The sequence below is a fragment of the Oncorhynchus clarkii genome, chromosome 10, assembly GCF_045791955.1.
Source record: "Oncorhynchus clarkii lewisi isolate Uvic-CL-2024 chromosome 10, UVic_Ocla_1.0, whole genome shotgun sequence".
Lineage (NCBI taxonomy): Eukaryota > Metazoa > Chordata > Actinopteri > Salmoniformes > Salmonidae > Oncorhynchus > Oncorhynchus clarkii.
The window spans coordinates 4,791,290-4,863,378 of record NC_092156.1 but is presented as its reverse complement, the minus strand read 5'-3'; the positions used below and the strand labels follow the sequence as shown (position 1 = coordinate 4,863,378).

Genomic DNA, 72,089 nt, shown 5'->3' with positions numbered 1-72,089 from the left:
TGACACACCTCCTGCCTTCTCCCTCCCTGCCAAACACACTAAACATACTGCTTTCAGAACCTGAGAGAGAGAGAGAGAGAGAGAGAGACCCCCCCCCTTCTCCCTCCCTCTGTTATTTCTCGGTTGTTGTGCAATAGGGGAACATATTCCAAAGCAGAGAGTCACAGCTCTGTTGTAAAACTTACTGGCAACAACGACTCTCTGTTTTTCTTTTTCTGTGTCCCTCTCTCTCCATTCCTCTCCTTGCTATCAAAACCATGTGTGTGTGTGTGTGTGTGTGTGTGTGTGTGTGTGTGTGTGTGTGTGTGTGTGTGTGTGTGTGTGTGTGTGTGTGTGTGTGTGTGTGTGTGTGTGTGTGTGTGTGTGTGTGTGTGTGTGTGTGTGTGTGTGTGTGTGTGTGTGTGTGCGTGTCTGTTTGTATGTGTGTGTGTGTGTGTGTGTGTGTGTGTGTGTGTGTGTGTGTGTGTGTGTGTGTGTGTGTGTGTGTGTGTGTGTGTGTGTGTGTGTGTGTGTGTGTGTGTGTGTGAGTGAGTGAGTGAGTGAGTGTGTGTGTGTGTGAGTGAGTGAGTGTGTGTGTGTATGTGTGTACATGCTAAGGTCTAGGAGGGACCGAAGGGACACAGGGGAGGACAGGAGGGGAAAGACAAAGACAATAACTACAGACAAACAGACAACTAGTCAGATAAGGGCAGACAGAGAGAGAGACAGACAGACAGGCAGACAGCTAGTCAGGCAGACAGAAAGAGATAGACAGACAGACAGCTAGTCAGATAAGGGCAGACAGAGAGAGAGACAGACAGCTAGTCAGGCAGACAGAAAGAGATAGACAGACAGACAGCTGGTCAGATAGAGACAGACAGACAGAGGCAGACAGAGACAGACAGGCAGACAGAAAGAGACAGACAGACGGTCCGACAGAGACCGACAGGGAGCGCGTACCAGAATAAGGCTGATATCTTGTGATTATCAGTTGATAATTGGATAGAATACGATGAGAGAGAGGGATGAGAGGAAAAGAGCTTGGTAGGGTTGAATGTGGGGATAAAAAAAGACATGGAAAATAGAATTGAATGGCTGAATGGAGTATGAGAAGTGGAGAGAGAGGAAGGACAAGACAGAAAGAGAGAGGGAAGATGAGAGAGACAGCGGTCAGGAAATAATTATAGTTAGTGAGAGAGAGAGAGAGAGAGAGACAGAGAGACAGAGAGAGAGACAGAGAGAGAGAGAGAGATAGAGAGAGAGAGACAGAGGGAGAGAGAGAAAGAAAGATAAAGAGATAGAATTAAAAAAATACAGAAATCTAATATTGAAGCTTCCGTATGTGTTAGGTGAAAAACCGCAGTGTGCAATCATCGCAGTAAAATGTGTGACCTGTAAAGATAAGAAAGGGGCAACCAGAGGAACACAAACACCAAAATAAATCAAACCTACACTGAACAAAAATATAAACCCAACATGCGACAATTTATCAGATTTGACTGTGTTACAGTTCATATAAGGAATTTAGTCAATTAAAATAGTAGGATAATAGTAGGATAATCTATGGGAATACAGATCTGTTGATCAGGGATAGCTTTTAAAAAAAAGGTAGGGGGCGTGGATCTGAGAACCAGTCAGTATCTGGTGTGACCACCATTTGCCTTCATGCACATCTCCTTCGCATAGAGTTGGTCCGGCTGTTGATTGTGACCTGTGGAATTTTGTCCCCACTCCTCTTCAACGGCTGTATTCGAAGATGCTGGATATTGGTGGGAATTGGAACATGCTGTCGTACACGTCGATCCAGAGCATCCCGAACATGCTCAATGGGTGACATGCAGGCCATGACTACTGCTACTACTGCTACATGACTACTGCCAGACTACTGCTACTGACTGAGTATGCAGGCCATGGAAGAACTGGGACATTTTCAGCTTACAACGAATTGTGTACAGATTCTTGCGACATAATGCATATCATGCTGAAACATTAAGTGATGGCGGTGGATGAATGGGCCTCGGGGATCTCGTCACGGTATCTCTGTGCTTTCAAATTGCCATTCATCAAATGCAATTGTGTTCGTTGTCCGTAGCTGATGCCTGCCCATACCATAAACACACCACCACCATGGGGCACTCTGTTCACAACATTGACATCAGCGAACCGCTCGCCCACACGACACTTGATCTGTGGTTGTGAGGCCAGTTGCACGTTCTTCCAAATTCTGTAAAACAACGTTGGAGGCGGCTTATGGTAGAGAAATTAACATTCAAATCTCTGGCAACAGCTTTGGTGGACATTCCTGCAGTCAGCTCCCTCAAAACTTGACATAATCTGTGGTATTGTGTTGTGTGACAAAAAACTGCACATTTTAGAGTGGCCTTTTAATGTCCCCAGCACAAGGTGCACCTCTGTAATGAACATGCTGTTTAATCAGCTTTTTGATATGCCACACCTGTCAGGTGGATGGATTATCAAGACAAATGAAAAATGTTCAATAACAGGGATGTAAACAGATTTGGGCACAACATTTGTAGAGTAATGAGCTTTTTTGGGGCGTATGGAACATTTCTGGGATTCTGGAATGCCTCTGTAAACACAGCCAAACACACACCAAAATAAATCCATAAACACCCGCGTGTTTGTATGCGACCAATAACATTTGATGTATTCACAACCACACAAACACCATAAAGACTCAGAACTAGTGATTTAATTATATATATATATATATTTTACACAGTTTTAACATATCGTTTTGACAATATGCCAATATTATGTTTTTTTCCTTCGTACTTTAGCTTGTTTTCCATCTTATTTTTTAAATAAGGGGCCATTTTGTTTTCAGCATTGAACTGCAGAACATATAGAATGGTGAGAATCACAATACAATACATATCCTGTCAGCACCCAAGTATCAATGATAATAATGTATTGTATTGTGAGGTCATATCGTATTGTGAGGTCATATCGTATTGTGAGGTCATATCGTATTGTGAGGTCATATTGTATTGTATTGTGAGGTCATATCGTATTGAATTGTGAGGTCGTATTGAATTGAATTGTGAGGTCATATTGTATTGTGAGGTCCCTGGCAATCCCCCAGCCCTACTCAGAACCCAGACAGTCAAACACTCAAATCAATTTCACACACACACACACACACACACACACACACACACACACACACACACAGACACAGACACAGACACAGACACACACACACACACACACACACACACACACACACACACACACACACAGACAATGAATCTGAACAAACAGAGTACCAAAGCAAAAACATTTACATTCCTGTATTACATCATCATACATGTAGCAGACATGACGCACAGGCCAGGGTCAAAGGAGGGAGGGGGAGAGGTGGAGGGAGGGAGGGAGGGAGGGAGGGAGGGAGGGAGGGAGGGAGGGAGGGAGGGAGGGAGGGAGGGAGGGAGGGGGAGAGGTGGAGGGAGGGAGGGAGAGAGTTGGAGGGAGGGAGGGAGGGAGGGGGAGACATGGGGAGGGAGGGAGCGAGAGACATGGGGAAGGAGGGAGGAAGAAAGAGACAGGGTCAGAGTAGGAAGAGAGGGGGAGAGATAGTTAGGGACAGAGAGAGAGACAGGGTCAGAGTAGGAAGAGGAGAAATATAGTTAGGGAGAGAGAGACAGAGTCAGAGTAGGAAGAGAGGGGGAGAGATAGTTAGGGAGAGAGAGAGAGAGACAGGGTCAGAGTAGGAAGAGAGGGGGAGAGATAGTCAGGGAGAGAGAGAGAGAGAGAGAGAGAGAGGGTCAGAGTAAGAAGAGAGGGGGAGAGATAGTTAGGGAGAGAGAGAGAGACAGGGTCAGAGTAGGAAGAGAGGGGGAGAGATAGTTAGGGAGAGAGAGAGAGAGGGTCAGAGTAGGAAGAGAGGAGGAGAGAGAGTTAGGGAGAGAGAGAGAGACAGGGTCAGAGTAGGAAGAGAGGGGGAGAGATAGTTAGGGAGAGAGAGAGACAGGGCCAGAGTAGGAAGAGAGGGGGAGAGATAGTTAGGGAGAGAGAGAGAGACAGGGTCAGAGTAGGAAGAGAGGGGGAGAGATAGTCAGGGAGAGAGAGAGAGAGGGTCAGAGTAGGAAGAGAGGGGGAGAGATAGTTAGGGAGAGAGAGAGAGACAGGGTCAGAGTAGGAAGAGGAGAGAGATAGTTAGGGAGAGAGAGACAGAGTCAGAGTAGGAAGAGGAGAGAGAGTGGGGAGAGAGGGAAGAGAGAGATAGAGAGACAGAGAGAGAGAGAGAGAGTTAGGGGAGAGAGAGATGGGGGAGGAAGAGAGGAAGAGAGAGAGGGTAACGGAGGTACAGGCTTACTGGAACACTGTCATTTGAAAGCAGGGAAAGAGAGAGAGAGAGAATAAAAAAAGAGAGGAGGGGTAAGGGAAAAAGAGGACGGATTGAGATTATCATCTGGAAGCAATACATTCTAACACGTGGAAGCTTCCACTACGAAAGAACACTGAGTCCTTGCCCTCTTCCCACAAACACACAAACACGCAGAGAAAGAAAAGTTCTATATCAGTGCCAGATACGAGACACTATACTCTGTTTTGTCGGTACTGAAGCAGGTCACAGAGCTGCATCAATGAGTCTTCATGCTTCCACCAAATGTACATTTTGGTGATTGATGGCAGGATACGTGGCAACAATTCACAACATTCTTGTCATGGAGTCAAACACAACATTTCAATGTATTATTTAACCCCCCCCCCCCCCCCTCCCTCCCTCCCCTCCCTGCCCTGAGAATGACAGTGATATTACAATGTTTTCCCTAACGTAGCCTAGTATCTAACTCAAACGCTGAAAAGCTCTTTGGGTTCTTAATAACATTGCATGAAAATTTAAGATGCTTTACAATCTTGTCTTTATAGCAAACCATTTCTGGATACATAAGATAAGTGTGTTTAACTTGAGCTCCATCAACATGAAGTTCAGCTCTTCATTTTCAGCCATTTTCCTACTCTGAAACCTCTAGGAAAGTTTCCATGCGTCTCCTTCCCTTAATGAAACCTCTTGAGAAACTCCTGGTAGGTCTGTCTGTGTGCTAAGGCCGCGGGCACAAAATGGCCAACAGGATGAGTCAACTCCTGAAGCTCCTGGAACAGGGGGAGGAGCTCCAATCTCATCCTATCAGGAATGACCTGATTTTCCTGTCCGAAAACATGCAGGGAGGAGATGATGAGGGGAGAGAACATGCAGCCAGACTAGAACAAGAAGAATGTGTAGCCAGACTAGAACAAGATCAAGAAGAATGGGTAGCCAGACTAGAACAAGATCAAGAAGAATGTGTAGCCAGACTAGAACAAGATCAAGAAGAATGTGTAGCCAGACAAGAACAAGATCAAGAAGAATGTATAGCCAGACTAGAACAAGATCAAGAAGAATATGTAGCCAGACAAGAACAAGATCAAGAAGAATGTATAGCCAGACTAGAACAAGATCAAGAAGAATGTATAGCCAGACTAGAACAAGATAAAGAAGAATGTGTAGCCAGACTAGAACAAGATCAAGAAGAATGTGTAGCCAGACTAGAACAAGATCAAGAAGAATGTGTAGCCAGACTAGAACAAGATCAAGAAGAATGTGTAGCCAGACTAGAACAAGATCAAGAAGAATGTGTAGCCAGACTAGAACAAGATCAAGAAGAATGTGCGCATTCCATTCGATTGAAAGAGACAGATCTGGAAGCACTTTGAATCCAGTCAGACTATCCTGAATCCAGTCAGACCATCCTGAATCCAGTCAGACCATCCTGAATCCAGTCAGACCATCCTGAATGCAGTCAGACCATCATGAATCCAGTCAGACCATCCTGAATCCAGTCAGACCATCCTGAATCCAGTCAGGCCATCCTGAATCCAGTCAGACCATCCTGAATCCAGTCAGACCATCCTGAATCCAGTCAGACCATCCTGAATCCAGTCAGACCATCCTGAATCCAGTCAGGCCATCCTGAATCCAGTCAGACCATCCTGAATCCAGTCAGGCCATCCTGAATCCAGTCAGACCATCCTGAATCCAGTCAGACCATCCTGAATCCAGTCAGACCATCCTGAATCCAGTCAGACCATCCTGAATCCTGTCAGGCCATCCTGAATCCAGTCAGACCATCCTGAATCCAGTCAGACCATCCTGAATCCTGTCAGGCCATCCTGAATCCAGTCAGACCATCCTGAATCCTGTCAGGCCATCCTGAATCCAGTCAGACCATCCTGAATCCTGTCAGGCCATCCTGAATCCAGTCAGACCATCCTGAATCCTGTCAGGCCATCCTGAATCCAGTCAGACCATCCTGAATCCTGTCAGGCCATCCTGAATCCAGTCAGACCATCCTGAATCCTGTCAGGCCATCCTGAATCCAGTCAGACCATCCTATATCCAGTCAGACCATCCTGAATCCAGTCAGACCATCCTGAATCCAGTCAGACCATCCTGAATCCTGTCAGGCCATCCTGAATCCAGTCAGACCATCCTGAATCCAGTCAGGCCATCCTGAATCCAGTCAGACCATCCTGAATCCAGTCAGACCATCCTGAATCCAGTCAGACCATCCTGAATCCAGTCAGACCATCCTGAATCCTGTCAGGCCATCCTGAATCCAGTCAGACCATCCTGAATCCAGTCAGACCATCCTGAATCCTGTCAGGCCATCCTGAATCCAGTCAGACCATCCTGAATCCTGTCAGGCCATCCTGAATCCAGTCAGACCATCCTGAATCCTGTCAGGCCATCCTGAATCCAGTCAGACCATCCTGAATCCTGTCAGGCCATCCTGAATCCAGTCAGACCATCCTGAATCCTGTCAGGCCATCCTGAATCCAGTCAGACCATCCTGAATCCTGTCAGGCCATCCTGAATCCAGTCAGACCATCCTATATCCAGTCAGACCATCCTGAATCCAGTCAGACCATCCTGAATCCAGTCAGACCATCCTGAATCCTGTCAGGCCATCCTGAATCCAGTCAGACCATCCTGAATCCTGTCAGGCCATCCTGAATCCAGTCAGACCATCCTGAAACATCAACAGAGTTTGATCGTGGTCGGAACAGCCGGCTTGTACCATCTTTCAACGAAAAGGGGATGGATATATATATCCACTACCGTTCAAAAGTTTGGGGTCACTTAGAAATGTCCTTGTTTTTGAAAGAAAAGCAAATTCTGTGTCCATTAATAAAATAAAAAAATAACATCAAATTGATCAGAAATACAGTGTAGACATTGGTAATGTTGTAAACGACTATTGTAGCTGTAGTTTTTTTTATGGAATATCTACATAGTCGTACAACATTAGAAAACCCTTTTGCAATTATGTTAGCACAGCTGAAAACTTTTGTCCTGATTAAAGAAGCAATAAAACTGGCCTTCTTTAGACTAGTTGAGTATCTGGATCATCAGCATTTGTGGGTTCGATTACAGGCTCAAAATGGCCAGAAACAAATAACTTTCTTCTGAAATCAGTTTATTCTTGTTCTGAGAAATGATGGCTATTCCATGCGAGAAATTGCCAAGAATCTGAAGATCTCGTACAACGCTGTGTACTACTCCCTTCACCGAACAGAGCAAACTGGCTCTAACCAGAATAGAAAGAGGAGTGGGAGGCCCTGGTGCACAACCGAGCAAGAGGACAAGTACATTAGAGTGTCTAGTTTGAGAAACAGATGCTTAACAAGTCCTCAACTGGCAGCTTCATTAAATAGTACCCGCAAAACACCAGTCTCAACGTCAGGCAGAGTTGCAAAGAAAAAGCCATATCTCAGACTGGCCAATAAAAATAAAAGATTAAGATGGACAAAAGAACACAGACAGAGGAACCCTTTCTTGCTGACATTGGGGGAGAGGTTGTTGCTCCAGCATTACTCTGACCTCCTCCCTGTAGGCTGACTCATCATCGCCAGTGATCAGGCCTACCACCGTCAAGTCATCAGCGAACTTGATAATGGTGTTGGAGTCGTGCAGTCATGGGTGAACAGGGAGTACAGGAGGGGAGTAAGCAGAAACCCCTGTGGGGCCCCTGTGTTAAGGGTACGTGGAGGAAGTGATGTTGCCTCCCTACCTGGGGTCGGTCCGTCAAGATGTCCAGGGTCCAGTTGCAGAGGGAGGTGTTCACAGACCCAGTCCTACGCTTGGTGACGAGCTTGGAGGGGACAATGCTGTTGAAGGCTGAGCTGTGGTCAATGAACAGCATTCTCACATAGGTATTCCTCTTATCTAGGTGGGTGAGGGCAGTGTGGAGAGCAATTGAGATTGCGTCATCTATGGATCTATGGATGGATCTATGGAGGGGCGGTGTGCAAATTGGAGTGGGGCTAGTGTGTCTGGGATGATAGAGTTAATGTGTGCCATAACCAGCCTCTCAAAGCCCTTCATGATTACAGAAGTGAGTGCTACAGGGCGGTAGTCATTGTGGCATGAAACCTTAAGAGTTATTGGGAACACAAATTATGATAGTCAACTTAAAACACGTGGGGATTACAGACTGGGAGATGGAGAGGTTGAAAATTACTGTGAATATACCTGCCACCTACTCTGAGAATGTGCCCTGGAATACCGTCAGGGCCCTCGGCCTTGCCGGTGTTGACCTTATTAAAGACCCTTCTCACGTCGGCCTCAGAGAGTGAGATCACCCAATCCTCTGGGTCGGTGACGGCCCTCACACTGGCTTGATGTTGTTGTTTTCAAAGCGTGCATAAAATGCATTGAATTCGTCTGGGAGAGGCATTGTTAGGCAGATCACGGTTCCTTTGTAATCCGTAATGGAATGTAATCCCTGCCACATTTGGCGAGCGTTGGAGCCTGTGTAGTATGATTCCACTATATTGTCCTTTTACTCATTTGTTAACTCTGCAGCAGTCATAGCGGGACTTCTTGTACTTATTCCTGTCTTCGGTCGTAACCTCAGGGTTGTTTACAATAGTTCTGTATGCGGTAGCCCTTTTCTTTAGTTCAGTGCCAACCTCTGTGTTAATCCAGGACTTCTGATTGGGGAAGCAGCGAACCCTCACCGTTGGGACAACGTCGCCCATGTATTTCCTAATGAAGCCGGTGATGGAGGTGGTTAGCTCGTCGATGTTATCGGGGAATTATCTCGAAACATATTCCAATCAGTGATAGCAAAGCAGTCCTGTAGCATAACCTCTGATTCTAGAGACCATTTCTAAATGGAGCTTCTGCTTGTAAACAGGAAGCAAGAGTACCGAGTCATGATCTGATTTGCTGAATGGCGGAAGAGGGAGGGCCTTGTATGCTTGCTTGTGGTCAGAATAGAAGTGGTCTAGGACTTTATCGCCTCTAGTGGCATTGGAGACATGTTGATGGAAGTTGAGCATCATGTGTCTTAGTGACGCCAAATTAAAATCGCTGGGAACCAGAAAGGCAGCCTCTGGATATACGTTTTCATGCTTGTTAATAGCCTTTTGCAGTTCGTTAAGCACCAGTTTGTTATTTCACTTGTCCTGAGGTGGAATGTGTAACAACAGTCACGATAACTGCTGAAAACTCCCTCGAGAGGTAGAAGGGTTGGCAACCCTCGAGAGGTAGAAGGGTTGGCAACCCTCGAGAGGTAGAAGGGTTGGCAACCCTCGAGAGGTAGAAGGGTTGGCAACCCTCGGGAGGTAGAAGGGTCGGCATTTGACCCTCAGGTATTCTAAGACGGGTCAGCAGCGGGTCGACACTTCCACCACGCTGGAGTTAGAACACCAGTTGGAGTTGATGAAGAGACAAACCCCTCCCCCCCGACTTCCCTGACTCCACTGTCCTGTCCGCCCGGTGAATGGAGAATCCATCGAGTTGGATAGCCATGTGGGGGTACAGTGTATCTTATCCAAGAGCCGTGTTTCTGAAAAGCAAAGAATATTGCAGTTTTGAGAGTCCCGTTGGTAGCAGATCACCGATCAGAAGTTATCCATCTTATTATTGAGTGACTGTACATTGGCCAGTAGAAAGGAGGGAAGAGGTGACTGGTTTTAATAACTACTGATAAACCGGGTTTAATAACTACCGATCTACCGGGTTTAATAACTACCGATCTACCGGGTTTAATAACTACCGATCTACTGATCAAAAGTTATTGTTGGTTGTAAGAAAATAATAGCATGAAAATAGAGTAACATTAAATGACAAAGTAGTCATAAAGTTGGATCAGAGCAAAAGGGCGGCCAACTTTTTCCCCAATTTCTTACGTTACAGCCTTATTCTAAAAATGGATTAAATTGTTTTTTCTTTCTCATCAATCTACACACAATACCACATAATGACATCACAATACCACATAATGACATCCCAATACCACATAATGACATCACAATACCACATAATGACATCACAATACCACATAATGACATCCCAATACCACATAATGACATCACAATACCACATAATGACATCCCAATACCACATAATGACATCACAATACCACATAATGACATCACAATACCACATAATGACATCCCAATACCACATAATGACATCACAATACCACATAATGACATCACAATACCACATAATGACATCACAATACCACATAATGACATCACAATACCACATAATGACATCACAATACCACATAATGACATCCCAATACCACATAATGACATCCCAATACCACATAATGACATCAGAATACCATATAATGACAAAGCAAAAACAGGTATTTAGACATTTTTTCAAATGTATGAAAAAAAAAACTGAAATATCAAATTTACATAAATATTCAGACCCTTTACTCAGTCCTTTGTTGAAGCACCTTTGGCAGCGATTACAAGTCTTATTGGGTATGACGCTACAAGCTTGGCACACCTGTATTTGTGGAGTTTCTCACATTCTTCTCTGCAGATCCTCTCAAGCTCTGTCAGGTTGGATGGGGAGCGTCGCTGCACAGCTATTTTCAAGTCTCTCCAGAGATGTTCGGTCGGGTTCAAGTCCGGCCTCAAACAAAGCATTTGTTTTTAGTGAGTCCTCCAGATCAGAGGCAGTAGGGATGACCAGGGATGTTCTCTGTTTAGTGAGTCCTCCAGATCAGAGGCAGTAGGGACGACCAGTGAGGTTCTCTGTTTAGTGAGTCCTCCAGATCAGAGGCAGTAGAGATGACCAGGGAGGTTCTCTGTTTAGTGAGTCCTCCAGATCAGAGGCAGTAGGGATGACCAGGGATGTTCTCTGTTTAGTGAGTCCTCCAGATCAGAGGCAGTAGAGATGACCAGGGATGTTCTCTGTTTAGTGAGTCCTCCAGATCAGAGACAGTAGGGATGACCAGTGAGGTTCTCTGTTTCGTGAGTCCTCAAGATCAGAGGCAGTAGGGATGACCAGTGAGGTTCTCTGTTTCGTGAGTCCTCAAGATCAGAGGCAGTAGGGATGACCAGAGATGTTCTCTTGATAAGTGCATGAATTGGACCATTTTCCTGTCCCTCTAAGCATTGAAAATGTAACTAGTACTTTGGGTTGTCAGGGAATATGTATGCAATAAAAAGTACATGATTTTCTTTCGGAATGTAGTGAAGTAAAAGTTGTCAAACATAAAGTACAGATACTCCATTAAAACTACTTCAGTAGTACTTTAAAGTATTTTTACTTAAGTACTTTACACCACTGAACATCGGTAACATCCAAAATGACACCCGATCCACCTTAGGATTTCCTGGCTAAAAGTAGGGCACTCTAAAGTGAATAGGGTGGCATTGCAGACACAAACATTTATTTTGTACTCTATGTATATTTCACTGTGACATTATTTTCTACTTTTATTTTTTATTGATTTGAATGTACTGAATGTAACATTTTTTTTTTTTTAAACTACTAAATCAATGATTATTTTATGTCCTGTTCATCTTTACCCGTTAAACAATCAATCGGGTGCAGGTGGAAAAAGGTTCAACAATAATGTCCTGCGAGACATGAGGAAACAAAAGGGTTAATATCAGAGCGGTGTAGATTACCCTGGATGGTTGGTTGGATGGTTACATTCCATGCCCATAATTAGGAATATAGATAATGAAATCTGATCTCAGATCTGTCGTTGAAGGCAACTTGTGCCTCAAAGGGAGAGATGGAGGATAACGTTCATAGCAGCTCGCTGCCTCCATCTAGTGGATGGACACTGTTATTTAATGATTGTTTATTTAAAGGCCAACACACATACAAAGAGAGAGAGAGAGAGAGAGAGAGAGAGAGAGAGAGAGAGAGAGAGAGGTTGGTATTTAATGCTTATGCATAATATCAAATCAATGTACAATTCGTGAACAAACACTCAGACGTGACTTTTCCCCGTATTAGCGCCGACTTTGCTGATAGCTACTTTGAGGAAAAATGTTTTTACTGCGACTGATATGTTTGTTCCACCTAGCTATCGTTACATGAATGCACTAACTATACAACGCTCTAGATAACAGCATCTACAAAATGACTAAAATGTAAAAATGGGTAGGAACATGGTTCGGGAAATCTGATCCTAGATCTGTGGATAGGTTAGTATCTAACGCTAGTGACATAGCGACAGATACAACATAGACAGTTCAATCGAGACCACTTGACTGAAGCTGGCATCGAGACTGCTGAACTGAAGCTGGCATCGAGACCGCTGAACTGAAGCTGGCATCGAGACCGCTGAACTGAAGCTGGCATCGAGTCCACTGGACTGAAGCTGGCATCGAGACCGCTGAACTGAAGCTGGCATCGAGGCAACTGGACTGAAGCTGGCATCGAGACCGCTGAACTGAAGCTGGCATCGAGACCGCTGAACTGAAGCTGGCATCGAGACCGCTGGACTGAAGCTGGCATCGAGGCAACTGGACTGAAGCTGGCATCGAGTCCACTGGACTGAAGCTGGCATCGAGACCGCTGAACTGAAGCTGGCATCGAGTCCACTGGACTGAAGCTGGCATCGAGACCGCTGAACTGAAGCTGGCATCGAGTCACTGAACTGAAGCTGGCATCGAGTCCACTGGACTGAAGCTGGCATCGAGACCGCTGGACTGAAGCTGGCATCGAGAACTCTTAACTGAAGCTGGCATCGAGACCGCTTAACTGAAGCTGGCATCGAGACAGCTGAACTGAAGCTGGCTGGCATCGAGACCACTGGACTGAAGCTGGCATCCAGACCTCTTAACTGAAGCTTGCATCGAGACCACTTAAGTGAAGCTGGCATCGAGACCTCTTAACTGAAGCTGGCATCGAGACCACTGGACTGAAGCTGGCATCGAGTCCACTGGACTGAAGCTGGCATCGAGACCTCTGAACTGAAGCTGGCATCGAGACCACTGAACTGAAGCTGGCATCGAGAACGCTTAACTGAAGCTTGCATCGAGAACTCTTAACTGAAGCTGGCATCGAGACCGCTTAACTGAAGCTGGCATCGAGACAGCTGAACTGAAGCTGGCTGGCATCGAGACCGCTGGACTGAAGCTGGCCTCAAGACCGCTCAACTGAAGCTTTCATCGAGACCACTGGACTGAAGCTGGCATCGAGACCGCTGAACTGAAGCTGGCATCGAGACCACTTAACTGAAGCTGGCATCGAGACCGCTGGACTGAAGCTGGCATCGAGACCGCTGGACTGAAGCTGGCATCGAGACCACTGGACTGAAGCTGGCATCGAGACCGCTGAACTGAAGCTGGCATCGAGACCGCTGAACTGAAGCTGGCATCGAGACCGCTGTACTGAAGCTGGCATCGAGACCACTGGACTGAAGCTGGCATCGAGACCGCTGAACTGAAGCTGGCATCGAGACCGCTGAACTGAAGCTGGCTGGCATCGAGACCGCTGGACTGAAGCTGGCATCGAGACTGCTGGACTGAAGCTGGCATCGAGACCGCTGAACTGAAGCTGGCATCCAGACTGCTTAAGTGAAGCTGGCATCCAGACTGCTTAAGTGAAGCTGGCATCGAAACTGCTTTGTCCTAAAAATGCTTTCCAGTTTCACTGAAGCGCAGCTAACTCGGTTGTGATGGCTGATGCGCCAAAAGCATCCCTCTCTCTTGTTTCACTTTGTAAAACAATGGATTGTAGCCCAATAACAAGGAACAGCGTTCCCGACCTAAGTCTGTTCCTTGTTATTGGGATACAATCCACAGCTACGCTATTTAAAAAAAAAAGAAGCCTTATCGTGGTGTAGTAGGCTATTCTGAATTATTTCTGAACAGACAGCAATAATTATATAACTTGGCAAATGTATTTACATGTATCAATGGTGATGCAGTTCCTTCAGAACCCTTCTCGCGATTCTATTAGGAAATAAATGACGAAGTGCAACGCTGGAGAGATGAGAGTTTGCAGGCTGATGTCTATCAGAGCAGAGAGAGGGAGAGAGATCATAGAAAGTGGATCTCATTTTTGTTATGCGAGATATACTGGCGCGCTTCTCACGCAGCCAAGCGTTGGCCTCACACATAAGTTACAATGTTGCTCAAACCAAATAGGCTCCGGAACAAAACAGTCCAAAACGGAGAAGATCCGGCTCAAATTAAGCACTGATGACGAGCCTTCAGATGGTGATGGTGGGGAGATTTTTAGTCTTCGGCAACTGTTGCTGTACCACAGCAAGTGAGCGAATGAGGGGTAAGTTGAAATATTTACATTTCAAGATGTATACCCATTGTTATAAAGATAAGAAATTGATTATTGCACAGAGTAATCGCTGCATTGTTTGAACTTGATCGGTAACCGAAAAGTTGCTGGATCGAATCCTCGATCTGACAAAGTAAACATCTGTCGTCCTGCCCCACTGTTCACAATTTCCGTTGTATGGCTTTTATGTCATGTATTCAAGTCTCTGATACCCTGATGAAGACAGCTTGGCTGTCGAAACGTTGGTAATTACATATTTTGCATCTGAGCTCCTAGAGTGCTGCTCTCTTTTATTTTCAAGTGTTCTACTCCGCTAGCCAGCACCTCGCCTAAATAGGTGTAGCGTTTCTTTTTTCTTCTAGATGTATTAAAGTCTCACCTTGGTAAAATGACCACATTTGGGCTTTTAAAAGGGAATTTATGAAAGGCTGGACGTAAACGGAAGGCCCTGCAAACGTCAATTATTCTATGAGGATATGATGAGAAATCACAACGTTGCGGACTACGCCTCAACCTTGATCCCAGAAAACTGCCACAACTTGAACATTCTGTTTTAAAACAATTGATCGTGTTGTTGGTGTCCCTCTAATAGCGATATTATCGATCCGCAGATCTATTTGAACAGTTTTCACGATTCTTTACAGAAAATATAGACAAATATTGAATCCCAGATTGACAGTAGCCAACCCACACCAGTATTTCTGGTCAGGGGGCACTTCAAGGCAACTATTCTGAGACCGTCTACTGCTTCCTTTTCCTCATTTGAGTCTCTCCTTGATACTGTAGCTCACCATGAAGACCTGCCCCTTAGACGTGGTCCCTACGAGACTACTCAGAGGTCTACTGTTGGCCCCAACATTGTGTCTATTGTTAAAGTCTCCCTGACCTCTGGTTCCTTTCCAGACTATTTTAAAACTGCTCTGCTCCAACATCTTCTTAAAAAGCATAGACCCTTACTCACTGAATAATTGACAAACCAAACTCTAAACTTCTTAGTATCAACAACTTATTTTTTTAAATCGTCAGGCTTCCGCTTACTTCACAGCACACAAACTGTTTCATTAAAAAACAGTAATGACTGCTAATGCCATTGAATGCTCTATCCTAGTTCTCTATCTCCTAGTTCTCTATCTCCTAGTTCTCTATCTCCTAGTTCTCTATCCTAGTTCTCTATCCTAGTTCTCTATCCTAGTTCTCTATCTCCTAGTTCTCTATCTCCTAGTTCTCTATCCTAGTTCTCTATCTCCTAGTTCTCTATCTCCTAGTTCTCTATCTCCTAGTTCTCTATCCTAGTTCTCTATCCTAGTTCTCTATCTCCTAGTTCTCTATCTCCTAGTTCTCTATCTCCTAGTTCTCTATCCTAGTTCTCTATCCTAGTTCTCTATCTCCTAGTTCTCTATCTCCTAGTTCTCTATCCTAGTTCTCTATCTCCTAGTTCTCTATCCTAGTTCTCTATCTCCTAGTTCTCTATCCTAGTTCTCTATCTCCTAGTTCTCTATCTCCTAGTTCTCTCTCCTAGTTCTCTATCTCCTAGTTCTCTATCCTAGTTCTCTATCTCCTAGTTCTCTATCTCCTAGTTCTCTATCCTAGTTCTCTATCCTAGTTCTCTATCCTAGTTCTCTATCCTAGTTCTCTATCCTAGTTCTCTAACCTAGTTCTCTATCCTAGTTCTCTATCTCCTAGTTCTCTATCTCCTAGTTCTCTATCTCCTAGTTCTCTATCTCCTAGTTCTCTATCTCCTAGTTCTCTAACCTAGTTCTCTATCCTAGTTCTCTATCTCCTAGTTCTCTATCTCCTAGTTCTCTATCTCCTAGTTCTCTATCCTAGTTCTCTATCCTAGTTCTCTATCCTAGTTCTCTATCCTAGTTCTCTATCCTAGTTCTCTATCCTAGTTCTCTATCTCCTAGTTCTCTATCCTAGTTCTCTATCCTAGTTCTCTATCTCCTAGTTCTCTATCTCCTAGTTCTCTATCTCCTAGTTCTCTATCCTAGTTCTCTATCCTAGTTCTCTATCCTAGTTCTCTATCTCCTAGTTCTCTATCCTAGTTCTCTATCCTAGTTCTCTATCCTAGTTCTCTATCCTAGTTCTCTATCCTAGTTATCTATCCTAGTTCTCTATGTATCCCTGTGTATGTTTCCCCTTTGTGACATCATCCTCTGTCATGATTCCGTTTCACTGCTATGTGGATGACAAGCAGCTTTCTTTACCAATCAGACCTAGGCAAATTAAATCACATTTTATTGGTCACAGTCACGTGGTTAGCAGATGTTATTGCGAGTGTAGTGAAATGCTTGTTCATCTAGTTCTGACAGTGCAGTAATATCTAACATGTAATCTAACAATTCCACAACAACTACCTAATACACACAAATCTGAAGGGATGGAATAAGAATATGTACATATAAATATGTGGATGAGCGATGACCGAGCTGCATAGGCAAGATGCAATAGATGGTATAAAATACAGTATATACATATGATATGACTAATGTAAGATATGTAAATATTATTAAAGTAACTAGTAATCCATTTATTAAAGTGGCCAATGATTTCGAGGCTGTATGTTGGCAGCAGCCTATCTGTGTTAGTGATGGCTGTTTAACAGTCTGATGGCATTGAGATATGAGCTGTTTTTCAGTCTTTTGGTCCCAGCTTTGATGCACCTGTACTGACTTCGCCTTCTGGATGGTAGCGGGGTGAATGATCTTGGCCTTCCTTTTTGGCCTTCCTGTGACATCGGTGCTGTAGGTGTCCTGAAGGGAAGATAGTGTGCCCCCGGTGATGCGTTGTGCAGATTGCACCACCCTCGGGAGAGCCTTGCAAGTGATGGCGGTACAGTTGCCGTACCAGGCGGTGATACAGCCTGACAGGATGTTCTCAATTGTGCACCTGTAAAAGTTTGTGAGGGTTTTAGGTAACAGCCAAATTTCTTCAGCCTTCTCTGTGATGTTTACGCCGAGGAGCTTAAAACTTCCCACCTTCTCAACTGCTGTCCCTTCGATGTGGATAGGGAGGGGGGTGCTCTTGTTTCCTGGAGTCCACGATCATCTCCTTTGTTTTGTTGACTTTGAGTGAGAGGTTGTTTTCCAAACATCACACTCCGAGTGCCCTCACCTCCTCCCTGTAGGCTGTCTCATTGTTGTTGTTCGTTATCAAGCCTACCATACTAGTGCCGTCTGCAAACTTGATTATTGAGTTGGAGGCCTGCATGGCCACACAGACGTGGGTGAACAGGGAGTACAGGAGAGGGCTGAGAATGCACCCTTGTGGGGCCCAAGCTGGCATAGCTACAAGTGTCTTGCTGACAGTAGCATACCACCCTGCATCCCAATGCTGGCTTGCCTCTGAAGCTAAGCAGGGTTGGTCCTGGATGGTATACCAGATGATGCTGGAAGTGGTGTTGGAGGTACTCTTTCCTCTGTTATAAAAAAATATCCCAATGCCTCAGGGCAGTGATTGGGGACATTTCCTTGTGTAGGGTGCCATCTTTCGAATGGGACGTTAAACGGGTGTCCTGACACTCTGTGGTCACTAAAGATGCCCATGGCACTTATTGTAAGAGTATGGGTGTTAACCCCGGTGTCCTGGCAACAACAAAAAAATCATGGCCACCGAATCATCCCCAGCTTCCAATTGGCTCATTCATCCCCCTTCCTCTCCCCTGTAACTATTCCCCAGGCGGTTGCTGTAAATGCAAATGTGTTCTGAGTTACCTTACCTGGCAAAATAAGGGTTAAATAAACATCAAATATTGGATGTGTGCCAACTTCCTGGTTGATAAGAAATCAGAGGTTCTAGATCCCAGATTGAAATAACTTTGGTCATTTGTCCACCAATGACAAAGCCTACATCCAGAAACGTCTGGATTTGTCCACCAATGACAAAGCCTACATCCAGAAACGTCTGGATTTGTCCACCAATGACAAAGCCTACAGCCAGAAACGTCTTCTTTGACCCTCAATATCGAGCTGCATGTAAAGAGGGTTGTCCAGGCTTTTATCATCAAAGAAATATCAAGTCAAGTATTTTATTTAATAAAGTATAAAAGTAAATTATTTTAATTTAATTGATGCATTCGGAAAGTTTTCAGACCCCTTGACTTTTTTCCCCCCACATTTTGTTTAAGTTACAGCCTTATTTTAAAATGGATTAAATACAGAATTTTTCAGCAAACTTAACACAGATAAAAAACTGAAATACCTTTTATTTACATACAGTTGAAGTCGGAAGTTTACATATTTACATACACTAAGTAGACACATACAGTTGAAGTCAGAAGTTTACAAATACTTAGGTTGGAGTCATTAAAATTCGTTTTTACAACCACTCCACACATTTCTTGTGAACAAACTATAGTTTTGGCAAGTCGGTTAGGACATCTACTTTGTGCATGACATCGCCATCTGTTTACAGACAGATTATTTCACTTACAAATTCACTGTATCACAATTCCAGTGGGTCAGAAGTTTACATACACTAAGTTGAATGTACCTTTAAACAGCTTGGAAAATTCCAGAAAAGACTTTAGACTTCATGACTTTAGAAGCTTCTGATAGGCTAATTGACATAATCTGAGTCAATTGGAGGTGTACCTGTCGATGTATTTCAAGGTCGACCTTCAAACTCAGTGCCTCTTTGCTTGACATCATGGGAAAATCAAAAGAAATCATCAAAGACCTCAGGAAAAAAATTGTAGACCTCCACAAGTCTGGTTCATCCTTGGGAGCAATTTCCAAATGCCTGAAGGTACCACGTTCATCTGTACAAACAATAGTATGCAAGTATAAACACCATGGGACCACGCAGCTGTCATACTGCTCAGGAAGGAGAGGCGTTCTGTCTCCTAGAAATGAACGTACCTTGGTGCGAAAAGTGCACATCAGTGCCAGAACAACAGCAAAGGACCTTGTGAAGATGCTGTAGGAAACAGGTACAAAAGTATCTATATCTACAGTAAAACGAGTCCTATATCGACATAACCTGAAAGGCCGCTCAGCAAGGAAGAAGCCACTGCTCCAAAACCGCCATAAAAATGCCAGACTATGGTTTGCAACTGCACATGGGGACATAGATGGGGACCTCAATCCTATGGATTTGTGGGCAGAACTGAAAAAGCGTGTGCGAGCAAGGAGGCCTACAATCCTGACTCAGTTACACCAGCTCTGTCAGGAGGAATGGGCCAACATTCACCCAACTTGTTGTGGGAAGCTTGTGGAAGGCCATCCGAAATGTTTGACCCGAGATAAAAAATGTAAAGGCAATGCTGCCAAATACTAATTGAGTGTATGTAAACTTCTGACCCACTGGGAATGTGATGAAAGAAATAAAAGCTGAAACAAATAATTATCTTTACTATTATTCTGACATTTCACATTCTTAAAATAAAGTGGTGATCCTAACTGACCTAAACCAGGGGATTTATACAAGGGTTAAATGTCAGGAATAGTGAAACTGAGTTTAAATGTATTTGGCTAAGGTGTATTTAAACTTCTGACTTCAACTGTATGTATTCAGACCCTTTACTGTGAGACTCAAAATTGATCTCAGGTGCATCCTGTTTCCATTGATCATCCTTGAAATGTTTCTACAACTGGATTGGAGTCACCTGTGGCAAATTCAATTGATTGGACATGATTTGGAAAGGCACACACCTGTCTATATAAAGTCCCACAGTTGACAGTGCATGTCAGATCAAAAACCAAGCCATCAGGTTGAAGGAATTGTCCGTAGAGGTGCGAGACAGGATTGTGTCAAGGCACAGATATAGAGAAGGGTACCAAAACATTTCTGCAGCATTGAAGGTCCCCAAGAACACAGTGGCCTCCATCTTTCTTAAATGGAAGAAGTTTAGAACCACCAAGACTCTTCCTAGAGCTGGCCACCCGGCCAAATTGAGCAATCAGGGGAGAAGGGCCTTGGTCAGGGAGGTGACCACGAACCTGATGGGCACTCTGACAGAACTCTAGAGTTCCTCTGTGGAGATGGGAGAACCTTCCAGAACGACAACCATCTCTACAGCACTCCACCAATCAGGCCTTCATGGTAGAGTGGCTAGCGGGAAGCTGAGGGAAAGATTTATCTCTGACATCTGTGGTCATCGTGTCTGACATAAAGAATGTATCACTGTGTCATTCTCAATGGGCCGGTTTCCCAGACACAGATAAACCTAGTCCTGAACTAAAGAGCCTGGATCCTCTCCAGGTTTCTTCCTAGATTCCCGGCCTTTCTAGGGAGTTTTTCCTAGCCACTGTGCTTCTACATCTGCATTGCTTGCTGTTTGGGGTTTTGGGTTGGGTTTCTGTACAGCACTTTGTGACATCGGCTGATGTAAGAAGGGCTTTATAAATACATTTGATTGAGTTCAGTAGAGAATCTCTACGGATAATGATTTTTAACCCTGGACTAGGTTTAATCTGTGTCTGGGAAACCGGCCCTCTAGTGGTATAACTGCATCAGTACACCCGTAGCACTTTTCTTTCTGTCTAGAACCAAAAAGGGTTCTTCAGCTGTCCCCATACGAGAACCCTTTTGAAGAAACCCTTTTGGCTACATGTAGAACCATTTCCGCAGAGTGTTCTACATGGAACCCAAAAGAGTTTTACCTGGAACCAAAAAAAGAAGGAAAAAAAAGGGTTCACCTGTGTAGACAGCCGCAGAATACTTTTGGAACCCTTTTTTGTTCTAAGTGTGGAGGACAGAGTTCGGGAGTGCAGTTCACACAGACAGACAGCAGGGGGAGACAATGCCCTGCTCTATTGGACGGAACACTGCAGGCTTTTGATCCATTCCAGCACTAACAAACTTGATGCTAACATAACTAACTAAATGATCAGACAGACATTGATTAGTTGAATCTGGGGGGGGGGGGGGGGGGGGGGGGGGGGGGCTGGAGGCTGGAACAACAACCTAGTTATTAGAAGAAATAGGCTACGTACTGATGTTCTACCCTTTTCAGAAGTGTACACTCATACACTCCCTCGGACTGGTGTGAGGAATATGGGGGAGGGTGTGTTAGAAGTTAGTATGGGACTCGGATGGGACCTCCCTCCAGCCATGCCTGTACCAATCCAATACGTTATGCCTGCTTGAGTAGAGTGAACGAGTGTATACTTCTGGAGAGAGGGAAGCTCAATGGAAACGTTTATTTGTACAGTGACGGGTTTAGACCGCTACTGTAGATTATACTGTACATTCAACTGGGACCAGGTGATTTTCAGGGACATCAGTCAAAATGCCTATAAGTGAGTACAATTAAAAAATCAAGTCAATTTAAAAAAAAAAATAAGTACTTAGATGTCATTGGGCCTACATGTAGATATGATAAGTGATATGATTTAGTAGATAAAATGGTTAAGGTTTGTTTAACGAGTTGGCGTTTTTGTGTTTAAAAAAAAAAATCTATTAATGTAATTTTATTTTGACGAAGCGAACTCATCCACTCCCGTTTCGAACGCGCATTATTTAATTCCCCTTATAAATGTCTTGGCGCGTTCATGTTCCCCCCTAATATGCAGTATTTAATTTCTACAAAATGTTTATCTTGTTGTTGTTTTAAATCGTTCGCAAATATCGTCAGTATTTACTGTGAGCAAGGCTAATCATGTATGGAGGAAATGTTTGGTCCAGTCGCTATATGGTGCAATTCTTCTTTGATTTACGGATACCCATGTTGGTATCAGCAATCTGATATTACGACAAGCTTTTGAAATCTTTTCATTTTTTTGCAATTACTGTTTGGTCAACAAGGAATCACAAAGAAATGCACAGTGTCACACAATAAGGCGAATGTCAACTATGATGTTGCGTTTGAATGGATTTATCAAGCTATCGGCTCGGTTGCAGGAACATTTGTCATGAAAGTCTTGTTGGGGCATATTGTCACACTGATTTCGGGGCATGTCATGTGAAACCTATTGAAGCCTCTGCATAACCATCACATGGGACAGAAGGCTCACATTTTAACTCATGTGAAAACACTCATTTACACACACATACACACGCATATTTATGCATTTTATTAAAAATTCAAATTATTATACCTTTGTTTCAACAAGGAACACAGAGTGAGACCAAGGTCTCTGTTACAGCTGGGCCCTGCGTATACATGTTTACACATACAGTTTAGGTACAATGATTTAAGAAAATACACAAAACCATCACAGATAACACAATAAAAACATACGGCAGCCTAGTGGTTAGAGCGTTGGACTAGTAACCGGAAGGTTGCAAGTTCAAATCCCTGAGCTGACAAGGTACAAATCTGTCGTTCTGCCCCTGAACAGGCAGTTAACCCACTAGGGTTAGTTAACCCACTAGTTATTCCCCTAGGCTGTCATTGAAAATAATAATTAACTGACTCGCCTAGGTAATAAAGTTAAAATAAAAAATATACAACAACAGATTATATTTACACACAGGTTATTCCACTAACAGGTTATTCTCCTAACAGGTTATTCCCCTAACATGTTATTCCTCTAACAGGTTATTCCACTAACAGGTTATTCTCCTAACAGGTTATTCCACTAACAGGTTATTCCCCTAACAGGTTATTCCACTAACAGGTTATTCTCCTAACATGTTATTCCACTAACAGGTTATTCCCCTAACAGGTTATTCCACTAACAGGTTATTCTCCTAACATGTTATTCCACTAACAGGTTATTCCCCTAACAGGTTATTCCACTAACAGGTTATTCTCCTAACATGTTATTCCACTAACAGGTTATTCCCCTAACAGGTTATTCCACTAACATGTTATTCCACTAACAGGTTATTCCCCTAACAGGTTATTCCCCTAACAGGTTATTCCCCTAACAGGCTATTCTCCTAACATGTTATTCCATGTTATTCCACTAACAGGTTATTCCCCTAACAGGTTATTCCACTAAAATGTTTTCCCCTAACAGGTTATTCCCCTAACAGGTTATTCCCCTAACAGGTTATTCCCCTAACAGGTTATTCCCCTAACAGGTTATTCTCCTAACAGGTTATTCTCCTAACAGTATTCCCCTAACAGTATTCCCCTAACAGGTTATTCCCCTAACAGGTTATTCCCCTAACAGGTTATTCCACTAACAGGTTATTCCCCTAACAGGTTATTCCCCTAACAGGTTATTCCCCTAACAGGTTATTCCACTACCAGTTTATTCCCCTACCAGGTTATTCCTCTAACAGGTTATTCCCCTACCAGGTTATTCCTCTAACAGGTTATTCCCCTACCAGTTTATTCCCCTACCAGTTTATTCCCCTAACAGGTTATTCCCCAAACAGCACAGGAACTTCACCCGAAACAGTTACAAGCAATGCAAAAATAAAAATCCTCCTATAAATGTTTAAAATGAGTGACTGGGGGACAAAAGTCTCAGGTTTAAGTTTAGTCTGCAGACTATTCCATAGGTGAGGAGCGTAACAGGAAAAGGCAGCCATACCCAACTCTGTGGAGATCGCATGGGCCTCAAGTGGAATCCATACACAACTCTGTGGAAACCACATGGGCCTCAAGTGTAATCCGTGCTTGAGACCTGGTTTTAGGAATTCTAATGTTGATGAGTGATGATAAATAAGAAGGTAGTTTATTCAGAAGTGCTTTATAGATAAACACGAGAGAGCATGTTGTTCTCGTCTCCCGGACAGCGAAGTCCAACCCACATGTTGTTATAAAACACAGTGGTGAGTTCTGTAGCTAGCAACCCGTAATAAACCTGAGTGTGCAACGATAAGTAGCATCCAGCGATGTAAGTGTTGATGCCGTAGCATGTAGATAATATCCCCATGATCTATAACAGACATAAAAGTAGCTTGCACAATTTGTCTTCTATTTGTAGAGGACAAACATTTAATGCCGAACATGTTCTTAAAGGCCAGCATATCCTTTTTTCCCCTCATCATTATGTTGTTTTTACTACATTTTATTTTTTATTTATTAAACCTTTATGTTAATTAAGAATTAATTATCGGGGGCCATGAACAATATGAGCAGTATATATTGTCCTGCTAATAACAGGGTTGATAATATATCTGTGAGAATGTCCAACAGGCTTTTATATCATTCTAAATTTATAAATATAATAATAATCTCCAAAATTACAATATTTTGGAGATTATTTTGTTTTCAAATAACGTAAAATGAGCGAGGGAGGGGGGGAGAAAAGCTGTAAGTGAAGTGAAGTTGTGCACAATTATCAGTTTCTATTTAGGTTTATGTCACCCATTCACTGTCAGTTAGAGACACAGTAGGACCCAAAAGCAAAATCAGTGCTCTAACTCCCCCTGGTGGTGGTCTGGAGCAATGAAGTGGTGACACAGGGTACCGTACTAAACCACAAATGACCTCTAAGTCCCGCAGCATAATCACAAAACTTTTAGTGGATGAACCACTGTACCACTGTTGTGTCATCGGCAAACTCAATGATGGTGTTGGAGTCGTGCTTGGCCATGCAGCACAGGAGGGGACTGAGCACGCACCCCTGAGGTGCCCCCGTGTTGAGGATCAGTGTGACAGATGTGTTTTTACCTATCCTTACCGCCTAGGGCGGCCCATCAGGAAGTCCAGGATCCAGTTGCAGAGGGAGGTGTTTAGTCCCAGGGTCCTTAGCTTAGTGACGATCTTTGAGGGCAATAGGGTGTTGAACGCTGAGCTGTAGTCAATGAATAGCATTCTCAAGTAGGTGTTCCTTTTGTCCAGGTGGGAAAGGGTAGTGTGATTGCAACGTCTGTGGATCTGTTGGGGTAGTTGGACTGGGTCTAGGGCAAGTGTGCCCAGACTTTAGTTACATTTTATACAAATACTTTTCCACCTTGTTCCTAACGAGGTCTACCCCCCCCCCCCCCGCCAATATTTAATGTATCCTCATTGATTGGATGATTTACACTGCATGCTGTCAGCTAGCTTAGCATGGTCTGGCTTGTAGCCACTGATCGCTAGCCTCAAGCAGGTGTCCAGGTGATCATCTGTTACAGTGGACTGGTATTTTGACTTGATGATCTTCATGTCTGACTCGCAAAGGTAGGTTGATTCCCCCCCCCCCCCCCCCAAAAAAAAGCTGTCAAGTAGATGGCAACTTTTTGGATATTTGTCCTCCACGACAAGGTTCCAAAAGTGTTCCCCTGATGCCCCCGATTCCATTTGGAGGTCACTTTTGCCAGAGTCAAAATGTAACTCTTGACGGCTGATGTCTCCATGTGAAACAATGATGCAATTTTTTTGTTGCAATTTTGTCCACATCAACTTCCACACCAAACAGAAAGCACAATAAATGTTCCCACAGGTCTTATAAGCGCCGGTCTGCGATAATGTTGTTCACCTGTTCAACCTATCGACCACAGTCACAAAGTGCAGGTGCTTTTCCCTGACCTTCGAGCTCTGACATTTTTTTTTGAAAAACCTAAGCAGCAATTTACATTTTTGTTTAAAAAACGATTACGAAACGATTACGATTACGATTACGATTACGAAACGATTACGAAACGATTACGATTACGAAACGGTTACGATCGTTACGAAACGATTACGAAACGATTACGATTACAAAACGATTACGATCGTTACGAAACGATTACGATTACGAAACGATTACGATCGTTACGAAACGATTACGAAACGATTACGATTACGAAACGATTCAACAATATATTTGTCTTTTCCTTGCAGCTCATTCAGGCGAACAGTTACGGCGGCCAACAAAAAAAAGCTCAATCTAACTTTGTCTTCCTACTGCTCGGATTCAGCAGATTAAATCTCTCCAGGAATGTACCTCTACTAAAGCCACCTTACACCCATCCGTGTGTTGCAAGAGGTCTGTGTGTTCAGCTTCACTTTCTTCCAGTTGAGACATGAAGAGGCGCCTCTGCAGACTTCTGGCCCGAGTCGAATTCACGATTTTGAAAGCAATATCCATGACATTTTTCACAGTCAACATTTTATGACACAATGCCTGTTGATGGATCATGCGGGGATAATTGAGGAAGTCTGGAATGTCATCGCTTTTTCAAAGGGCAATAAACCCATTGATGCGGCCAATAATGGCCGATGCTCCAACTGTAGTTATGGGACACAAGTTTATAAATGGGTAACCGAGCGCTATTAATGAAGTCATTGAATGCCACAAAAAAATGTCCTCCCCTCGAGTTTTTCCTTTCAACGATATGATTGTGAGCAGTTCCTCTTTGGCAGTCATATCATCAAACACCATTCTGATGAAAATTGCACAACTGAGGTCTGTCGCCTCATCATTGTCGCCTCATCATTGTCGCCTCATCATTGTCGTCTCATCATTGTCGCCTCATCATTGTCGCCTCATCAAATTGAAGTGAAAAGAACACGCGCTCATTTGTCCTCGTCCATCATGGTTTTGCCGTGTAACAGTATTTCTGGATATACTATAATTATTTCTTATTTCTTTTTTGAAATCATCAAACAATTATTCTGCTCCTCTTTTGACCATTTCTCCACTCTGGAACAGTTTCTTGTGCTTTGCTAGTATGCAACTCTTAATGGGGCGGCAGGGTAGCCTAGTGGTTAGAGCGTTGGACTAGTTTCAAGTTCAAACCCCTGAGCTGACAAGGTCTGTCGTTCTGCCCCTGAACAGGCAGTTAACCCACTGTTCCTAGGCCGTCATTGAAAATAAGAATTTGTTCTTAACCAACTTGCCTAGTTAAATAAAGGTATAAAAAATCACCTGGAATGATTTTGAGCTAAGGTACGATTGTTAGGCATCTAGTTGAGACTTCAACTCTTTTTACTTTTCTCTTCACTTTTAGCTGGAAAGTCACTTCCATAATTCTTGTGAACAGTTCTGAATGTCTCTCGACATTTTCCCATCTTTAGTAAGAGCTGTTTGAATGGCAGATGGGACACACATTTTTAATAATCTTCCTCAATGTGAAAGTGGTAGATTTTTTTTTGTTTTCTTGCTTCTTGGTCCAGCACTCATATTGAAAACGTAACCCCAACTTCATAGAAAAAAAAACTACCACCACTGGAACAACCAAAAATATTCTGTTACAGGAAATGGAAATGTAAACGTACTAACTGCAGATGGTTGCTAAGGTAGCGACAGTTTGGAAAACAAATGTAGCAACTATAGTGCCGCGGGTTGGTCCAATTTTATGTCAATTAGCAGTTTAAAAAAATATTTAGAAGGGGCTTCAGAACTGTCCATTATTCTTAATCTCCATGGTAACGCTGTGAAAATGTATACACTACCGTTCAAAAGTTTGGGGTCACTTAGAAATGTCCTTGTTTTTTGGAAAAAAAAAGCACGTTAAAACAACCCTGAAATTGAAGAGGCGACTCTGGGAGGCTGGCCTTCTAGGCAGAGTTGGATTGAAAAAGCCACATCTCTGTCCAGTGTCTGTGTTCTTTTGCCCGTCTTAATCTTTCCTTTTTTTGGCCAGTCTGAGATGTGGCTTTTTCTTTGCAACTCTGCCTAGAAGGCCAGCATCCCGGAGTCGCCTCTTCACTGTGGAGGTTGAGACTGGACAGAGGAACTCTGCCTAGAAGGACAGCATCCCGGAGTCGCCTCTTCACTGTGGAGGTTGAGACTGGACAGAGGAACTCTGCCTAGAAGGCCAGCATCCCGGAGTCGCCTCTTCACTGTGGAGGTTGAGACTGGACAGAGGAACTCTGCCTAGAAGGACAGCATCCCGGAGTCGCCTCTTCACTGTGGAGGTTGAGACTGGACAGAGGAACTCTGCCTAGAAGGCCAGCATCCCGGAGTCGCCTCTTCACTGTGGAGGTTGAGACTGGACAGAGGAACTCTGCCTAGAAGGACAGCATCCCGGAGTCGCCTCTTCACTGTGGAGGTTGAGACTGGACAGAGGAACTCTGCCTAGAAGGACAGCATCCCGGAGTCGCCTCTTCACTGTGGAGGTTGAGACTGGACAGAGGAACTCTGCCTAGAAGGCCAGCATCCCGGAGTCGCCTCTTCACTGTGGAGGTTGAGACTGGACAGAGGAACTCTGCCTAGAAGGACAGCATCCCGGAGTCGCCTCTTCACTGTGGAGGTTGAGACTGGACAGAGGAACTCTGCCTAGAAGGACAGCATCCCGGAGTCGCCTCTTCACTGTTGATGTTGAGACTGGACAGAGGAACTCTGCCTAGAAGGACAGCATCCCGGAGTCGCCTCTTCACTGTGGAGGTTGAGACTGGACAGAGGAACTCTGCCTAGAAGGACAGCATCCCGGAGTCGCCTCTTCACTGTGGATGTTGAGACTGGACAGAGGAACTCTGCCTAGAAGGACAGCATCCCGGAGTCACCTCTTCACTGTGGAGGTTGAGACTGGACAGAGGAACTCTGCCTAGAAGGCCAGCATCCCAGAGTCGCCCCTTCACTGTGGATGTTGAGACTGGACAGAGGAACTCTGCCTAGAAGGACAGCATCCCGGAGTCACCTCTTCACTGTGGATGTTGAGACTGGACAGAGGAACTCTGCCTAGAAGGACAGCATCCCGGAGTCGCCTCTTCACTGTTGACGTTGAGACTGGTGTTTTGTGGGTACTATTTAATAAAGCTGCCAGTTGAGGACTAGTGAGGCGTCTGTTTCTCAAACTAGACACTCTAATGTACTTGTCCTCTTGCTCAGTTGTGCACCAGGGTGCACCCACTCGTTCTATTCTGGTTAGAGCCAGTTTGCGCTGTTCTGTGAAGGGAGTACTACACAGCGCTGTACGAGATCTTCAATTTCTTGACAATTTCTCGCATGGAATAGCCTTCATTTCTCAGAACAAGAATAGACTGACGAGTTTCAGAAGAAGGTTCTTTGTTTCTGGCCATTTTGAGCCTGTAATCGAACCCACAAATGCTGATGCTCCAGATACTCAACTAGTCTAAAGAAGGCCAGTTTTATTGCTTCTTTAATGAGAACAACAGTTTTCAGCTGTGCTAACATAATTGCAAAAGGGTGTTCTAATGATCAATTAGCCTTTTAAATTGATGAACTTGGATTAGCTAAGACAACGTGCCATTGGAACACAAGAGTGATGGTTGCTGATAATGGGCCTCTGTACGCCTATGTAGATATTCCATAAACAATAGTCATTTACAACATGAACAATGTTTACACTGTATTTCTGATCAATTTGATGTTATTTTAATGGACAGAAAAATGAGTTTTTCTTTAAAAAACAAGGACATTTCTAAATGACGTAAAACTTTTGAACGGTAGTATATCTTTAGAAAACTTTTATGCGGTCTACTAGAAAGAAGTTTGACCTGTCGACCATGATCGACGTCCTGGCCACTAATAGGTTTCTGGGATAATGGTGTTAAGGTGAGTAATTGTTGTCCTGATATCTAGAAGCTATTTTCGGTCATAAGAGACGGTGACAGAAGCGTTATGTACAAAATAAGTTAGAAATAACGTGAAAAAAACCCACATTAACAAAATTGGTTAGGAGCCCGAAAAACGGCAGCTATCTCCTCCGGCACCAGATCTCTCCAACCTGATGGTCACGCTGACAGAGTTCCTCTGTGGAGGTGGGAGAACCATCCATAAGGATAATCTCTGCAGCACTCCACAAATCAGGCCTTTATTGTAGAGTGGCCTGACGGAAGTCATTCCTCAGTAAAAGGCATGTGACAGCTCGCTTGGAGTTTATAGGACTCTCAAACCATGAGAAACAAGATTCTCTGGTCTGATGAAACCAAGATTGAATTCTTTGGCCTGAATGCCAAGAGTCATATCTGGAGGAAACTGATAAATTCCCGAACCTTCCGTGTTTCCGGGGTGAAAAGACCAGAGTTTTTACATTCCAAAACTAATGTGTGTTTGACACTTGCCTTAGCTCTAGACAAAAAATAGAGCACGATTAGTTTTGTTATAGTTGTTGAAGAAATGTTTAATGAGTGTGTTTATTGGATTTTTAAATGTTTTAAATGTTTATATGATGTCAGTATTTCCATGATGTCCATGGATTTCAACATATCTTGTCTGCTATTTGGGTATCAACAAAACAACATATTTAATATTTATATTATTTACAGTTGAAGTCAGAAGTTTACAAACACCTTAGCCAAATATATGAACTGCAAAAAATCTCTGAAGCTGGAGACTCAAATCTCCCTCACTAGCTTTAAGCATCAACTGTCAGAGCAGCTCACAGATCACTGCACCTGTACATAGCCCATCTGTAAACAGCCCATCCAACTACCTCATCCTCATACAGTATTTATTTATCTTGCTCCTTTGCACCCCAGTATCTCTACTTGCACATTCATCTACTGCAGATCTACCATTCCAGTGTTTAATGGCTATATTGTAATTACTTCGCCACCATGGCCTATTGATTTCCTTAACTTACCTCATTTGCACACACTGTATATAGACTTTTTTGTTTTCTTTTGTTCTACTGTATTATTTATTGACTGTGTTTTGTTTATTCCATGTGTAACTCTGTGTTGTTGTATGTGTCGAATTGCTTTGCTTTATCTTGGCCAGGTCGCAGTTGTAAATGAGAACTTGTTCTCAACTCGCCTACCTGGTTAAATAAAGGTGAAATAAAATTTAAAAAATACAATTAAACTCAGTTTTTCACAATCCCTGATACTTAATCTTAGTAGAAATTCTCTGTCTTAGGTCAGTTAGGATCACCACTTTATTTTAAGAATGTGAAATGTCAGAATAATAGTAGAGTGATTTATTTCAGCTTGTATTTCTTTCACAACATTCCCAGTGGGTCAGAAGTTTACATTTTGCCACAACTTTGGATGTATGCTTGGGGTCATTGTCCATTTGGAAGACCCCATTTCGACCAAGCTTTAACTTCCTGACTGATGTCTTGAGATGTTGCTTCAATATATCCACATAATTTTCTTCCCTCATGAAGCCATCTATTTTGTGAAGTGCACCAGTCCCTCCTGCAGCAAAGCACCCCCACAACATGATGCTTCCACCCCCGTGCTTCATGGTTGGGATGGTGTTCGTCGGCTTGCAAGCCTCCCCCTTTTTCCTCCAAACATAATGATGGTCATTATGGCCAAACAGTTCTATTTTTGTTTCATCAGACCAGAGGACATTTCTCCAAAAAGTTTGATCTTTGTTCCCATATGCAGTTACAAACCGTAGTCTTGTCTTTTTTATGGCGGTTTTGGAGCAGTGGCTTCTTCCTTGCTGAGTGGCCTTTCAGGTTATGTCGATATAGGACTCGTTTTACTGTGGATATTGATACTTTTGTACCCGTTTCCTCCAGCATCCACAAGGTTTTTGTAACTTTAATGGGTTACAGAGTTAATGTTTAAGTTAATTCATTGAGCTGTATCTAAATACATTTTCTTTACAGTTATTTACAAATGTAATTGTATTAGAATTTGTGTGTTGGAGATTGAGAGAACTACATACACATTTTGTTGTATTGCTATATTGAATTACGCTTTTGACTGCCAGTTCCAGAATGCCTTGCGCCAGGAAGTAGAGAGATATATATATCAATGATGTTTCTCATGCTGCGGGCGATTCCCTGATCCACCTCTACGCAGACGACACCATTCTATATACTTCCGGCCCGTCCTTGGACACTGTGCTATCTAACCTCCAAACGAGCTTCAATGCCATACAGCACTCCTTCCGTGGCCTCCAACTGCTCTTAAACGCTAGTAAAACCAAATGCATGCTTTTCAACCGTTCGCTGCCTGCACCCGCACGCCTGACCAGCATCACCACCCTGGATGGTTCCGACCTTGAATATGTGGACATCTATAAGTACCTAGGTGTCTGGCTAGACTCTAAACTCTCCTTCCAGACCCATCGAACTCCAATCGAAAATACTCCAATCGAAAATAAAATCAAGAGTCGGCTTCCTATTCCGCAACAAAGCCTCCTTCACTCACGCCGCCAAACTTACCCTAGTAAAACTGACTATCCTACCGATCCTCGACTTCGGCGATGTCATCTACAAAATTGCTTCCAACACTCTACTCAGCAAACTGGATGCAGTTTATCACAGTGCCATTCGTTTTGTCACTAAAGCACCTTATACCACCCACCACTGCGACTTGTATGCTCTAGTCGGCTGGCCCTCGCTACATATTCGTCGCCAGACCCACTGGCTCCAGGTCATCTACAAGTCCATGCTAGGTAAAGCTCCGCCTTATCTCAGTTCACTGGTTACGATGGCAACACCCATCCGTAGCACGCGCTCCAGCAGGTGTATCTCACTGATCATCCCTAAAGCCAACACCTCATTTGGCCGCCTTTCGTTCCAGTTCTCTGCTGCCTGTGATTGGAACGAATTGCAAAAATCGCTGAAGTTGGAGACTTTTATCTCCCTCACCAACTTCAAACATCTGCTATCTGAGCAGCTAACCGATCGCTGCAGCTGTACATAGTCTATTGGTAAATAGCCCACCCATTTTCACCTACCTCATCCCCATACTGTTTTTATTTATTTATTTTTCTGCCCTTTTGCACACCAATATCTCTATCTCTACCTTTACATAACCATCTGATCATTTATCACTCCAGTGTTAATCTGCATAATTGTAATTATTTGCCTACCTTCTCATGCCTTTTGCACACAATGTATATATAGACTCCCCTTTTTTCTACTGTGTTATTGACTTGTTAATTGTTTACTCCATGTGTAACTCTGTGTTGTCTGTTCACACTGCTATGCCTTATCTTGGTCAGGTCGCAGTTGCAAATGAGAACTTGTTCTCAACTAGCCTACCTGGTTAAATAAAGGTGTTCTCAACTAGCCTACCTGGTTAAATAAAGGTGTTCTCAACTAGCCTACCTGGTTAAATAAAGGTGTTCTCAACTAGCCTACCTGGTTAAATAAAGGTGTTCTCAACTAGCCTACCTGGTTAAATAAAGGTGTTCTCAACTAGCCTACCTGGTTAAATAAAGGTGTTCTCAACTAGCCTACCTGGTTAAATAAAGGTGTTCTCAACTAGCCTACCTGGTTAAATAAAGGTGTTCTCAACTAGCCTACCTGGTTAAATAAAGGTGTTCTCAACTAGCCTACCTGGTTAAATAAAGGTGAAATAAAAAAATAAATAAAAAAAAAACGCGCCAGTTATGTGGATCATCCTGATTTGTCGCTTGCAACTTACTTTCATAGTTCTGTAGAATCTAAAGTTGTTAAATGTAACGTGAACAAGTATTATTACTAAAAATAAGCTTTCATATCAAACTCGACATCCCGCGTCATTACTTTGAAGATAGTCATTCTATACAAGGTCCTTTGCTGTTGTTCCGGGACTGACTTTTTGCACTTTTCTCTCAAAAGTACGTTCATCTCTAGGAGACCGAATGCGTCTCCTTCCTGAGCGGTATGACGGCTGCGTGGTCCCATGGTGTTTATACTTGCGTACTATTGTTTGTAACGTGGACCTTCAGGCGTTTGGAAATCGCTCCCAAGAATGAACCAGACTTGTGGAGGTCTACAATTTTTTTTCAGAGGTTGGACACAGCGAGGCTTCCACACAGTACACCAAACATTAGGAACCCCCCTCCCCCTTGCCCTCAGAACATCCTCAATTCGTTGGGGCAAGGTCTCTACAAGATGTCGAAAGCGTTCCATGGGCTACTAACAGCTTACTACTCAACATACACTTAGTATTAATTTCTTAGCTACATAATACATATCTCTCTATATATATACAGTATACACATCTCCCTGGCATATTACTTCATTTATGCAGCAGCATAGAATACATTTTTGGACTCACCTTGTTGTGCTGTGCTCACTTGAACAGGAAGGTGGTCTTTCGTGGGAAAATGTTGGGGGGGGGGGCAAGGTCGAATCATGATGACATCAGAGATCTTCAGGTCGCAGCTCTAGAAAGGCCCGAGTTCCTGACTTGGAATTCTGAGTTGGATGACCGTTCAAAATGTAGATTCCCAGTCTGAGCTAGTATTTTTTTTTTCTGAATTTCCAGTTTTGATCTCACAGAAGTATAGATTTTCCAGTTGTTTTGAACTCTGCAGAAGTCATGCTGGATTGACAGCATGGCCAATGTATTTATCCTTTTCTTGGCCCATGGTGTTGCATGTGAATGTTTATCCTTTTAAAATGGGAAAAGAGACCCTTAAACCCAGACATGGACCACACACCCTCTCCACTGAATAGAAGGCTAGTGATTGCTTTGAATTGATTCCTTTACAAACCTTGTTGAATTTGCAATTTCCAACTTGTTGTGTAATGTTTATGCCCAATGGCCGATGAGTACCGATACGTTTTTATCTATAGTTTCTCTTCATATGACAAGGATTTGAAAAGGATTTGTCAGTAGATTGTTTAATTTATTCATGACGATGACTGCTTGTCTAGCTATGATATTGACATAGTCCAATCAAATCAGTCCAATCAAAGACACTGTAGATATAACGTGATGCGACGTCATTTTATCTGTGGCCAATGACCTTGAGCCTTCTTGGATGGGCACTTCTAATGTAACTCTATGACATCACCCAAGGGGTTTGAATTATCTAGCTCTACCTGTGGATTTTGTGGTGACGTAGTGTCCCCATGAGTGACTGAACACTGAGCTGAAGAAAAAAAAAAAACAATGTCAAAATAAAACATAACAAAAAGTACGTTTGAGGGGGAATGTGTTTTTACAGCTAATTCCGGTTTGCCTGAGGCTGATGCCGTGCAGGTGTTTGTACACAGGCATATACACACACTCTCAAATGCACACATGTGCTCATACATGGGGACACACACAGGTAAATAATGCCATACAGGCACTCAAACGTATTCAGTTGGCCTTGCTGTTATGATTTTTGTTGTTGTTCTTGATGTCTGTTAGTTAATGAAGAGACAATTTATGCATATTTTTTTTGTCATAAAATTCATTTTATCTGGCTAACTTTATGGGCGTTGTGACATGAGTATGAAATCGTAATTCGTGTTTAATGTTTTACGGACTCCTGAGAAAAACACCAAACCAGGCTGTCGTCTTGTGAAACAGTGGATGTAAGGAATCTAGCTAGCTAAAGCATTTACAGCCAATTGAATGTACAATTGTGTAAGCTTGCCTTGCTGGTATTTGCCATGCAAGGCAGCTGGCTGAAAGTAGCGTAGCAAGCTAACTATTTTCTTGATTATTGTTCAGTGGAGAATACAAATACCCGTATGTCTATGGATGTGTAGCTAGCTATCTAGCTGCCCCAAACGTTTGGTATCAATATTAGTTCAGAACCGAGTTATGAACCTTTCATCGCCGGCTGTATCCACTTCAAAACAGTCTGAATGGCATTCATGAAGCCAATGGATGGAGTAGAATATAATTGAACTTTTATTGTGCTAAGGATGGAAGTCATATACATATAGTTATTACCATGAGATCCCCACATTGTAGCATTGTAGCATTGTAGCATTGTAGCATTGTAGCATTGTAGCCTGTACATTGAATATATTTACTGATCATGTGCTCTACCTTGGCAAATAAAGGTGTGCTTCAGGTCTTTTTCAGTCATATCCAATACCAAGAGTATCAAACTCCAGTCTTTGAACGATGCTGTGTCTGTATGTTTGTATTACAATTATACACTTCAACAGTGTTTACCAATCCTGGTCCATCTATGGTTACACATTGTAACTATGCAATAGACTAGAAACATGATTTAACTAGTTAAAGACTAATTTATAATTCACATATATATAGAAACAGAATTTTAAAAGAAAGGTGCCCTATACTTTCTATGTATCATGTAAATACTTGAATAAACAGTTCATCTCAATATCTCATTTCCTTCATCTGCACTGATCTGAGGACACAGGATAGGTGTAGTATTTCATCAAATGAGACTTTATTTCAACCAGTAGAGAATGTGAAACGCTTTATTGAAAGAAGTTCATTATCCAAGTGTTTATAAATACATAATACATGCATTATAAATATTATAATTGTAATATTATAAATACAAGTTAAATCTGTACTTCATTGCACATCTGGTGTATATTATAAAAACAGGAAGAAAGAGGTGGGGAGAGAGGTGTGAGAGTGTAAAAAGGAGAGAGGTGGGGAGAGGTGTGAGAGTGTAAAAGGAGAGAGGTGGGGAGAGAGGTGTGAGAGTGTAAAAGACAGAAAGAGGGGAGAGAGGGGTGAGAGTGTAAAAGACAGAAAGAGGGGAGAGAGGTGTGAGAGTGTAAAAGACAGAAAGAGGGGAGAGAGGGGTGAGAGTGTAAATGACAGAAAGAGGTGGGGAGAGAGGGGTGAGAGTGTAAATGACAGAAAGAGGTGGGGAGAGAGGGGTGAGAGTGTAAAAGACAGAAAGAGGTGGGGAGAGAGGTGTGAGAGTGTAAAAGGGAGAGAGGAGGGGAGAGAGGTGTGAGAGTGTAAAAGACAGAAAGTGGTAAGAACAGAGGAGCAGGGAAGACAGCATATGATTAATGAATTACAATGCTACTAAACTTAATATTCTCTCAGTCCATCACAACTACATAGTGTCTCTAGTGGTGTCTCCTAACCTGCCTTGGGCTCCCAGTCGACCTGAAGGTTATCTTAAGAGCGGGTGATGTGGCAATGACGGGACTGGGGTTGGCATCCTCTCTCACATCAAAACAAAGCTGCAGATGAGAGACAGATGGAGAAGAGAGAGAGCATGATTAAGCCTTGTATTTATTAATTATTTATTATTATTATTATTATTATTATTATTATTATTTAATTCTAACACTGTCAGTCATCATAATCATCAGGAGGTGAAATGCTACAATTACCAAGGATCATTAACTCTGGGACAGCTTTTTCTTTAACAATACTTCCTGTTGACCCGACCATGTGACCTCTCACCTCTGATCATGCTGTGCCCTCTATGGAGCCAGCTCAGATGCAGGAGGGGTTCACCAACACAGCTGATATAACCTAGAGGATTTAGGGAGAAGGGGGGAGAGGGATGAGGTGAAGGAGAGACTGTTATTGAGAAAATATGGTAGTTGAAGAGACAGTGTTCAACAGGAATCTGTGTGTGTGGCCTCACCTGCTGTCCACACTACTACATCGCTATCTGTATTTCAAAGCATCTCTTTAATAATACTTCCTGTTGACCCGATCAAGTGACCTCTCACCTTTGATCATGCTGTGACCTTTATGCATTGCAGTCCCCTCTGGTGGTTGAACTTCTCTGAAAGCGGAGCAGTCCACCACAAGGATGGCAGTTGATGTCCGGTTGGTGATCGCCGTTGCGGTCCCTTCTAGTGATGTACCTTGGTAGGTTCCCTGGAACCTGAAAAGTACCCCAGGAAAGGCCAGGGGATGTCCTGGTTGGTGATCGCCGTTGCGCCCCCCCCCCCCCCCCCCTCTGGTGGTTTACCTTGGTAGGCTCCCTGACAGCGGGGCATGCCGCCACAAGGATGGGCTGTGGGTGTCCGGATTTGGGGTCCCCGTTCCGGACCCATCGTCTGGTCGTCGTCCAGACTGGAAGATCTGGGCAGTAACTTAGGCAGATGTTAACAACACACACACACACATGAAATATATATAATTACATTCATTTCCCCAGTGAGCGGCGTTGTGGCACTAAGTGATGGTTGTATGGGGACTTTGTTTATGGCTCTAACTGTGTCGAACTGAACCGAAAAGGAATGAAAGCATAAACAAAAGATATACCAAATATAGTTCTCACACAAAAAATCATCTAATTGGACTGTATTCTATACACGTCCAATGTTCTGGCAAAATGACTATCATGGCATTGTCTCTAATGCCATATCTAGGGCTTTCCTACTTGGTGTGTTGCTTAGGCACTATCCTAAGTTGATAAGTTTACAGCTGGAAGGCACTCGTTTTGGGCAGTACAGGGATGACCTTTGGACTTCTGGGAAGAAAACTGGTGAGTGCTGTAGAGTCAAAGGCCTAGAAGTAAATGTTCAACTTTATTTACTAAGGCTGGTATTTTGCTTGGACCCTTAAGTGATCCTAGCATAAATCCTAATTGGATGTTCCGTTGTGCATGTGTGTTTATGCTTACACAAGCGCGCATGTCAAGGGAAGAAAACCAAGCATCCTGGCAGATTACAACTTGTTCAGAATGAGTCTGACGTAGTCAGGTAATTTTCAGGTCAATGCCTGGAGGTCAGTCAGAATTGGTGTCGAGGGAGTCTGTAGTTGTTTTACTACCAGTCACTGTGTCTTCCACTAATGTAGTGGTGATAGCTATGAAATAGACTTCATAGCTATGTTATCCACAGAGGAGCTAACCTCACGACAGAAGTACTCGTCGTACGTGGTGTGATCGTGGTTAATGATTCTAATAATTTTCCTCCTGAATGAATGATTCTATTTATTAGTGACGTGTTAACCATTGGAAGAGTGCACTGGAAATTCCCTTCTACGTTCTGCACTCTGAGTGACTCCTATGTCGCTGTCGTCAAGGGTAATTTGATTGGTTAGGTCTCTACCCTTCTTTCTGATTGTAGCTGGACTGACTGTCGCTGGTATTGGTACTGGTGCTCAAAGGGACCAGTTATCCTACTGATTGTAGCTGGACTGACTGACTGTCGCTGGTATTGGTACTGCTGCTCAAAGGGACCAGTTATCCTACTGATTGTAGCTGGACTGACTGACTGTCGCTGGTATTGGTACTGCTGCTCAAAGGGACCAGTTATCCTACTGATTGTAGCTGGACTGACTGACTGTCGCTGGTATTGGTACTGCTGCTCAAAGGGACCAGTTATCCTACTGATTGTAGCTGGACTGACTGTCGCTGGTATTGGTACTGCTGCTCAAAGGGACCAGTTATCCTACTGATTGTAGCTGGACTGACTGTCGCTGGTATTGGTACTGCTGCTCAAAGGGACCAGTTATCCTACTGATTGTAGCTAGACTGACTGACTGTCGCTGGTATTGGTACTGGTGCTCAAAGGGACCAGTTATCCTACCGATTTATTCTGAAATATTATACTACCGGAACACATGATTGGAGCATTTTACTAGTTTGTATTGTAGTTGAACCTACACATGGCAAGTAATGGTTATTGTTGCCATTTTGTTTTGGAGGTGGACAAGTCCACTGGACTTCCTTTACGACCAGTGTGGTACACCTCAATACTATATTAGATGTGTTCTAAGATAATCCCCGTCTAGGGGCCTGTCTGCTCCTCACTGATCTCATAGGGGAGTTTACAACTAGATTTGATTTATGCTCTGGCTGCCTAGTACGGTGTTGTCCATAGTCTCGTTTCTAGTTTGAAGTGTAGTTTCAGCATGACTCTCAATGTGAGAGTCTGAGTGACCCCTCGAAGTGTAGTGTCGCATCGTTCCACTTTTAACCAACGTTTAGTTGGCTTCAAAGCCCTTTTAAGATCATCAAACAATGTTTGAGAGATGAGTGATATTGTCGCACCCGAATCAATTACAAGTTAAACAGTCCTCCAGCACTGTTTCCAGGTATGGCCGTTTAGATTCGTGGTTAGTGGACATATTCCCACAAAGTGGAGTGGTCGTTCGCAACGACGTGATGTGCCGTTTCTGTACAAGGTGAAAGCAGATCGACTTTTCAGATTTTGTTTGGCCTTTTTCTTTGTATCAGAGTCTATAGACAAAGCCCGGGGGCTTGTTTCTTTATCAAGTGGGCCCTGGATAGGGTCTCGAGTGAGAGCGGGAGAAATTGAAATTTTAACGTCCTTGCTATGGGTGTTAATTCCTGCGGACCTGGTGTCCGGTAATTCCCCGTCTAGTCCTTGTGACGTATCTTTCATCCTTTTCTCAAATGTTTCTCGCTTTAGTTCTTCCCGTAGTGGAACTTCTGGAGAACATTGGTCTACGTTTTGATCGTCCTTCAACCCTTTGTTACCCTTGTGCTCTGACACTTTGTGTGGGTTGGGTGCAGGAACGTAGTGAACAGGTCGATTGTAGCGGTAGTCGTTTTGAGAGTGACGTACTTTACAGTTATTTAGACCGCGGAGGTTATTGGAATCATGGTTTCGTGGTAGAAATTGTTGTTGTGCGTCATCTCTCAACGCTCCAATACCTGATTATGCACCCTGTAACTGGAGTGAGTGCTCCTGGTCAAACTTCAAAACCGAGTGGTCAGGGCTCTTAGCGTTCCAATACCTGATAATGCACCCTGTAACTGGAGTGAGTGCTCCTGGTCAAACTTCAAAACCGAGTGGTCAGGGCTCTTAGCGTTCCAATACCTGATAATGCACCCTGTAACTGGAGTGAGTGCTCCTGGTCAAACTTCAAAACCGAGTGGTCAGGGCTCTTAGCGTTCCAATACCTGATAATGCACCCTGTAACTGGAGTGAGTGCTCCTGGTCAAACTTCAAAACCGAGTGGTCAGGGCTCTTAGCGTTCCATTACCTGATAATGCACCCTCTGACTGGAGTGAGTGGTCCTGGTCAAACTTCAAAAGCGAGTGGTCAGGGCTCTTAGCGTTCCAATACCTGATAATGCACCCTCTAACTGGAGTGAGTGCTCCTGGTCAAACTTCAAAACCGAGTGGTCAGGCTCTAAGGCGTTCCAATACCTGATAATGCACCCTCTGATTGGAGTGAGTGCTCCTGGTCAAACTTCAAAACCGAGTGGTCAGGGCTCTTGGCGTTTCAATACCTGATAATGCACCCTGTAACTGGAGTGAGTGCTCCTGGTCAAACTTCAAAACCAACTGGTCAGGGCTCTTAGCGTTCCAATACCTGATAATGCACACTGTAACTGGAGTGAGTGGTCCTGGTCAAACTTCAAAACCAACTGGTCAGGGCTCTTAGCGTTCCAATACCTGATAATGCACCCTCTAACTGGAGTGAGTGCTCCTGGTCAAACTTCAAAACCAACTGGTCAGGGCTCTTAGCGTTCCAATACCTGATAATGCACCCTCTAACTGGAGTGAGTGCTCCTGGTCAAACTTCAAAACCGAGTGGTCAGGGCTCTTGGCGTTCCAATACCTGATAATGCACCCTGTAACTGGAGTGAGTGCTCCTGGTCAAACTTCAAAACCGAGTGGTCAGGGCTCTTAGCGTTCCAATACCTGATAATGCACCCTGTAACTGGAGTGAGTGCTCCTGGTCAAACTTCAAAACCGAGTGGTCAGGGCTCTTAGCGTTCCAATACCTGATAATGCACCCTCTGACTGGAGTGAGTGCTCCTGGTCAAACTTCAAAACCGAGTGGTCAGGGCTCTTAGCGTTCCAATACCTGATAATGCACCCTCTAACTGGAGTGAGTGCTCCTGGTCAAACTTCAAAACCGAGTGGTCAGGGCTCTTAGCGTTCCAATACCTGATAATGCACCCTCTAACTGGAGTGAGTGCTCCTGGTCAAACTTCAAAACCGAGTGGTCAGGGCTCTTAGCGTTCCAATACCTGATAATGCACCCTGTAACTGGAGTGAGTGCTCCTGGTCAAACTTCAAAACCGAGTGGTCAGGGCTCTTAGCGTTCCAATACCTGATAATGCACCCTGTAACTGGAGTGAGTGCTCCTGGTCAAACTTCAAAACCGAGTGGTCAGGGCTCTTAGCGTTCCAATACCTGATAATGCACCCTCTAACTGGAGTGAGTGCTCCTGGTCAAACTTCAAAACCGAGTGGTCAGGGCTCTTAGCGTTCCAATACCTGATAATGCACCCTGTAACTGGAGTGAGTGCTCCTGGTCAAACTTCAAAACCGAGTGGTCAGGGCTCTTAGCGTTCCAATACCTGATAATGCACCCTGTAACTGGAGTGAGTGCTCCTGGTCAAACTTCAAAACCGAGTGGTCAGGGCTCTTAGCGTTGTGAACTTTTTAATTCCTCAAAAGTTGTGCTTGCAAGCTCTCTGAGTTGTAAGATAGGCAAGCCAACGTGGGCGGCAGGGCCCAAATAGGTAGGATACATGTTCGACAAGAACATTTGTTTAAAAGGTAACAGGTCTTCCATTCCTGTTTCAGTGAGTAGGCCAAAGTACGCTTAACGAAGCCTATGATAGTAAAATTGTGGGTGTTTGTTCCGAGCTTGTTTGACGGTGTTAGCCAGTGAGTCGCAGAACCACTGAATTCTAATTTCAAAGCTGTGGCAAGTTTAGCGTAGTCATTTAGCACGTGTTGCTGTTGTAGACGAATGAACCTGGTCATGTGTCTATTCGACGTTCGCTTCAACAGGTAAACCCTGTCAGAACCCGTAGCGTTCGGGTAGCCATCCAACGCATACATACTCTATGTCAGCTAGGAACGTCTCAGTATCGTTTGGCTGACCTGGAACGGGGTCAAAGGTGGGAAAGGTCTTGATGAGTTTGTCAAGGTATTCCGCGCCAAGCGGGCGAAGAGGGTTGGCTTCATCCTGTGGAGAGATTGGGGCCGAAAGGCCAAGAGGAGAAGCCAAGCCTTGTTGTTGTTGGCCAAGAGGCGCAATATTACTCAGTGCCGAATGGTCAAGAGGAGAAGACTGAGGGACACATGAGGGAGGCAAGGTCTGAAACCTATCGTCTTTGCTCATGTGAGAACAGGGCTCCGGTTGCTTGGATTGGTAGTCCCGCTGTAGAGCGTGACCATTTTGGACTTCCTCCAGATGGTACATAAGGATGGTATTCTGCTGCATTGCAGAGTCCACTTGACCGCTTAGAGTACTGATTTTGGACACGTGATTGTCACACTTGTTCCTTTCGGTCTCAAACTTATCTGTCATGGTTTGCAGATAGAGGTCTTGAGAACAGAGCGAGAGATTCAGTGATGAGATTTCCTCCGCTTGCTTAGAAATCAATATTTCCGTCTTCATCACCTGATTTCTCTCATCATTCATTTGGTCATTGTGTTCATTAACTGATCGTCTTTGGTCTGCAGCGTTTTGAGTAGAATCGTGTTACTTTGAGTAACGTTCAACAAAACCTCATGCATGTTATCAAGTTGAGTGCTCCTGTTTGTAGTTAACTCTTCAGATTTGTCTAGTTTGGCGTGGACATTATCGTATTTAGTTTTGGCTAAATCGAGTTGTTCCTGTAGCATATGATTTTGTTCCTGTAGAAGACGATATTGTTGAAGAGCTTGTACTTGTTCATCATCATACGATTTTGAAATTACATTTAATTGTTCAGTTTTCAAGCACAGTTCCATAGCTAGCAGAATGTTTCCCTTTTCTGCTTTTGTCATTAGTTTCCCGGTTCTCACCACCTGTCCCTTTATGCCTACCATCGCCTGCTCGTGCTTCAGCTGTGCACTGCGGTATTGGACAGATGACAATCTCGGATGGCAAGACATCAGGGCTAGACTGGAGAGAACCTTTGCGAGGCCCGATGGATGATTTTGGAAAGCGTTGTTGTCTGCTTTCCCACTAATTGCATAATTAGGGTTGGTATCGCTGCTGAGGTCAGAGATCAATCCATTCGCGGGTGGAGGTTCACTAATTAGCGGGCGAGTGGGGACTACCCCCTTTGATAGCGAGTGGGGACTACCCCCTCTGATAGCGAGTGGGGACTACCCCCTCTGATAGCGAGTGGGGACTACCCCCTCTGATAGCGAGTGGGGACTACCCCCTCTGATAGCGAGTGGGGACTAGCCCCTCTGATAGCGAGTGGGGACTACCCCCTCTGATAGCGAGTGGGGACTACCCCCTCTGATAGCGAGTGGGGACTACCCCCTCTGATAGCGAGTGGGGACTACCCCCTCTGATAGCGAGTGGGGACTACCCCCTCTGATAGCGAGTGGGGACTACCCCCTCTGATAGCGAGTGGGGACTACCCCCTCTGATAGCGAGTGGGGACTACCCCCTCTGATAGCGAGTGGGGACTACCCCCTCTGATAGCGAGTGGGGACTAACCCCTCTGATAGCGAGTGGGGACTACCCCCTCTGATAGCGAGTGGGGACTACCCCCTCTGATAGCGAGTGGGGACTACCCCCTCTGATAGCGAGTGGGGACTAACCCCTCTGATAGCGAGTGGGGACTACCCCCTCTGATAGCGAGTGGGGACTACCCCCTCTGATAGCGAGTGGGGACTAACCCCTCTGATAGCGAGTGGGGACTAACCCCTCTGATAGCGAGTGGGGACTACCCCCTCTGATAGCGAGTGGGGACTACCCCCTCTGATAGCGAGTGGGGACTACCCCCTCTGATAGCGAGTGGGGACTACCCCCTCTGATAGCGAGTGGGGACTACCCCCTCTGATAGCGAGTGGGGACTACCCCCTCTGATAGCGAGTGGGGACTACCCCCTCTGATAGCGAGTGGGGACTACCTCCTCTGATAGCGAGTGGGGACTACCCCCTCTGATAGCGAGTGGGGACTACCCCCTCTGATAGCGAGTGGGGACTACCCCCTCTGATAGCGAGTGGGGACTACCCCCTCTGATAGCGAGTGGGGACAACCCCCTCTGATAGCGAGTGGGGACTACCCCCTCTGATAGCTTGAACATTATTAGAACATTGTGAAAGGAAAAAATGTTTTTCCTAATTTTCCAAAGTTTGGTTTTGGAATATATTGGGAGCTGCAAAGACGCTTTTAATCTATTTATAGACGTTAATGAACCATCATTACTGGACAGTACTGTGGAAGTTGGACGTGAATGAATTTGAGAAAGCTATGTTACTATTGCAAAGTTTAAGGTGTCTCATTTAATTGGAAGAACCTAGAAAGTTATGTCAGACAATTTTAAATAAATAAATGGAATGAGACCCAAGCAATTGAGATTATTTTAACGTGATCCACGTTTGGATTTCCAACCCTTCTTTTAAGAGATGTACTTGTGATTCTTCACCAGCAGTGATGCAGAATGCTGAAATCGAACGGAAGTACAAAGGGCGGGACCTCTGTCGCGCAAGGTGGAGGATTTTTAACGGTACACAGGAAGTGAAAAATGTTCCCCCTCTGTTAGCTTAGCATCTCGTAATCCTACGTTGTTCATAAGTATCACGTTCTAAGCACAAAATAGGGTCCTCTCACCATGGAAAGGGTGGGTTTACTAGTGACGTCTCACATTAACCCATTCGGCATACTTTGCTAGCGTTATGTTGACAGGAGCGACACCGATTGTTCAGAGTGACATTCATTCGTTTCGTTATAGAATATTTGTTTCGGCGGTTGTCGTTCTTCGCGTTCAATGATACCGAATTCCTAGCTGCAGACTAGTAGTTAATATCAAAGACTTCGTTCGTATTCTGTCGGTATCGATAGTCTAAGAGTTTAACCACGTGGTATGGTTAAAAGATTCAGCAATGGTCTACAACCTTTGTCCCCCTCCTAATGGAGAAAAACATGGTCTGCAACCTTTAGCCATCTGGTAATTGAGGTAAGCTCGGTCTGCTGATCGAAAACCCGAGTGGGGGTTTTATTCGGAATGGCAGGAAAGGGCTGTCCCAGGATGCCTGACCCTAACTGGGCTCAGGGGCGGTCCAGGATGTCTGACCCTAACTGGGCTCAGGGGCGGTCCAGGATGTCTGACCCTAACTGGGCTCAGGGGCGGTCCAGGACGTCTGACCCTAACTGGGCTCAGGGGCGGTCCTCTGATTTAGTTAACTCCAATCCCCTTTTTGAGGTTTCCTTCATTAAACAGTCCAAAATCACATTGTACAATTGTGTAAACAGTATCATACTCACTCATTCATCTTATAAAACAATTAGATGTAAACGTTATATCTGGAGCTATTATATAAACAGCGTTATGGTAATGTGGCCAAACCGTCTCCCATGAGCTTCACCAAGTTGTGACAAACGTACCAGTTCGTAGCTGGATTCTTCACCCATCTTTTACACTTTCTCCGGAACATGAAATTTGTTCGTACCTCTGTGAGGTGGAAGGAATTCCTTTGTTCTCTTTGAAAATTTACTCTGCCTCTTATACTATGTGGCCATGTGGCAGGGTCTTCTCAGGAATTTACGACCTCTGACCACAGCAGCCTAGTTGAAGGAGGCAAGGGGGAGGCAGGGAGAGGGGATGGGGTTGCTATACCCAAAGAAGCCAACGTCACGACACAGTCATCAGGCCAGGTAGTCCGGAGGCATGGTCCTAGCCCCCCGACACATAAACTGCTGCAGCATAAATACTGGAGGCTGAGACAGGAGGGGTCGGGAGACACTGTGGCCCCATCCGAGGACACCCCACGGACAGGGCCAACCAGAGGGTGCAACAGGAATCTGTGTGTGACCTCACCTGGTGTCCACACTAAGTGGCTGCAGAGTATTTTATACTGAAAAACATGAACGGACACACGAGGACAAACAATATAGCGTAGTTATAGAAATTATGAAGTGTCTTACTATTCTCCATGGTTGGCCCTCTTCCCTGTTTTTTTGAAGGTGGAAGGAGCCACAGTAATACACCTGAGCCTGTTTACTGCACAACACAATCCAACAATCAGATTGATACATGAATGTGTAGGTGTCTAATTGTTCTACAAAATAAAAATCTAATTGGTTGACTGTTAAAATAGCCTGTTTTTGTACAGACATCACACCTTTACCTAAACAGCACCCTCACCTGAGAAGGGAGAGGAACTTGGAATTCAATAACTGATCCCATTTCCGTCCCATGCAGCAGGTGCATATCGTTACGAAGCCGATTTTAACTAGCCTGTTTAATATTGATACCCGGGGTGTGAATGTTTGTTTATACTATTATCAATATTACCAGGTTAGTTAATCAGTTTTGTAACAAAAGGTGAAAGTCTCTCTTTCTTTTTTTTTATTTTTTAAAAGATATTAATGTTAGATCTATTACGTGTCTGCACATCAAATACACAGATATGATGACATTTTCATGAACTAGTCTAAGTTTACAGTACTTGTTATTTTGCAGAAATATGACTTTTACTTTTTCCTTTTTTTTTTCTCCAGGACGTGAACATTTCCAACTTTCTTTAGTACTGGCTGGGGGAATGGCTATCTGCTGGTAAGGACATCCGACAAGCTGCAGCCAAAATGTGGGATCTTTTTGTTGTTGTTTTATATTATTGTCATATATTATCATCTTTATTGTTGTTATTGATTTTATATAATTGTATATTCTCCTCTCAACAAAGGCTCGTCTTCTCATACTGTGCATCCGTGTCTCTCACGTAAGAAAACATTGTATTGTCTCATGCTGGTTGAAAGCTGTACTGTATGGTGTGGCTGAGGCTGGGTTAAAGGGGAAACTGGCTTGATGCTGTGTTTGATGTCTTATTTGTGTAGTGAACAGGATAAACTGGGTTTTTTTCTGGCCTCTTCCCAGAATTCTGTGTTTGGTTTTCACAATTCCATTGTTTGGCAGGTTCTTTATGATTGGATGACGTGTAAGGTGAACCTGCGGTGTTGTGAATAGACCCAACTGTCACCCGATTACTTATGTACTGCACTCCTTTACTAAATACGGACAGGATGGTATTTGGGACACTCCTTTACTAAATAGGGACAGGATGGTATTTGGGACACTCCTTTACTAAATAGGGAGAGGATGGTATTTGGGACAGTCCTTTACTAAATAGGGACAGGATGGTATTTTGGACAGTACTTTACTAAATAGGGACGGGATGGTATTTGGGACACTACTTAGTGGTGGACCTGTGTGGCTGAGTTGGTTGAACACGGCACTTGCAAAACCAAGGATTGTGGGTTTGATTCTCTCCATGGCCACACATATGAAAAATGTATGCATGCTGTGGTGGTTAATTTATTTACTATCAAATGAGGAGAGACAAACTTGTCACACAAGTCAGTTATACTTAAACTAAATCTTTATTCACTTATTAATAAGGGAGCAGGTTAATACAACACACACACACATATAAAGTGAATTGATTGAGTGCTCTAAGATAATGATGGCTGGTTCGACGAATCCCCCTCAGATGATTCGTTGAGAGCCCCTAGACAAAAGTCCAAATGTATTTTATAGCCAAGATACACCACCTTCAGTCAACAAGACAAACAACAGATGTATGGAATGGGTCACAAGATTAAGATTAGTATGAAAGATACTTATATTTCACAGCAGACAGTATCTGCTTTAAAAACAGTTATCTTGGTACCTTACAGTACAGAAACATTAACTTGTGCTCTGGAATGCTGTATCCTCAAAGACATCGTAAATCTTCCAGAGGCCCATGCTGAGTAGAACACAGATGAGCGTTCTAACAACCCCTTTATTCTGTTGCATAAAACAACAATTTTATTCAATAATAGCATTATAACAATTTTGTAATTTCCACTATAATGCAAATGAACTGGATACCCCACTCAGGTGTTTCTGCTTGGATGGGTGCTTAGACAGGTTTCAAATGAACTGGATACCCTACTCAGGTGTTTCTGCTTGAATGGGTGCTTAGACAGGTTTCAAATGAACTGGATACCCCACTCAGGTGTTTCTGCTTGGATGGGTGCTTAGACAGGTATCAAATGAACTGGATACTCCACTCAGGTGTTTCTGCTTGGATGGGTGCTTAGACAGGTTTCAAATGAACTGGATACTCCACTCAGGTGTTTCTGCTTGGATGGGTGCTTAGACAGGTTTCAAATGAACTGGATACCCCACTCAGGTGTTTCTGCTTGGATGGGTGCTTAGACAGGTTTCAAATGAACTGGATACCCCACTCAGGTGTTTCTGCTTGGATGGGTGCTTAGACAGGTTTCAAATGAACTGGATACTCCACTCAGGTGTTTCTGCTTGGATGGGTGCTTAGACAGGTATCAAATGAACTGGATACTCCACTCAGGTGTTTCTGCTTGGATGCTTGCTTAGACAGGTATCAAATGTAAGATAATTATCTCTGATCTCTGTTTACATCTCACTCTTTTCCTTCTCATCTGTCAGCCAGGTGAATCGCCAGGTTGTGCTGAATCACAGGTGAGCGAGTACATGTGGGTATCCGTACTACACTGGTGTGGCAGCTATCTGCTAAGTTCGGTGGAGGAGGAATAATGGTCTGGGGCTGTTTTTCTTGGTTCCGGCCCCTTAGTTCCAGTGAAGGGAAATCTTAACGCTACAGCATACAATGACATTCTAGATGATTCTGTGCTTCCAACTTTGTGGCAACAGTTTGGGGAAAGCCTTTTCCTATTTCAGTTTGACAATTCCCCCATACACAAAGCGAGGTCCATACAGAAATGGTTTGTCGAGTTCGGTGTGGAAGAACTTGACTGGCCTGCACAGAGCCCTGACCTCAACCCCGTTGAACACCTTTGGGGTCAATTGGAATGCCGACTGCGAGCCAGGCTTAATCGCCCATCAGTGTCTGACCTCAATAATGCTCTTGTGGCTGAATGGAAGGAAGTCCCCGCAGCAATGTTCCAACATCGAGTGGAGGCTGTTATAGCAGCAAAGGGGGAACCAACTCCATATTAATGCCCATGATTTTGGAATGAGATTTTCGACGAGCTTATGCATGTGCGCCCTTTGGAGTGGTTGGGTTAAAAGTGGAAGTCAAATTTTGGTGGACCTTGTGTGCAATTGACCAATAAAGTGATCTTTCACTATTGATATCTACATGTATGTTTCAAATAATGAATCAACCAAGTGTAGCCTGGTCCCAGATCAGTTTGTGCTACCATGCCACCACCCTTTTGATTCCAAACATGAAGGAGTGACATGATGTCACAAACAAACTGGTAACCCAAGCAAGTCTTAGCCTTGAACAAAATATATGATTATGTCAGTATCAGTCTGTTTCTGCTGAAAGTTAAGCTGCTCCCACTGTTTTTCAGATTACAGCGCAAGCAAGCCAAACTCATGGAACCGGTGTAAGTGGCAGCAAAATGCAGATAACAGAATTTCAATAGAGGTTTATTATTTTATTCTACTCTATATTCCATTATACCATTATGGTCAACGCGTTCTATGAAGTACATACCTATAAATGTCTCATAGTGTTACCACTAACGGCTGTTTATCTTGATTATCTTGACGATTATCTAGCTGATTATGTTCTGAAAATAAAAATGTGCGTTATTATTTATGATGATTATTATTATTATTATTATTATTCAGGAGGACTGAAGTGCCGATCCTGTGGCTGGTAAAAAAAAAAGTTTGTACTTGTGTACTTTTTCATTTTTCCTTCTTTCTCATTATTCCTTTTTCCTTCTCCTTCTTCCTTTCTCGTACGTCCTTCTCCCTTTATTCTTCTCCTTTCTCGTTATTCCATCCCCTTTCTCCTACTTTCTACTCCTTCTCTTCTTTCTTCTTCTTCGTTCTCCTTCTTCCTTCTTCCTTTGTCCTTCTCCCTCTTATTTTGTCCTTCTACAGGAGGACTGACGTGCTGACTGTAACCCCGTGGCTGGCTCCTATAGTCTGGGAAGGGACTTTTGACCCCCAGGTCATAGACGAGGTCTTTATGTCCCAAAACCTCACCATCGCTACCACTGTGTTCGCTGTAGGGAGGTAAGTCACAAGACTCCATGTGTAGTAACCTGTTGCAAAGGCAGTGGTTTACACCACTTCCTGTGTGCATGTGCCGCCTTTTATGCACATTTTACAGCCTCTTGGGCCCAAAAGAAATGTCTGCGTTATTCAAAACCTTATCATGGGGAGACTATTTTTGTGTCTCATCTGGTGTTAAGGATGTCTTGCTGCTTGCTTAATGAGTATCGTTCCCCCCTGATTTGGCTCATAGCGAGGCTCGAACTCAGAACCTCTGCCTCACAAACACATGTGACCACCCTACGGCAGGTAGCCTACTGGTTAAAGCGTTGGGCTAGTAACTCGAAAGGTTGCTGGATCGAATCCCCGAGCTGACAAGGTAAAATTATGTCATTCTTTACAAGGCGGGTAACCCTCTGTTTCCCGGGTGCTGAAGAAGTAGAGCCCCCCCCCCCGCAACTTTCTGATTCAGAGGGTTTGGGTTAAATGTGGAAGACACACCTCTCTGATTCAGAGGGGTTGGGTTAAATGTGGAAGACACATTTCAGTTGAATACATTCTTATTTACTGACTTTATTGTCAGTAATTATTTTGTTGCAGTGTCATGTACACATTTAAAGTTGTGTTTAAATACAAAACAAAATTGACAATACAACTTTTATAACAGTTACGCACCAATAAAAATAATAATAGTAATAAATAAGAAATAAAACGTGAAATCAAGAAGAAGAGACTAGCCTGCTAGTCTGGAGTCAATGGGAACATTCCCCGAGTTATTTAGGAGGGATATCACACCTGGCACAAATGATTGTCTCGTTCTGTTTTTCCTGCTGAGCGGTGCCCTATACCTGCACCCAGAGGAGAGTAGTTCAAAGTCCAGGTACAGGGGGTGGCTTGGGTCTAAAATGATTTAGTGAGCCTTACGGAGGGCCCTGACCTTTAAAGATCTCAGCCTGTCTAATTCTGTTGTACAACTGACTAGGAATCCCCCTTTCCTTTTCCTGAGGCGTCTTGCTCCGTCGCGCAGTGATTTTCACAGATAACAAGATGCTACACTGGCACCTTGTTCCTGTACCAGTACCCTATTTTACTCTACCCCATAGGGGCCCTGGTTAAAAGTAGTTGTCTACAATGGGTAATAAGGTGCCGTTTTTCGGATTCACACTATAGCCTTATATCAATCGTTTTGCGTCATATTTCCCAATTGAATGCAATCTCATGTTAATTCAGATTGTCTTGAAAATAAAAGAGAGCCGCACACTCTTGGAGCTCAGATGCAAAAATGTAATACCAACGTTTCGACAGCCAAGCTATCTTTATCAGGGTATAATCACAAACACTGCGGGATGACTCGTTTATATAGTGTCAAAAGACACAGGTGTCTGTAATCATGGCCAAGAGTGGCCTAATATCATTGGTTAATAATCAAATATTAAAATATCATACAAAGAACAACATACAAATAACAAATGGATAGCATACGATCATAGATTCATTTGACTACACAAGTTTACACACAATTACAATGGCAAAGTCACAATAATCACAAGAATGGATTCATGATCTACGTTGAGACCGAAGGGCGCAACGGTCTTTAAATTAAAGATCCAGGCAGCCTCTGCTGCATATCTAAAAATCCCTCTTCATTGATTTATGCAGTTCTATCAAGGGGGAACACGTCATATTTCTGCATGCGATGTGTAGTACTACTTATCGGTCATTTCCACCAATTAGGCACTTTTTTAGAGTAGTGTAACTAAATGAAGAAGAAGAAGATGAAGAAGAAAAAAAAAAACGTTTGAGTCTTTAAATTAAGATTGTCTTGTCAAACTGTCTATACATCAACATTTTCACTTGATTGTGCTATACCTGAACGTTTCACATGGTTCTTTTCTCCAGATCCACGTAATTAATACACATCTGGATCTGTCACATAGATGCACCTTTCCCCCCCTCTATCCATCTCTGGAAGATGTAATAACTTTTTAGTGTTTGTCGTTTCACATACTTGTTTTTCCATCTCTATTCGTCCTCGCAGATACACTCGTTTTCTCCGGGACTTCTTAGAGTCAGCTGAGAAGCACTTCATGGTGAGAATCTATCAAATGGATTGACTGGTATAGTCTAAAGAAGGTCCAGGGATTACTCATTAAAGGAATATTCTGGGCCCGTATTTATAAAGGGATTACTCATTAAAGGAATATTCTGGGCCCGTATTTATAAAGGGATTACTCATTAAAAGAATATTCTGGGCCCGTATTTATGAAGGGATTACTCATTAAAGGAACATTCTGGGCCCGTATTTATAAAAACTACTCTAGGACTAGGTCCACCCTGCCCATGTGATCTTATTCATTGGTCCAAATATTTAATTCAATTTGTTTTAAATCAGTTCATTTCATTTCAATTCAAATTCGATAGAAAGTTCATCCCATTCAAATATTTTTAAATCCTTTTAATTCAAATGGATGGAAAGTCCACCCTGTTTAATTCCATGTGATTCCAGGTGGGGCTGGAGGTGCATTACTACGTGTTCACCGACCTGCCCGACGACGTGCCCAACAACGTGACTCTGGGTGTCGGCAGACTGCTCAGCATTGTGAGGGTGCCGAAGTTTGACCGCTGGCAGGAGATATCCCTCCGCCGTATGGAGCTCATCCAGGTTATTATACATAATATAGTACATTGTTATCACATTGAATGAAAGTTTATTTTCAGGATACAGCATACTGTAGCATAGTAGAATGAAATGCTTACTAACAAGCTCTTCTGTCGGTACAGTAGCTATAGAAATACTATAGATGATCTACACATGCTCCAAACTGTCAACAGACTATCAGTTGTAACTCTGTTGATAATAGGCAACGGTTAGGGATAGGTTTAGGTTTAGGGTTCGGTTTAGTTTAGAGTTACGGAAAGGGTTAGGTTTAGTGTTTAGTTTAGCTTAGGGTTTGGTTTAGGGATAGGTTTAGCGTTAGGGATAGGTTTAGGGTTAGGGATAGGTTAGAGTTAGGGAAAGGTTTAGATTTAGTTTAGAGATGGGGATAGGGTTAGGGTTAAGTTATGATGATATGCCTATTGGGTTAGTGCATACTAGATAGTTGAAATGTTGTTGACTATGGACTTTGTGTAATTTTATCATGTTAGCCCTGCCCTACAAACTAAATTTCCATCTGAGGACAAAGTTTTATTTGGTTGGTTGGTTGATTTAATATCTACTGAACATCCACCATGTATTTGGGAGCAGACTGCCATTAAGGATCACATCCACCGGGGGGCGCACTACATATTCTGCCTGGACGTAGACATGAGGTTCCACGGCCGTGTGGGTCCCGAAGCTCTGGGGAGACTGGTGGCCGCCATCCACCCCTGGTAATACTTCCTTAAAGGGCCAGCATCCACCCCTGGTAATACTTCCTTAAAGGGCCAGCATCCACCCCTGGTAATACTTCCTTAAAGGGCCAGCATCCACCCCTGGTAATACTTCCTTAAAGGGACAGCATCCACCCCTGGTAATACTTCCTTAAAGGGCCAGCATCCACCCCTGGTAATACTTCCTTAAAGGGCCAGCATCCACCCCTGGTAATACTTCCTTAAAGGGCCAGCATCCACCCCTGCTAATACTTCCTTAAAGGGCCAGCATCCACCCCTGGTAATACTTCCTTAAAGGGCCAGCATCCACCCCTGGTAATACTTCCTTAAAGGGCCAGCATCCACCCCTGGTAATACTTCCTTAAAGAGCCAGCATCCACACCTGGTAATACTTACTTAAAGGGCCAGCATCCACCCCATGTAATACTTCCTCATTTAAAACTCTGACGGAGGAAAATGTTGTTGACCCCTCTTTTATTGTGTGCACCTACATGCTAACTACTTCCTGTTGACCTCTTGTCAGGTCTACCTCACAAAGATGGTTTCTAACCTCAAGGGTTATTTTTTTAAATTTTTATTTAAAGGTGAAGTAACAATACAAACCTGTCTTGTGTTTTTGCAGGTTCTACATGTACCCCCGGAGCCAGTTCCCCTACGAGCGGAGGACCGTCTCCACAGCCTACATACCCTTGGACCAGGGAGACTTCTACTACCAGGCCAACATATTCGGAGGAGCGTTGGAAGATGTTCACCGGCTGACCAAGACGTGCAGGGAGCACCTGGAGGTAGGTACTTACGCACGCAGGAATACGGTTAGTCACTCACGTACAGTACTCACCCCACCCCATCCCTCCTCTACCCTACCCCCTTCCTCCCTCTAGGTTGATAAGTCAGTGGGCGTGGAGGCTGTGTGGCAGGAAGAGAGTCACCTGAATTGGTACCTGTTGAGGAACAAGCCCACCAAGCTCCTGTCACCGGAGTATGTTTGGGACGACGCTAAAGGACGGGATGACAAGGAGATAAAACTGGTCCGCTTCTCCTCTGTCATTAAGAACAAGGCAGAGGTCAGGGAGAACCTCTGAGAGGAGAAAATAATATGTCTTTGACACAAGCTGCAGGGAAGAGAGGAGAAAAGTGGAGAGGATGGAAGGAGGAGAGGAAAGAGGGAAGAGGAGAGGAAAGAGGGAAGGAGGAGAAGGGAGGAGAGGAGAGGAGAGGAGAGGAAGAGGAAGAGGAAGAGGAAGAGGAGAGGAGAGGAGAGGAGAGGAGAGGAGAGGAGAGGAGAGGAGAGCGAACACTTATCTTTAATACAGACCGTTACTTTACCTGGTTAAATTTTTGCACACTGCACTTTTGGTTCAGTGAAATGTGTTCTTGTTTTAGTGTCTTTGTGACATAGGCTATGCTCGAAACGACACCCTAGAACTCCTGGTTAAGAAGTGCACTATTTAGGGTGCCCACTCAGATTTAGCCTTCTCTACTTTATGTACCATGGGGTCCATCATTTTTGGCATGTTTGATAAAGATGAGGAAAATATACTGTATAAAATAAATAATACTATATTGTAAGCTTATGCTCAAAGAAATTGGGTAATTATATTCTAATACAATTTCTCAGAGAAACATATTTTTTGAAACAATTAATAATGGAAAAAAAGATCTGGGTTAAAATGATCAGGACCTCTGTTTTCAGTCCTCCTGCACCCTGCGAGGATAACGTCACTGAGCCTTTGTTCAAGGTCACGCGGTAACAGTCACACCCCTCACTTTAAAAATCGGCCATATTTTTCTTACGATCAGGGACAAGTGTATGATTTTTTTTGTACGTATCTGTTAGTGCTTGAATGCAAATACAAACAAGTTATTGTTTTAAATGAACAAAATCTCTAATTAGTGCTTGTAGCAGAGTCACAGCCGGTTAAGATCTTACATAACACGAGGTTCTTTAGTGATAATACATTAATGTAACACATTATCTGATAAATTACTTAGTTGACTACACCAACACTACACCAACACCACACCAACTCTACACCCACTCTACACCCACTCTACACCAACTCTATACCAACTCTACATAAACTCTATACCAACTCTACACCAACTCTACACCAACTCTACACCAACTCTATACCAACTCTACACCAACTCTACACCAACTCTACACCAACTCTATACCAACTCTACACCAATTCTACACCAACACTACACCAACTCTGTACCAACTCTACACCAATTCTACACCAACACTACACCAACTCTACACCAACTCTACACCAACTCTATACCAACTCTACACCAACTCTATACCAACTCTACACCAACTCTAAACCAACTCTACACCAAATCTACACCAACTCTACACCAACTCTATACAAACTCTATACAAACTCTATACAAACTATACAAACTCTATATAAACTCTATATAAACTCTATACCAACTCTATATAAACTCTCTACCAACTCTATACAAACTCTATACCAACTCTATACAAACTCTATACCAACTCTATACAAACTATACAAACTCTATATAAACTCTATATAAACTCTATACCAACTCTATATAAACTCTATACCAACTCTATACCAACTCTACACCAACTCTATACAAACTCTACACCAACTCTATACAAACTCTATAACAACTCTATATAAACTCTATACCAACTCTATATAAACTCTCTACCAACTCTATACAAACTCTATACCAACTCTATACCAACTCTATATAAACTCTATACAAACTCTATACCAACTCTATCTACACTATATCAACACTGTGAAATCAAATTTAGTTGATCACATACACATGGTTAGCAAATGTTGTTGTGAGTGAAGCGAAATGCTTATGCTTCTAGTTCTGACAGTGCAGCAATATCTAACATGTAATCTAACAATTCCACAACAACTACCTAATACACACAAATCTAAGTAAGGAATGGAATAAGAGTACATAAATATATGGATGAGCGATGACAAAGCAGCATAGGCAAGATGCAATAGATGGTATAAAATACAGTATATACATGAGATGAGTAATGCAAGATATGTAAACATTATTAAAGTGTCATTATTAAAGTGACTAGTGATCCATTTATTTAAGTGGCCACAGATTTTAAGTCTGTATGTAGGCAGCAGCCTCTCTGTGTTAGTGATGTCTGATGGCCTTGAGATACAAGCTGTTTTCAGTCTCTTGGTCCCACCTGTACTGACCTCACCTTCTGGATGATAGCGGGGTGAACAGGCAGTGGCTTGTGTGGTTTTTGTCCTTGATGATCTTATTGGTCTTCCTGTGACATCGGGAGCTGTAGATGTCCTGGAGGGCAGGCAGTGTGCCCCCGGTGATGCGTTGTGCAGACCACACCACCCTTTGGAGAGCATGGCGATTGTGGGTGGTGCAGTTGCCGTACCAGGCGGTAAAACAGCCCAACAGGATGCTCTCAGTTGTGCATCTGTAAAAGTTTGTGAGGGTTTTAGGTGACAAGCCACATTTCTTCAACCTCCAGCCTGTCTGTGTGGGTGGACCATTTCAGTTTGTCCGTGAGGTGTACCCCAAGGATCTTAAAACTTTCCACCTTCTCCACTACTGTCCCCTCGATGTGGATAGGGGGCTGCTCTCTCTGCTGTTTCCTGAAGTCCACGATCATCTCCTTTGTTTTGTTGACCTTGCTGCCACAAAACTCAGAGTGCCCTCACCTCCTCCCCTGTAGGCTGTCTCGTCGTTGTTGGTAATCAAGCCCACTATTGTTGTGTCGTCTGCAAACTTAATGATTGAGTTGCATGGCCATGCAGTCATGATTGAACAGGGAGTACAGGAGGGGGCTGAGCACGCACCTTTGTGGGGCCACAGTGTTGAGGATCAGCGAAGTGGAGGTGTTGTTTCCTACCTTCACCACCTTGGGGTGGCCCGGCAGGAAGTCCAGGATCCAATTGTACAGGGTGGGGTTGAGACCCAGGGCCTCAAGCTTAATGATGAGCTTGGAGGGTATTATGGTGTTGAATGCTGAGCTGTAGTCAATGAACAGCATTCTTACATAAGTATTCCTCTTGTCCAGATGGGATAGGGCAGTGTGCAGTGTTATGGCGATTGCATTGTCTGTGGACCTATTGGGGCGGTAAGCAAATTTAAGTGGGTCTAGGTTGACAGGTAAGGTGGAGGTGATATGATCCTTGACTAGCCTCTCAAAGCACATCATGATGACAGAAGTGAGTGCTACGGGGCAATAGTAATTTAGTTCAATTACCTTTGCCTTCTTGGGTACAGGAACAATGGTGGCCATCTTGAAGCATGTGGGGACAGCAGACTGGGATAGGAAGGTGTTGAATATGTCCGTAAACACAATCGCCAGCTCAAGTTCCTTGAGGGCTGTTGTGGAATCGGTTTGAGGGGGGATATACACAGCTGTGTCAATGACCGAGGAGAATCCTCTTGGGAGATAATACGGTCGGCATTTGATTGTGAGGAATTCTACATCAGGTGAACAAATGGACTGGAGGTCCTGTATGTTGTTACAATTACACCATGAGTCGTTAATCATGAAACATACACCCCTGCCCTCCTTCCCAGAGAGATGTTTATTCCTGTCGACACGACGCACAAAGAATCCAGGTTGCTATACCGACCTCGACAGCATATCCCGAGAGAGCCATGTTTCCGTGAAACAGCGAATGTTACAATCCCTGATGTCTCTCTGGAAAGCAACCCTTTCGTTGACTTTGTTAACTAGGGACTGGATATTAGTGAGTAATATACTCGGAAGCGGTGGGTGGGGTGCCCGCTTCCGAAGTCTGACCAGAAGACAGCTCCGTCTACCTCTTCTCTGGCGGCATTGTTTTGGGTCAGCTTCTGGAATCAGTTCAAATGCCCTGGGTAGTTTGGACAAAGGATCCTTCGGGAAAGTCGTATTCCTGGTCGTAGTGCTGGTAAGTTGGCGTGGCTCTGATATCTAATAGTTATTCCCACCTGTATGTAATAACACTTAAGGTTTTCTGGGCCTAGCAGTGTTAGAAATAATACACAAAAAAACTAAATAAAGTTTCCTAAGGACTAGAAGCGAGGCAGCCCTGTCGGTGCCATCTTGTTCGCAACACTATCAAATCAATGCTTTTGTTGATTTTCGGTGGAAATACAATTCTCAAACCTAATTTACATGAATTAAATCTGTAAACAAATCAGTTTTACACATGAAACCTTTTAAAGTTAATCATTATTAACTATTATTATCCAATCATTAACTAAAGCTAGGCAAGTCGGCTAAGAACAAATTCTTATTTACAATGACGTCCTACCGGGGAACAGTGGGTTAACTGACATGTTCAGGGGGAGAAAGACAGATTTTTACATTGTCAGCTCGGAGACTTTCGGTTACTGGCCCAACGTTCTAACCACTGAAATGGATTTCTTTGTATGTTGTGCCGACAGGAACCTGCCGCCCCTACACTCTAACCATTAGGCTACCTGCCGCCCCTACACTCTAACCATTAGGCTACCTGCCGCCCCTACACTCTAACCACTAGGCTACCTGCCGCCCATACACTCTAACCACAAGGCTACCTGCACCCCTACACTCTAATCACTAGGCTACCTGCCGCCCCTACACTCTAACCACTAGGCTACCTGCCGCCCCTACACTCTAACCACTAAGCTACCTGCCACCCCCTACACTCTAACCACTAGGCTACCTGCCCCCCCTACACTCTAACCACTAGCCTACCTGCCCCCCCTACACTCTAACCAGTAGGCTACCTGCCGCCCCCTACACTCTAACCACTAGGCTACCTACCCCCCCCTACATTCTAACCACTAGGCTTCCTGCCGTCCCTACACTCTAACCACTAGGCTACCTGCCGTCCCTACACTCTAACCACTAGGCTACCTGCCGTCCCTACACTCTAACCACTAGGCTACCTGCCGCCCCTACACTCTAACCACTAGGCTACCTGCCGCCCCTACACTCTAACCACTAGGCTACCTGCCGCCCCTACACTCTAACCACTAGGCTACCTGCCGCCCCTACACTCTAACCACTAGGCTACCTGCCGCCCCTACACTCTAACCACTAGGCTACCTGCCGCCCCTACACTCGAACCACTAGGCTACCTGCCGCCCCTACAGTCTAACCACTAGGCTACCTGCCGTCCCTACACTCTAACCACTAGGCTACCTACCGTCCCTTCACTCTAACCACTAGGCTACCTGCTGCCCCTACACTCTAACCACTAGGTTACCTGCCGCCCATACATTCTAACCACTAGCCTACCTGCCGCCCCTACACTCTAAGCACTAGGCTACCTGCCGTCCCTACACTCTAACCACTACCGTCCCTAATGCTCTTACTGGAGATGTCATTTGCTGTAGAAAAAAGGGGAAAAGTTGCAACAGTCACGCTTGTTTAAACCATCTTCACTTCTGATGGAATCTAGTTAGATACATTATGAAGTGTACTCAATAAACTCTAAAAAGCCATTTCTCATTGTGTGTGTATAATATGTCATCAAGTGACTCTGAATCACATGTATGTTACATAGATGCTAACCATAGCGACCTTTGGTACTTGGATTGGAACTATAGTCAGATGACATGAAAATAGAGCTGCAGCATATCTGCCTAAGGCTGCATTTCATGTAACTAATACATGTAATAATGTAACTAATACATTTCATGTAACTAATACATGTAATAATGTAACTAATACATTTCATGTAACTAATACATGTAATAATGTAACTAATACATTTCATGTAACTAATACATGTAATAATGTAACTAATACATGTAATAATGTAACTAATACATGTAATAATGTAACTAATACATGTAATAATGTAACTAATACATGTAATAATGTAACTAATACATGTAATAATGTAACTAATACATGTAATAATGTAACTAATACATTTCATGTAACTAACACATTTAATAATACTTTTTTTTAGCCTTCTTCTATAGGAAGTAATTTCAGAAGGGAAACTTGTGATATCCTGGAGAGAACGTTTCAGTTAATGCATTAACACATTAAATCTACTCATCAAGCCCTTTGGATTAGTGGAAATAGGTGTGTAAGGACAGGTTGCCCTAGCACTATACAGCTGATTCAAATGATCAAAGCTTGATGAGTAGATTATTTGAATCAGCCCTAGGGACAAACAACAAAATGTGCACCCTTTGAGGTACCCAAGACTGAGTTTGGGGAAACGTTGGGGAATCTGCTTTTTTAAAAGATTAAGTTGACCAAGCTACTAATTACTTCACACTAGAAGAAGTAAAGCTACATTAATTCTACCCTTTTAATAAAAACATATTGTTTACTTAACTAAAGCTACTTGGGTAAAGTAGTTCAGTACATCCACATTACTTCATGATAAATTATCATATCCAAATCTGAAATGTCATAGACTCTAAAATTGCAGGAACGGATCACTCTGGAGTCCGATGTTAACAGAATGTGTAATTTAGTCTATTAAATACACAAATGATGGAAATTCCTACTTCCCCCCCCATGGTTTATTTAGTTTTCTCAAAAAAGAAAACGAAAGAAAGTGGTGTTTAATTCCAGTAGTAGCTACTGTAAAAATGGAGTTCAATTACTCGTTGAACTATACCAAAGTTCACTACTCCCCACCACAGGGTTAGGGAAATCTGATCTCAGATCTGAGGTTGGAGCAACAGGAAGAGATGGAGGGTAATGTTCATAGCAGCTCACTGGCTCCATCTAGTGGATAGACACTGCCATTTATTTTAGGAATACACACACACACACACTGTGATTAGGTTAGTATCTAATGCTTAGGAATAGGGTTAAGGAAGTATGATCCTAGGTCAGTGGTTAGGTTAGTATCTAATGCCTATGGTTAGGAATAGGGTTAAGGAAGTATGATCCTAGGTCAGTGGTTAGGTTAGTATCTAATGCCTATGGTTAGGAATAGGGTTAAGGAATCCTAGGTCTGTGGTAATGTACCTCAACTGTTCACAGCATAGAGGCAGTTACAGGATGCAACTGAGTATCTGTCCCGTTATGGTGTCATCGCTCATCTACATCATAGACTTGGATAGAAGACTCAACTGAGTATCTGTCCCATTATGGTGTCTGTGAGAGCATGGGCAGAGACATTTTGAACAGGTCCATTATCTTCTTCTACTACTTGTATAAGTTGGTAAACAAAGGGGGGTGCATACTGCCACCTGGAGGGTGTTGTTTGAACAGGAATAAAAAACCCAGGTTGAATATTTTCTGCCACCTGCAGCTGTGGAATGTTTGCTCACAATTCATTGGCTGATCCCTCCTAATGACCTGGATGGAAGTATGTGTTCCTTCCTGAACCCACAGGAAGTCCCACCAAGTGGCGAAAGTCCTCAATGGTGCTACCCATACTTAAAACGGCTTCTGGGCACTCGAGTCCTCTATTGATCTCTATGGATCACAGGGAGAGGGAGTGGATGGCCAGAGGCTGAACACAGTCGTTTGTATACATGAATGTTTATGTTGTTTACGGTTGCATATCTAATAAGTGTTATGGGTGAGGTCACCCACGTGAAACCTATATTTTTAACCATCATGCCGAGAAAGAATTCCCTCTTAGACGGAGGGCGAGATCGCAGGCAGGGCTACCTCATCACAAGAGCGTGAGTTGGACTAACCTCTGCTGTATATAGGCCTAATCAAGTTAAATACATGAAGATCACAATTCTAATCAAAATGAGTCATGGTCCTGTGTCCTTTCTGAATGTAAGTCCTGGCAGAGTGTTAGTGATCTTAGGGCAAATTCAAATCTGGACCGCTTTCATTTCCCCCTCTGGAATCAGGATCTGATTTAGACCTGGGACACCCAGGTGGGTGATTCCCTTCTAATCAGGGTCTGATTTAGACCTGGGACACCCAGGTGGGTGATTCCCCTCTAATCAGGGTCTGATTTAGACCTGGGACACCCAGGTGGGTGATTCCCCTCTAATCAGGGTCTGATTTAGACCTGGGACACCCAGGTGGGTGATTCCCCTCTGGAATCAAGGACTGATTTAGACCTGGGACACCCAGGTGGGTGATTCACCTCTGGAATCAAGGACTGATTTAGACCTGGGACACCCAGGTGGGTGATTCCCCTCTGGAATCAAGGACTGATTTAGACCTGGGACACCCAGGTGGGTGATTCCCCTCTGGAATCAAGGACTGATTTAGACCTGGGACACCCAGGTGGGTGATTCCCCTCTGGAATCAAGGACTGATTTAGACCTGGGACACCCAGGTGGGTGATTCCCCTCTAATCAAGGACTGATTTAGACCTGGGACACCCAGGTGGGTGATTCCCATCTAATCAGGGTCTGATTTAGACCTGGGACACCCAGGTGGGTGATTCCCATCTAATCAGGGTCTGATTTAGACCTGGGACACCCAGGTGGGTGATTCCCCTCTAATCAGGGTCTGATTTAGACCTGGGACACCCAGGTGGGTGATTCCCTTCAAATCAAGGACTGGTTTAGACCTGGGACACCCAGGTGGGTGATTCCCCTCTAATCAGGGACTGATTTAGACCTGGGTCACCAGGTGGGTGATTCCCCCTTTTCTCCAAGTAAATCTCTCTCTCTCTCTCTGTCTCTCTCTCTCCTTCTCTGTCTCTGTCTCTCTCTCTCTCACACACTCTCTCACACTCACACACATGTGAGAGGAACTTTAAGTCAGGCAGATGTGAGAGGAACTCGTCCATCCTATTGAAAACAAGTGTGACACAATGTTCAGCAGCACCTGGCTTACTTGTAATCACTTTACATTCACATGACTGTAACGTTTATTTCCAATATGCTCAATGCCTATAAAACCGTGGGCCTAAAGCGTGTGAAGCGAACTAGTTAACCACTACACTACGGAAACAACATGTCCTGCAACAGACTGTTCACATTAGCTACTAGATGTATAACTTACAGCGTCTCGTTAGCACAGAGCGGTATAGCGACAAGAGCAAAGAAAAGCAAGGAGATATCTTTTCCTTTAAAGACCAAAACAGATTCCGGAATGTGGCTGACGGAGAAAATGGCAGCCACATCCTGGTCCCAGACGACCTCCTGACCTCCTGTTGTGTGAACATAGCTTCTGTGTTCTGTTGTGATTTTCTGGATTTTTGTTATAGATTCCGTCTCTCACAGTTGAAGTGTACCTATGATAAAAATTACAGACCTCTACGTGCTTTGTAAGTAGGAAACACTGCCGATTTTGCAGGTTATCAAATACTTGTTCACCCCACTGTGTATGTTCTTGTGAAAAAAAAAATCAACATTTTCATGCTGAAAAATTCAGGAGCTCATCTGCTCATGACCCATCTCTCTCTATTCTACTCTCTCTTTCTCTTCACCTCTCACTCTACTCTCTCTTTCACCTCTTTCTCTTTCCACCCCTCTCTCTCCATCTCCCCTCTTTTTCACCCCTCCGCTCCCTATTTTTCCCTTTCTCATCCTCTCTTCCTCTACCTTGCTCTTCCCCTCTATCTCCACCCCCTCCTATTCTGTCCATCTCTTTTTCTACCTACCTCTCTCTCTCAATCCCCCTTCTATTCCGTCCATCTCTCTTTCTACCTCCCTCTCTTTCTCCATCTCTCTGACCCTCTCACCCAGGTTTTTCTCTAACTTGCTCTACCTCTATCTCTCCATCCTCTCCATCCCTCCCTCCATCGCTCTGTGGTGGATAGACTGAGCAGAAGCCTCGGCTCCTTGGGTGGGTTGCTAACCTCTCTCTAATTGGCCGTTGTATCATCTCAGAACTCAATCTATAATATTGTTGCTGTCTATAAATACGGACACACCACCTGGTACCGACAACCTCGATGGTAAAATTGCTGAGGTTGGTAATGGAATACATTGTAACTCCTGTTTGCCACATCTTCAATTTGAAGCCTAGAAGATGGTATGTGCCCTCAAACACAGAGGGAGGCAAAGGTCATTCAGCTAACCTAAAGTAGCAGAGCACCCTTTTAATGTTACAAACAGCTGAACAATCAGCCTGTTACAAGTGCTTAGTAAACCTTTTGAAAAAAAATCCATAATTCTTAAATGGAAGAAGGGAGGTGACCAAGAACCCAATGGACACTCTGATAGAGCTCCAGAGTTCCTCTGTGGAGATGGGAGAATCTTTCAGAAGGACAACCATCTCAGCAGCACTCCACCAATCAGGCCTTTATGGTAGAGTGGCCAGAAGGAAGCCACTCCTCAGTAAAAAGCACATGGCAGCCCACTTGGAGTTTGCTAAAAGGCACCTAAAGGACTCTGACCATGAGAAACAAGATTCTCTGGTCTGATGAAACCAATATTGAACTATTTTGGCCTGAATGCCAAGCGTCACACCTGGAGAAAATCTGGCACCATCCCTACGGTGAAGCATGGTGGTGGCATCATCCCTACGGTGAAGTATGGTGGTGGCACCATCCCTACGGTGAAGCATGGTGGTGGCACCATCCCTACGGTGAAGCATGGTGGTGGCACCATCCCTACGGTGAAGCACAGTGGTGGCACCATCCCTACGGTGAAGCATGGTGGTGGCACCATCCCTATGGTGAAGCATGGTGGTGGCACCATCCCCACGGTGAAGCATGGTGGTGGCACCATCCCTACGGTGAAGCATGGTGGTGGCACCATCCCTACGGTGAAGCATGGTGGTGGCACCATCCCTACGGTGAAGCATGGTGGTGGCACCATCCCCACGATGAAGCATGGTGGTGGCACCATCCCTAAGGTGAAGCATGGTGGTGGCACCATCCCTACGGTGAAGCATGGTGGTGGCACCATCCCTAAGGTGAAGCATGGTGGTGGCACCATCCCTACGGTGAAGCATGGTGGTGGCACCATCCCTACGGTGAAGCATGGTGGTGGCACCATCCCTACGGTGAAGCATGGTGGTGGCAGCATCCCTACGGTGAAGCATGGTGGTGGCACCATCCCCACGGTGAAGCATGGTGGTGGCACCATCCCTACGGTGAAGCATGGTGGTGGCACCATCCCTACGGTGAAGCATGGTGGTGGCACCATCCCCACGGTGAAGCATGGTGGTGGCACCATCCCTAAGGTGAAGCATGGTGGTGGCACCATCCCTACGGTGAAGCATGGTGGTGACACCATCCCTACAGTGAAGCATGGTGGTGGCACCATCCCTACAGTGAAGCATGGCGGTGGCACCATCCCTACTTTGAAGCATGGTGGTGGCACCATCCCTACGGTGAAGCATGGTGGTGGCACCATCCCTACGGTGAAGCGTGGTGGTGGCACCATCCCTACGGTGAAGCATGGTGGTGGCACCATCCCTACTTTGAAGCATGGTGATGGCACCATCCCTACGGTGAAGCATGGTGGTGGCACCATCCCTACGGTGAAGCATGGTGGTGGCACCATCCCTACGGTGAAGCATGGTGGTGGCATCATCCCTACGGTGAAGCATGGTGGTGAGAGCATCCCTACGGTGAAGCATGGTGGTGGCACCATCCCTACTTTGAAGCATGGTGGTGGCACCATCCCTATGGTGAAGCATGGTGGTGGCACCATCCCTACGGTGAAGCATGGTGGTGGCACCATCCCTACGGTGAAGCATGGTGGTGGCACCATCCCTACGGTGAAGCATGGTGGTGGCACCATCCCTACTTTGAAGCATGGTGGTGGCACCATCCCTACGGTGAAGCATGGTGGTGGCACCATCCCTACGGTGAAGCATGGTGGTGGCAGCATCCCTACGGTGAAGCATGGTGGTGGCACCATCCCTACTATGAAGCATGGTGGTGGCACCATCCCTACGGTGAAGCATGGTGGTGGCAGCATCCCTACGGAGAAGCATGGTGGTGGCACCATCCCTACGGTGAAGCATGGTGGTGGCACCATCCCTATGGTGAAGCATGGTGGTGGCAGCATCATGCTGTGGGGATGTTTTTCTCACGGCAGTGACTGGGAGACTAGTTGGGATCGAGGCAAAGATGAACGGGGCAAAGTCTTTAAAATATTTAATTTTAAACTTTTTTTTGTGGCGGGTGTCACTGTTTGGCTTTTTAAGGTGAGGCTTTATTACTGCCATTTTCAGTATGTTTGGTACATACAGGATAGGGAGATGTTTGTTATGTTCAACATAGAAGTGCCAAGCACAGGAATTAGCTTCTTTCAGTATTGCACCCTATTGTAGGAACAGGGTGCAGTAGGCAGCTGGAAGGTTTAGAGTCCATGATGAGAGATACAGGATAAAAAAAACTTGAGTTTCTCAGAGAGGCAGTTCTGTGCAGACTCGGGACAACTGAGTTTTGGAGAAATACGCATACTCAAAGAGGAGACTTAACGATCTTTTCATCAAAGAAGTTAATGAATTCATCAGCTGAAGTGAATGCCATCCTCACTTGTGGAATCCTGTTGTATAGTTAGCTTTGGAACCGTGTCAAAAATACATTTTAAAATGTTTTTCATTCTCCTCAATCAGGTTGGAAAAATAGGCTGATCTAGCAGCAGTGAGGGCTTTTGCACGGTACTCACTTTCCAAGCTAGTTGGTAGACTTCCAATTTGGTGGAGGGCCATTTCTGTTCCAATTTTTCTGGAAGCTTGTTTTAGGGTATTTTCTATGTAGCTAGTTTCTTGTGACATTTTATTCAGTTGTTTTTAGCGGTGCGACTGCATTTGGATTTTTACGCAAGGTTAAGTTTCTTCAGTTAGGTGGTTAACTGATTTTTCATCCTCCAACGTCGTTGTGTAAGGTGGAGGGAGTCTGGAAGGGCATCTAGGAATCTTTGCGTTGTTCAAGAATTTATAGCGACATTTGATAATCCTTGGTTGGGGTCTGAGGAAGTAGTTTGTTGCGATTGCATACGTACAAAGATGTTGGTCCGATAGTCCAGGATTATGAGGAAGATCCACGATATCTATTCCACGGGACATAACTAGATACAGGGTATGATCGTGGTAATGTGTAGGTCCCGAGACATGTTGGACAACCCATTGAGTCGATGATGGCTTCGAAAGCCTTTTGGAGTGGGTCGGTGTATTTCTCCATGTGAAGATTGAAAACATAAATTTGAATGTTATCTGCCATGACTACGAGGTCCGATAGGACTTCAGGGAACTCTCTGAGGAACGCTGTATACGGCCCAGGAGGTCGGTAAACAGTAGCTATAAAAAGTGATTGAGTAGCCTGCATGACTAGAAGCTCAAAAGACGAAAACACAGTCGTTACATTTTTTGTAAATTGAAATTTGCTATCGTATCCAATCCATCAAATATTAATTAATAAACTGGGAAATATTTTAATCCTATCTAGCTAACAGAAATATTCCAACAGCAGTTTGAGGAATACAACAATTTTTTTATTTTTTATTTACTAGGCAAGTCAGTTAAGAACAAATTCTTATTTTCAATGACGGCCTAGGAACAGTGGGTTAACTGCCTGTTCAGGGGCAGAACGACAGATTTGTACCTTGTCAGCTCGGGGGTTTGAACTTGCAACCTTCCGGTTACTAGTCCCGGTTACTAGACCCTGCCGCCCCAACAAGCAGTAGCATAATGATTATTTGGAATATCAGCAGTTTTGTTGATGCAAGCACTCAAATTATAATCAAGCAATTTAAATAGCTACAAATAACATATTCCTAAAATTGAGAATTCCTACCGGCAGGAATTATTTGTCTTTAGCTCTCAGCTTGTCATCTATGGCTTCAATACATTCTAAAATGGATGATATCTCTCTGGTCATCTCCCCGTTCTTCCTCTTCATCATCTGACTTCTGCTCCTCTTCCTCCCTCAGGGCAGCTATCCTGGCTGTCTCTTCATCTCGTAGAAACTGGTGAAGCTTCTCAAACTTTTCCCCAGCACAAGGTGCACCTCTGTAATGATGTTGACAAAGGAGAAATGCTCACCAACGGGGAAGCAAAAAAATTCTGCACAAAATTGGAGAGAAATAAGCAGTGATGGGAAAAGTTCCCAATTGTTTGAGTAAAAGTAAAGATACCTTAATAGAAAATGCCTCAAGTAAAAGTGAGTCAGTAAAAGTCACCCAGTAAAATACTACTTGAGTAAAAGTCTAAAAGTATTTGGTTTTAAATATACTTAAGTATCAAAAGTACATGTAATTGCTAAAATATACTTAAGTATCAAAAGTAAAAGTATAAATCATTTCACATTCTTCATAGTAAGCAAACTGTTTTTGTATTTCAATTTACAGCTAGCCAGGGGAACACACCAACACTCAGACATTTTACAAATGAAGCATAGTGAGTTTAGTGAGTCCGCCAGATACTGCCTGCCGTACTGTACCTTTACTATGTGGATTACTGACCTCTGGCTGCCCTTGACCTGTCTTTTGCCTGACCCTGTTCGATTAATAAACTGTTGTTACTTTGACGTTGTCTGCATCTGGGTCTTACCTGAAACGTGATAATATCAGTGTGAATTCTATTGAAGCCAATTACTTAGAACAATGTGCAAATGAGTTCAAGTTCACGTATTCAGCAAAAGATAAGTCTACATTTTGTTATTTCATTTCTGTAAGCCATTTATCAAACTACAATCAACATTCGAGTTGATTCCAAGTCAACACATAAAAGACCGTAAATACATAAATTAAAGCATCCACATATTTCGCCATTGAGCACGCTCTGATTGGCCAGTGAGGGGCCAAGCCTCGACACACCCACAACTTGTATATTCATCAAAACCCTTCGGCTTCAACACCAGCAAGTCTGCCGATAATTGTGAAAACAGCAAAAATATTTCTGACACACCACTGAACCTACCACCTGCCCTTAGGTTTACCTTTGTGTCAGGTTAGTTAAAATAGAGTCCTTAGGTTTACCTTTAAGCTAGGTTTGTTAAAATAGAGCACTTAGATTTACCATTACGCCAGGTTTGTTAAAACAGAGCCCTCAGGTTTACCTTTGTGTCAGGTTTGTTAAAATAGAGCACTTAGATTTACCATTATGCTAGGTTTGTTAAAATAGAGAATTTAGATTTACCATTATGCTAGGTTAGTTAAAATAGAGCATTTAGATTTACCATTATGCTAGGTTAGTTAAAATAGAGCATTTAGATTTACCATTATGCTAGGTTAGTTAAAATAGAACCCTCAGGTTTACCTTTGTGTCAGGTTTGTTAAAATAGAGCCCTTAGATTTACCATTACGCTAGGTTTGTTAAAATAGAGCCCAATGTTTTCAATTCCAGGAGAAACTCAAGTCTGAACAGCAGGGTTTACAGGAGAAGCTGAATGCCTTTTAGTGAAGGCATAGTCACTAGTGATCAAACAGGAGAAGCTGAATGCCTTTTAGTGAAGGCATAGTCACTAGTGATCAAACAGGATAAGCTGAATGCCTTTTAGTGAAGGCATAGTCACTAGTGATCAAACAGGATAAGCTGAATGCCTTTTAGTGAAGGCATAGTCACTAGTGATCAAACAGGAGAAGCTGAATGCCTTTTAGTGAAGGCATAGTCACTAGTGATCAAACAGGAAAAGCTGAATGCCTTTTAGTGAAGGCATAGTCACTAGTGATCAAACAGCATACATAGTAAGGTAAGACATCTGAGTGGGACATGGAGGACAACATAGTAAGGTAAGACATCTGAGTGGGACATGGAGGAGAACATAGTAAGGTAAGACATCTGAGTGGGACATGGATGAGAACATAGTAAGGTAAGACATCTGAGTGGGACATGGAGGACAAGAGCTGCCAGAGTTACATAAGTTAAACACTTTATTGTTTATTTATCCAGACCCAGCACACAGAAAGGAAGATGAAGGATAAGTTTGAGAAGCTTCGCGATCATACCGCTGTAGGCCTTTTGTCTCTTGGTAGGCCATCATTGCAAATACACATTTGTTCTTAACTGACTTGCCTAGTTAAATAAAGGTTAAATAAACATTTTAAAAAATTAAAAAGGTGGACCTTTTGCTGGGACTAAAAAACAAACACACATTTTAGAGTGGTGTTTTAATCACACAATGTCTAACATTTTGAAGGAGCGTACAATCGACATGCTGACTGCAGGAATGTCCACCAGAGTTTTTGCCAGAGAATTTCATGTTCACTTCTCCACTATATGCTGCCTGCAACGTCGTTTTAGAGAATTTTTGTCAGTGTGTCCAACCGGCCTCACAACCGCAGACCATGTGTAACCACACCAGCCCAGGACCTCCACATCCGGCTTCACATCAACCGCGGGATGGTCTGAGCCCAGCCACTTGGACAGCTGATGAAACTGAGGAGTGGTTATTTCTGTAATTAAGCCCTTTTGTGGTGGAAAAAAACTACATCTGATTGGCTTGGCCTGGCTCCCCAATGGACGGGCCTGGCTCCCCAATGGACGGGCCTGGCTCCCCAATGGACGGGCCTGGCTCCCCAATGGACGGGCCTGACGGGCCTGGCTCCCAAGTGGGTAGAACTGCGCCCAATCGTGAAATCCATAGATTAAGGCCTAATGAATCGATTTCTATTGACAGATTTCCTTCTATGAGCTGTAACTCAGTAAAATAGTTGAAATTGTTCCATATTGCGTTGATATTTTTCTTCAGTATAATAAGATGACTTGTTTATCGTTTTGTTTTATTACAACCAATCGATATTTTTTTTAAACAACAACAATAAATGGGTTTCCAACATATGAAACGGATAAGCTATTGTTACAGATAACATCTAAATACAAGGTTCACCTGTAGGGGGCGTACTGGCGGCAGAGAAGTCAGTTTCATAAACAAAACCACAGTAAACAGAACAAATAAATCAATGGGTAAAACAAAACCCATCATCACCAGCATAACGTGCACAAGCACTACAATAAACAATTCCGGACAAGGACATGGAGGGAAACAGAGGGTTAAATGCACAACATGTAATGATGGAATTGAAACCAGGTGTGTGGGAAGACAAGACAAAACAAATGGAAAATGACAGGTGGATCGGCAATGGCTAGAAGACCGGTGACGTCGACCGCCGAACACCGTCCGAACAAGGAGAAGGACCGACTTCGGGAGAAGTCGTAAAATCTACG

At 43.8% G+C, this 72,089-nt stretch overlaps 1 protein-coding gene across 1 annotated transcript; it reads left to right on the top strand.

Moving 5' to 3' along the window:
- The first annotated feature begins 14,306 nt into the window (after window positions 1-14,306).
- On the top strand, window positions 14,307-57,318 carry LOC139417925 (globoside alpha-1,3-N-acetylgalactosaminyltransferase 1-like). The gene is made up of 11 exons (XM_071166918.1): window positions 14,307-14,548; window positions 47,233-47,287; window positions 47,418-47,453; window positions 49,184-49,216; window positions 50,074-50,109; window positions 50,615-50,749; window positions 52,767-52,818; window positions 53,235-53,390; window positions 53,976-54,100; window positions 54,723-54,885; window positions 54,982-57,318. The coding sequence occupies exons 1-11, from the start codon at window positions 14,464-14,466 to the stop codon at window positions 55,180-55,182; spliced, it is 1,077 nt and encodes a 358-aa protein (XP_071023019.1). The 5' UTR covers window positions 14,307-14,463; the 3' UTR covers window positions 55,183-57,318.
- The last annotated feature ends 14,771 nt before the right edge of the window (window positions 57,319-72,089 follow it).

Bases quoted from the DNA above. Each gene is read 5' to 3' on its own strand.
- LOC139417925 (XM_071166918.1), top strand. From the start codon at position 14,464: ATGACGAGCCTTCAGATGGTGATGGTGGGGAGATTTTTAGTCTTCGGC. The intron at 50,110-50,614 runs GTAAGTGGCAGC...GTCCTTCTACAG, and splicing joins GCCAAACTCATGGAACCGGT to GAGGACTGACGTGCTGACTG. The intron at 52,819-53,234 runs GTGAGAATCTAT...ATGTGATTCCAG, and splicing joins CAGCTGAGAAGCACTTCATG to GTGGGGCTGGAGGTGCATTA.